The sequence below is a fragment of the Onychomys torridus genome, chromosome X (genome assembly GCF_903995425.1).
Source record: "Onychomys torridus chromosome X, mOncTor1.1, whole genome shotgun sequence".
NCBI lineage: Eukaryota > Metazoa > Chordata > Mammalia > Rodentia > Cricetidae > Onychomys > Onychomys torridus.
In genome coordinates, this window is record NC_050466.1 from 33,630,128 (window position 1) to 33,701,112 (window position 70,985).

Consider the following 70,985-nt stretch of genomic DNA (forward strand, 5'->3'; position numbering starts at 1 on the left):
CAGAGACACAAGGAGGGAGAGACACAAGGAGGGAGAGACACAAGGAGGGAGAGACAAGGAAGCAGAGACACAAGGAGGGAGAGACACAAGGAGGGAGAGACACCAGGAGGGAGAGACACAAGGAGGGAGAGACACAAGGAGGGAGAGACACAAGGAGGGAGAGACACAAGGAGGGAGAGAGAGACAGAGGGAGAGACACAAGGAGAGAGAGACACCAGGAGGGAGAGACACAAGGAGAGAGACACCAGGAGGGAGAGACACAAGGAGAAAGAGACAGAGTGAGAGACACAAGGAGGGAGAGAGAGACTGAGGGAGAGACACCAGGAGGGAGAGACAGAGGGAGAGAGAGACACAAGGAGGGAGAGACACAAGGAGGGAGAGACACAAGGAGGGAGAGACAAGGAAGCAGAGACACAAGGAGGGAGAGACACAAGGAGGGAGAGACACAAGGAGGGAGAGAGAGACAGAGGGAGAGACACAAGGAGAGAGAGACACCAGGAGGGAGAGACACAAGGAGGGAGAGACACAAGGAGGGAGAGACACAAGGAGGGAGAGACACAAGGAGGGAGAGACACAAGGAGGGAGAGACACCAGGAGGGAGAGACACAAGGAGGGAGAGACACCAGGAGGGAGAGACAGAGGAAGAGACACCAGGAGAGAGAGACACCAGGAGGGAGAGACACAAGGAGGGAGAGACACCAGGAGGTAGAGATACAAGGAGGGAGAGACAAGGAAGCAGAGACACAAGGAGGGAGAGACACAAGGAGGGAGAGACACCAGGAGGGAGAGACCAAGGAGGGAGAGAGAGACAGAGAGAGAGACACAAGGAGAGAGAGACACAAGGAGGGAGAGACACAAGGAGGGAGAGACACAAGGAGGGAGAGACACAAGGAGGGAGAGACAGAAGGAGGGAGAGAGAGAGAGTGAGACACCAGGAGAGAGAGACACAAGGAGGGAGAGACACAAGGAGGGAGAGACAGAAGGAGGGAGAGAGAGAGAGTGAGACACCAGGAGAGAGAGACACAAGGAGGGAGAGACACAAGGAGGGAGAGACACAAGGAGGGAGAGACACCAGGAGGGGGAGACACCAGGAGAGAGAGACACAAGGAGAGAGAGACACAAGGAGGGAGAGACACAAGGAGGGAGAGAGAGACTGAGGGAGAGACACCAGGAGGGAGAGACAGAGGGAGAGAGAGATACAAGGAGGGAGAGACACAAGGAGGGAGAGACAAGGAAGCAGAGACACAAGGAGGGAGAGACACAAGGAGGGAGAGACACAAGGAGGGAGAGACACAAGGAGGGAGAGACACAAGGAGGGAGAGACACAAGGAGGGAGAGACACAAGGAGGGAGAGACACAAGGAGGGAGAGAGAGACAGAGGGAGAGACACCAGGAGGGAGAGACACCAGGAGGGAGAGACACCAGGAGGGAGAGACACCAAGAGGGAGAGACACCAGGAGGGAGAGACACAAGGAGAGAGAGACACAAGGAGGGAGAGACACAAGGAGGGAGAGACAGAGGAAGAGACACCAGGAGGGAGAGACACAAGGAGGGAGAGACAAGGAAGCAGAGACACAAGGAGGGAGAGACACAAGGAGGGAGAGACACCAGGAGGGAGAGACCAAGGAGGGAGAGAGAGACAGACGGAGAGACACAAGGAGGGAGAGACAAGGAAGCAGAGACACAAGGAGGGAGAGACACAAGGAGGGAGAGACACAAGGAGGGAGAGACACAAGGAGGGAGAGACACAAGGAGGGAGAGACACAAGGAGGGAGAGACACAAGGAGGGAGAGACAGAGTGAGAGATACAAGAAGGGAGAGACACAAGGAGGGAGAGACAGAGTGAGAGACACATGGAGGGAGAGAGAGACTGAGGGAGAGACACCAGGAGGGAGAGACAGAGGGAGAGACACCAGGAGAGAGAGACACAAGGGGAGAGACACAAGGAGGGAGAGACACAAGGAGGGAGAGACACAAGGAGGGAGAGACACAAGGAGGGAGAGACACCAGGAGGGAGAGACACCAGGAGGGAGAGACACAAGGAGGGAGAGACACCAGGAGGGAGAGACAGAAGGAGGGAGAGACACCAGGAGGGAGAGACACAAGGAGGGAGAGACACAAGGAGGTAGAGACAGAAGGAGAGAGAATCACCAGGAGGGAGAGACACCAGGAGAGAGAGACACCAGGAGGGAGAGACACAAGGAGGGAGAGACACAAGGAGGGAGAGACAGAAGGAGGGAGAGACACCAGGAGGGAGAGACACAAGGAGGGAGAGACACAAGGAGGGAGAGACAGAAGGAGGGAGAGACACCAGGAGGAGAGACACAAGGAGGGAGAGACAGAAGGAGGGAGAGACAGAAGGAGGGAGAGACACCAGGAGGGAGAGACACAAGGAGGGAGAGACAGAAGGAGGGAGAGACACCAGGAGGGAGCGACATAAGGAGGGAGAGACACAAGGAGGTAGAGACACCAGGATGGAGAGATACAAGGAGGGAGAGAGAGACAGAGGGAGAGACACAAGGAGAGAGAGACACCAGGAGGGAGAGACACCAGGAGGGAGAGACACAAGGAGAGAGAGACACAAGGAGGGAGAGACACAAGGAGGGAGAGACACCAGGAGGGAGAGACACAAGGAGGGAGAGACACAAGGAGGGAGAGACACAAGGAGGGAGAGACACAAGGAGGGAGAGACACCAGGAGGGAGAGACACAAGGAGGGAGAGACACAAGGAGGTAGAGACACCAGGATGGAGAGACACAAGGAGGGAGAGAGAGACAGAGGGAGAGATGCAATGTCTAAAATTTACCAATATCTGAACCTAGGGGTGGTTTCAAAGGCCTTTAATCCCAGCAGTCGGGAGGCAGAAGTAAGCATATCTTTGACATTGAGGCTAGCCTGGTCTACAAAAGGAGTTCCAGGACAGCAGAGAAACCCTGTCTCAAAAATTCAACCAAACAAACAAACCCGAAAGAATTATCAATTTACATTCTGGCTGGAAGATTTATAAGCCATCTGCATTTTACACGTAATACTCTCTTTATCATGGTATTACAAGTCAACATAACCAGTGAAATTTTACTTGACAAAGTTAAAATATAATTGCTTTTATCCATAGCCTTCTACAGATGAGACTGGAGCTAGATGGTGGAATTTTCAACTCGATTTTCTCTTAGCTCTCTTAGGTTTCATACCTTATGAAGGGGACTGGTTAGATATTGAATATTCTTTGCAGCGAGGATCATCAAAGATCACAATACACTCATTGAAGGCCACAAAGTGTATGCGCCTGCAAGAGGTAACTGCTTTTCCAAACTCTTGGCTTGTTTCAAAGCCTCCTTTGGTGGTATTTGGGACTAGATGTCTGTCGGGTGTGCTGGGAAATAGGGACATATGGAAGAATTACCTCCTTGGCCCATTTATTAAATTGGTAGGACTTTGTAAAGAAATAACTAAAGGTAACAGAGAACATACATGCACATACTTCAGTTCTGAGTCGCAGGGCTTACCACGAGAACTGTCATGTGGGACATTCTAAATACAACAGGAAGAAACATGAGTAGTCCAGAGGACATTGCTGAGAAAGTGGGAAACAAAGCGGGGCTGGGGCTGGGACTTGGGCTGGGGTTCAGCTAAGCTGAAATGAGTCTCCAACAAGGTACAGGTGAGGTCATGTGCTTGAAGAGTGCCAGAGTATGGGAGTGGTAATAGTCCACTTCCTCCTGTTTTTCCTCTTAGGTCAATCTTTGATCTGTCCACATTAACCACAGGGGCTAATGGCCACTGATGACTAATATTTAGGTCACGGCCTCTCACCAGCAGGACAGAACCACCAGAAGAATCTTCTCTTAACTGGTGTGAGGTTGGATCCGGGGAAGGCAGTGGGTGACACACAGCCCAGTATGTCAGTGTAGCAGGTAGGATAGGACACAGCAACACAGTGGGGTCAACAAGTGTTTAGAGCTAGATTAGAGTGTGGAGAGATACAGGCTGCCCAGGGACTCAGTTTCCCCACACTCACTGCCACACTTTCTCTTGACAGGTCTGCGTGACTAGTATCCACAAACAACAAGGAGTGCTGAATCACACCATCTTTTTCACCTTCCACTCACTGAAGTGCCCCATGGGCTACACCCCTCTTGTAGGCCATGTTGTCAACGTGGTGGTAGTGCAGAGCATCCGGCCCAACTACAACTGGAGAGCAATCTCCATGATGCCAGTGAACAAGCTGTAAAGGCGAGGGCCCTGAGAATCCCTCTTCCAGTTACTCCCACAAGAAGCAGAGGGCCTCAGTTAATACACATGCTTATGTTATGGCCTCTCTACTGCTTAGATCTATCTCCAGGGAGCATGAGCTCACTGTGGGCAGGGCTTTATCCATTGGAACACACGCTCAAGCTGCGTCTTGATGGCAGCAATATCAGCATATGTCCTGAGCTCAAGTCCCTGACTTCTGAGAGCAGCAGTGGACCGTCTGCTGCCCCTGGGGCTGGTTTGTCCAGTAAGGAACGTGTAGGGCAAAGCATTTGACTGCAAGCACCACGGCCAGATGCTGCATGGGTTTAATCTGGAGTCTCCTTGTGGGGTGTGTGTTGTTCATTTGCCCACTGCCTTTTTAATCCGCTACACCTGCTCAGTTGGCTACATTTATTGTTTGTCTGTGGCCAGTCTTCCCACGCTAGACTGTAAGTGTTCTAATCATAGCAAACTCTCCAAGGGCAGTTCAGAAGGACAGACTTTACATTATTAATTTCATTCATTCATTCATTCATTCATTCATTCATTCATTCATTCATTTAATGAATGAATGTTAAGAGCAACAATAGTGTTTGCCAATGGTTAACTGACCATCCAGTCCCCAGGAATAGAATTGTTCAGCATCCCGTTAGTACATAGTGGACTCTTCACACACACACACACACACACACACACACACACACACACACACACAAATACCGGTCTGGCCCCTAGGTTTGTGGGACCCTGTCATCCTGCCGAGTGGGTAGGACATCAGGGACCTGGTGGGATGATTGGGAATGAGGTAGTAGAGCTCAGGGACTGGGGTGTATGCTACTGCTGGCAGATGGCACAGGACCCACCACCAGGGCTGCTGGGACTTCTGTTCTTATCAAGGTGCTCTGACCCCTAGGGAGGTCTTGCTGACAATCAGTGACTGTCACCTGAACCCCTACATCCAGGCTGGACATAACTCTGGGTCCCCCAGGACGCCTCCTATTTGGGAAATGACAGACCCTCTTTCCACATCCATTTCTTCACTGGCTTCCCCAGGGCCTCTGGCCTTTCTCACCCATGACACCCATTCTTCCATCCACCCAGGCTTCAACCTTTGTCCCCAGCCTCAGGGCTTCTTCTGCATCCTCCAGCTGTGTTCCCCAGGAGCCTATCCTCCTCTTGACTCCTTGCCCTCCTATGTGACCTCCTAACCCTATCTACAGCATCATTCCCTGAACTTCCTGCCCTACTTGGTACTCTACTGCCCTGCTGTTCTCCAGCCATTGTCCCCACCCACACACTGCCATTGTCATCCCCTAGGCTCCTCCATGATTCCCCCCACCCCCACATCCTCCTGCCCTGCCATGCCCACACCGCATGCACTCCTGCACTCTGGCCCTCCCTTGACAGCCTAACTTTCTAAGCCTTCTGACAACTTCTCCCAGCTTCCTGCTCTCCCTCAAAACCTTCCCCCTTCCAGCATAGCCCCATCCTATGAGTCTCCTGCCCTCCCCCATGCAAACCCTGCATTCCTCCTAGGCCTACAATCCTCTCCATTCCCCTAGAACATCCTGAAGCGTCCTACACTCACTATGAACCTGCTTCCAAGCCCCTTCCTGTCCCTTTAAATGCTGGCCCCTTTCCCAGTGTCTTGGGCTCCTCCTGAGCCTTAAAGCCTGCCCTATATTCTGCAAACCCCAGTGCCTAGTTTCATGATAAACACCCTGCTAGAGTCTTCCCAGACTGATTCCTAGCTCCCTACTTCCTTACCCTCCCTTGAACAGCATTCATAATCCTCAGACTCCTAACATCTAGCTCCAACAACTCTCCTGAACCCAGCTTCCATCCCTCCCTAGGCCTTCTGCCCTCCTGTAGAAACATGTCCTTCCTCCCCCACCGATCCACATGACCCCCTTTGCCTCTCTCCAACTTTCTTTCCTCCCCCAGGCAGCACCATTTTTTGAGACTCCTGTCCTACTCTGAGATCATCTGTACTCTCATGCTCACATCATACCCCGAGGCTTCTGCTCTCCTTAGTCAACTTCCGGCCTCCTCCACAGGCTCCTGTCCTACCAGAGTCCTCTGCCCTCTGCCAGACACTGGCTTTTTACAGGAAACTTCTGCCTGTCAGTTGCACCCAGGACAAGGCTCCCAACTCCAGTCCTTCCCAGGCTCCTCCACCCAAGCCCTCTGAGACTCATCTGTCTGCTCCCCCCTCACCCCACTGTCCTTTCACTTCCTGTGTGCCTTTGGCTCTCTGGACTCATGCTAATCCTCCTGCCCCCTCCCCAAAGCCCCTCACTTTCGGGAGCCCTCAGTCTTCATCCTCAGCCTTCTAACTTTGTAGTCTAGATCCTGTGGGCCTCTACAGACTTCTGCTGTTCACTAGTCTCCTAACATCCCCTTGAACCTTGTGACTACCACCTCAGAACCCTCTGCCTTTCCCAGAATTCTGTCATTCTCAGCCTCCAGCTGTCCTACCTAGACTTATGTCCTCCCATTCTATCAAGAATGCCCGAACCTCCTGAGGGCCCATCTAGCCAAAAACAGTAGGCTTGCTTGCTCCCACAGCCTCCAGCCCCACACCTAGTCCTCACAAGAGATTTGCCCTCCAACTGAGCCTCTCGCCCAAATCTGCCCTCCCAGACTCCCTGCCTCTTCTCCAGCCTTCTGTGTTCCCTCTCAGCCTCTTGACTTCCACCAGCCTCCTAACCTATCCTACCCACTCTGGCATTTCTCCTTAGGCTTTCCAAAGCTTCCTGAAACTTCCTGCCCTCCACACCACCTCTACCCTTCCCAGTGAGCCTCTTCCCACCCTCCTCCACCCTCTAGTATCCAGTGCTCCAAGTGAGTTTCCTTCAGATTTTATGTTCTAACCATTTTGAGAATAGAGGCTTTGCAAGGTCCCTGCCCAGAGTTCCAGCTTGTCATGGTCCAGGCTCCTACAGCCTCCTGAAACTCCTGTTGTCAGCCCACCCTCTTAACCAGCCCATCCCCCACTCTGGTGATCTTCTGGATTCCTCCCCTCCCCAGCCTGCTGTCTCCTTTGTTTTCATGCTGCCCTGGTCTCCAGGCTTCTGCCCCCACTAGACTCCCAGCATTCCCAAGGCTGTTGCCTCAGTCACCAGTACTCTCCTACACATTGTCCTTTGGCAAGCTCCCCATGAGCAGCAGCCTGTTTCCTCCTCAAGGTACACATCCCTCAAGATCCTCAGGAGGCTTCTTACTCATCCAGCTCATTACCTCATCCACACCTTTGTTCTGTTTGTCACATCCTCTTCTATCTGAACTTTCCACCCGACTACGTGAAAGGCAGTTTGGCCTGTGTGAATGTCCTGACAACAAAGTGAAGGGGCACAGTGGCGCTCCTGGCTGGCCGGGGCGGAAGAGAGTGCTGGATGCCATCACAAAAGAATCAGGAGCCATGGTTGCCTTTTTAGAGCTTTGTTAGGAGGAGGGAGAGGGAGAGGGAGAGGGAGAAGGAGAGGGAGAGGGAGAGGGAGAAGGAGAGGGAGAGGGAGAGGAAGAGGGAGAGGGAGAGGGAGAGGGAGAGGGAGGAGAGGCTGAAGGACCCTGCAGAGGACAGAGAGAATATGGAGAGAGAGTGGGAGGGCATGTCTGCTTTTTAGGGTGGGATGCCATCACAGGCTGATGACATAATAAGGACAGAATCCTTACACAAATGCTTGCCTGGCCCTAGGGGAGACCAGAAGAAGGCAGAAGGGCTGCTCCCCAGGACTTTGAAGAGGGCGTTGAGCTGCACCTGGGTCCTATAGAGCAGACAAGTTTTCCTAAGTGCTGAGGCATTTTTCTGGTCCCAGGTTTCCCCTGACTGTCAGAAGTTTTGACACTACTCTGCAGCCTTCTTTTTTCCCAGGCTCCTACCTTTCCATGGGCCTTTGGCCCTCCCTCCCCGTGGTCTTCATTTCAGCCATGTCTTCACTTCCTCATTTCCTCCCCAGCCTCCCGCAAACATCCTCCACCTCCTCGACTTTCCTTATGCCTCCTGCTGAACTACACATGTTCTTGTCCTCCATTCCAGCCTTCTCTCCTCTCCTACAGTCCTACCATTCATCGAAGCCACTTCCAACTCCCTGGGCCTACCTGGCTGTGCTTAGCTTTCTGGCTCTGAAGCAAAGCATCTGACTCCTCCCACCCCAGCTGGCTATGATGCCCTGTTGACCTAATGCAGCCCTAATCCTGCCTTCTCCTAGACTCTGGCCAAACTTGAGAACTCCCCTGGCCCCCTTCTTTGGGAACCCCTTGATCCTCCTCTCTGCTGCTGCCCTGTACTGGTAAACTGCTAAACATGTGGCCCTTTGTAGTGGGTAGCCATTCCAGCCATGGCCTGGAAGTTCCACCCCCATTGAGGCTTCGGTAATGGTCACGCCTACAAGATGGGGCTGAGGGAGGACGCTGAAGACCCAGGATCGAGAGGAGAGGTTTGTCTTGGTTCCAGGACCCTGGAGGTAGACCCAGCAGAGTTTCCAGAGAAGACTGCCAGACTGCGCCATCCCTTTCCCAGACCCTGCAACCTATCCCTTCATTTGTAAGCTACCCCACAAAATAAACCTCCCTTTTCACTACGTGGAATGGCGGAGTGGCCTTAATAATTTCACCAATATGCCTTCTCTGCAGCCCCCTTCCCTTAGCCTACTCTCCCATGGCCTTCTCTTCTGCATAGCCTCTACCCTCTTCCTGCTCTGCTCCTTCCCATCTATGTCATCCTGAGCCTCATGCCTTACCATTTGCCCCCTGCTGAGTGTCCTGCCCTCAAGGGCAGCACTATGCCCTCTGAACTTGTACCCAGGCTTTGGAGTTCCTGTCAAAGCCTGCTCTTCCACACAGACTCCTAAGCTCTTAAACACTTGTCCTCCACTGCAGGGACCTCTGCTCGTCCAGTCTGCCTTTAGCCTAGTGCTATCTTCCTCAAAAGTCTGCCTTACTCTCTACTCCTGGGCACACCCTGGGTTCCTGTCCTGAGCAGAGCCTTGCCATCCTCCTGAGACTTCTCTCCTCCTTTATGGCCCCCCTAACAATCCTGATACCTAGACTTTGAACTTACAGGAGCCTCTGACCCAAGTCCTTTTTGTTTTCTTGTCTCCTCCTCTCCAGTCATTGTTCTCTTGCCCTGAGCCTCCCACCTTTCAACCCAGAAGTTGGCCTTCACTTAGTCAGCTACATTGTCTCAAGTCAACTGACCTCTTCCCATCTTCCATATGCCTGCGTAGTCTCAACTGGATCCTCCCTGCCTTGTACCCGGATTCCTAAGCCTCTGGGACTGCTTTGAGAACCCAGTGTCCTATTCTCCCCCAGAAACTTCCTTCCCTCCTCCTCATAGGCCCTAAACTAAGTGCCCTATCTTTAGCATCCTGTGCTCACATTCCCAGCCTTTCCAACCTTCCAGCCTCCTGGCATCACTTCCAAACTCCTGGCCCTCCTGAAATCTGTTCCTCCCTCCTGCATTCTGCCTTAGTTTCCTGCAGTCCCACTGTGTCTTCTGCACCTCCCTAACCTGTTCCCCAGGATTCTGTTTTCCCCCATCCTCATTCTCTTCCCTTGTGGAACTCTGTATTTACCATCTTCCTGCCTCCCCAGAGCTGCGTATCCTGCTCAGCAGCACTGGGCCCTCATAACCAGCCTCCAACACTCCTATAGCCTTCCCAGTCTAAGCACCTAATTATCACTCCGGACCTCCTTAGGTCTGTTACCTTCACTCTCAGCCTTCTGACCTCTTGGGAAGACTTTGCACCCCTCCAGATTCTGGACTTAACTACAGGCACCTTACCCTCTTCCACAGCTATCTTTTCCCACTAAGGAGCCTCATATCCATGATCTCAGCCTGAATTCCACCCTCCCAGCCCCGCACCCGAGGCACCTTCCCTCTATCCTAAGCTAGGCTCATTACTCTAGCATTGGCTCCTAAGCTGCCCTTGATTTCTTCCCTTCTCTCCAAGTCTCCTATCTCTGGCAGATCCCCCTCTAAACCCTATTTAGAATCCCACCCTCACCAGAACTTCCCCTAGTACTTGATTCTCCACCTATAGCAGGTGTAGGCTAAACTCTTCCCTAACAGGTAAAAACTGTCCTCTTGACAATCATTACAAATTTTCCATGAATGACTGTTTTGCCTATGTGTATGTTCTAGGCAAGAGCTGCATGCCTGGTCCCAGAATAGGGAAGAAGAGTGCTTGACTTCCCCTGGGAATGAATGGAGGTGCAGACCATTATGGACCCCATGAGCATGTTTAGCATCAAACTGCAGGCATGTGAAGGAAGGAGCTCCAGAGTCTCCTGGTCTAACTGAACTTGTGTGTCTCTGTTCTCCAGCCCACTTTTTTTCTTCGAGCCTTCTGCCCTCACTGACATGTGTCTCATCCTCCACTGTTCACCCTGATCCCCTCAGCCTCCAGTCAAACCCAGGCCTCCCATCACAAACGTCATCGTCCTGCCTAGTTTTCTGCCCCTTCCAGCCACTTTACCACATATATGAGCCACTCCCCTCCCTTGGAGTGGGGGTGGGTGGGGGCGGAGCACACTGGCCCCTTCTCAGGCTTCCTGACCACCCCATGTTTGGACTCTTCCTGCGTGCAGGGGCCCTTATCTCTGTCCCTTATTTTCATCCTTCTTACTCAACCCAATGCCCAGCAGCACTGCTTCACGATCCTCTCCTCTATAGCACGCATTTGGCCTTCCTCTCAGATTCCTAAGCTCTTTGTCCAACACCAGAATTCCCCTGGTATTAGTCACTTTGATCCTCTTGACCTCCTCTGGCCTACAGTCGCAGACTCCTGTTGTCTGTCCTGCCAAGCGTTCTGTCCTGCATTCTGCCCGCCCCCCAGCCTCCTACTGTTCCATAATCTTTTCTTGTCCATAGTCCCTGCCCGTCTGCCCTCCTCGCCTCAGGTCTCTCTGAACTTTCTGCTGTACTTCCCAGTCTTTTGTGTTCCTGGTGAGTGTCCTGGCCTCTGTAGCACCACTGTGCCCTCGGATAGTCACTGCATTTCCTGTCAATAACCTGCTCTTCCACACACAAGTCTAAGACCCCAAACACTTGTCCTCCACTGCAGGGACCTATGCTCAGCCTGGCCATGGCCATCCTCCTAGCCTGTTCTCCTCCTTCTCAATAGCCATCTTCCCCTGGACTCCTAGGCACTCCCTGGGCCTCTGTCCTCTCCAGCAGAGTCTTGCCATTCTCCCTGGACTTCCTCCCCAGCCATGATACCTTACCGCAGCCTCCAACCCAAGTGCTAAGCTTCCTGCCCTTCTCCCCGGGCATCTTCTCTTAACCCTGACACTGACATTTTAACACAAATGCTCGCCTTTACTCAGCCAGATACCCTGCCCTTTGCCAACTGATATCCTCTCCTTTCTGCCCTCCATTCTAATGCCTCCACTGGATTTTCTTGGCCTAGTAGTACAACATTTCTGTTTATCACATATACAGTGTTGTGAATGTATGTATGTTTGGAGGCCAGAAGAGGGCACAAGGTCTCATTATGGATGATTGTGATCCACCATGAGGTTGCTGGGAATTGAACTCAGGACCTCTGGAAGAGCAGCCTGTACTCTTAACCTCTGTGCCATCTCTCCAGCCCTAGTAGTACACATTTCTATACACTTTGAAACTGCTTCTGGAACCCAGTGGCCTTATGTCCAAGAACTTCATCCCAGCCTTCTTCCCTGCCCAAACTCCTTTCCTCTCTAGAGCATCATTCTCCTAGACCCAACATTTCCCATCTCCTGGACTTCTGCCAACCCTTCCAACCTCCTGCCTGCGCCTCCTCATGACATCTCCCAACTCCCTGGCCATCCTGCCCTCCTTCCCATCATCTTCCTGACCTGTTCCCCAGGCCCCTGTATTTCCCTGTCTTCCTCCTCCTCACCATCCTTCTGCTTTCCCAGAGCCTCCTACCCTCCTCAGGAGCACTCATCCCTCATACCCAGTCCGGAACACTCCTGACATCCTCCACATAGTCTAGTCATGTCCCTATGGCTCTTGGGACCTACTGGAGCCCCTTCCCCTCACCCAGAGATTCCTGTCCTCTTGCCAAGACTTGGTGTCCTTCTACCACCTCTGGATCTACCAACGGACACCTTGCCCTCCTCCACAGATGACTATGCCCACCCCAAGCCTCCAATTCATGCTCTGATTTTGAAAGCCTCGGAGTTCTGCTCTGTCCATCTTCTTGGCCAACCCAGTCTAGTTTCCATTCTGATTAATAAACCTCTCTGCAGCGTGTGTCTTACCTTTCTCTCTGACTTCTAATATCCTTCTACAACACTCCAAATCACCTGGTCTTAGTCTCCCCATTCCCTTGGTCCCCCTCTCTGACTCATTACCCTCACATTGCATCTCAAACTGCCCTTGACTTCCTCTGCTCTCTCTCAGAATCCCATCTTCCCCAGATCCTCCTCAAATCCCTGTTTAGGATCCCACCCTCATCAGAGCCTCTGTTCAGTACTCAGTTCTCCAACCATCATATGCACAATCTATACTCTTCTCTATTAGTAAAAAGGATCCACTCTTAACAATCATTACAATTTTCTGTGAGTGGCTGTCTGGCCTTTGGCCTCTGTGTGTGTTCAAAACAGCAAGTGCACTCCTGGTCCTAGATAGGTCAAAGAGCATTGGATCCCCTAGGACTGGAGTTGTAGATTATTGTGAGGTGATGTGGGTACTTCAACTCAAATTTCCAGCCTACAGAGGAGCAGACAGTTGTCCTGAGTGCTGAGACAGATGTCTAGCCTCAGACTCTCCCATTATCTGAATTTGTGGCCCTATACTAAAGCCCATTTTCCTCCAGCGGGCCCCCACTTTTCTCTAAGCCTTTCATCCTCCCTCAAACCTATCTTCTCTTCCACAGTTCATCCTGACCCTCTCAGCCTCCTGCCACACCCTGAATTCTTCTCACCCTCCTTCCCTCCCACAGTGCCTCCTGTTTACCTCCTCCTCCCTAGCCTCCATTCTGTCCCTCCTGCCATCCTACCATCCATCAGAGCCTTCTTCCATCTTGCTAAGAGCCTCTTGGTCTCTGCCCAGGCTCTCTGCCCTCCACTCTCCCCGGGGCTGGTGATGGGACCAACCCTTCTCTTCAGCCCTTATTCCCATTCTTTCCTACATCAGCCCAGTGCCTAACATCCCCGGAGCATCTAATCCCACCTTCCCCTCAAACTCGTTTCCAGGTCAAACACTGTGCCACCCCTAGCCTTCAGCCCTCTCTTCATCTTGATCCTCCTGTTAGCTGCTGCCCAGCATGCCATCTCCTCTCCCAGGCTTGGCCCTCCACTTGCCTCCTACTCATACATTAGCATTTGATTCCCCTGTCTCCTGGTCCTCTCCTGCCCCTTTGTCTTACTCCCCAGTCCTTTGGCCTCTGTGTGACTGCCTTATGCTCCTTAAGAGCACTGTGTCCTAGAACAGTTTCTGAATCATTCCCCTACTTCCTGCCATTCCCCCAGGACCTCTGTCCCCCTTTCCGGTCTCCCTACAGGGCCCTGATACCTAGACTTCTGCCTTATTTCAGACTCCTAGTCACCAGTCCTGGGCCTTCCGCCCTCCTCCCCTGCCATTTGTTCTATTGAACCTCAGCCTGACATTTCACCTCAGATTTTTGCCACTCCCCAGCCGGCTATCCTACCCTTAGCAACTTGACCTCTTTAGCCTTCTGCTCTCCATCTTCTAAGCCTCCACTGGACCATCCTAACCTCACTTCCAGAACCCTACACACCCTGGGAACTCTTCTGGCCCTCGATGTTCTGCTCTTTCAGGGAACTTCTTTCCCTTGTTCCAAGCCTTCTCACGAGGGTCAGACTGTGACCCACTACTGAGCCTCCTGACCCCAGCCCCAAGATTGCCAATCTTCCAGACACATCCTGCCCACACCTCCATCCTCCCCTATACTCTTTCCCACCTTTCTAGACACACGACATCATCGTCCTTCTGTCCTCCCACATCCTCCTGTCCTCTGCCAGATCATTCAGACACATCCCCAAACCCACGGCATCCAATCCTCCTGCTGTCTTAAGTCTTCTCACATCCCCATACACCTCAGGATCTCCTGTAGCCTGCTACACTAACCTGAGTCTCCGCTCTTCCCAGCCAGTCTTTGTAGCCCTCCCTGTAGCAGGAATCTTAGAAGGTCTTATTAATCAAATCAAACTCAAAGCCAGGTATTGGGGTGAACGCTGGAAGACCAGAGGAGCAGAAAAAGCCACAGCTACCTCACCTCGCCAGTTCCTCAGCTGATCCTGTTTCCTCAGACTGGAAGCCTCTGAGTCCTCATCTGAATGAATCTCAGCTGAACTGCTGCTCCAAAGCCTGAATGCTAAACCAGCCAAATGCTGCTTGCTTCTGATCTTCACACCTTGTATACCCTTCTGTTTTTGCCATCACTCCCTGGGATTAAAGGCGTGAGTCATCATGCCTGACTGTTTCCAGTATGGCCTTGAACTCACAGAGATCTAAAGGGATTTCTGCCTCTGGAATGCTAGGATTAAAGGCGTGGGTGCCACCATTTTCTAGCCTCTGTATCTAGTGGCTGTCTGCTCTCTGACCCCAGATAAATTTATTAGCGTACACAATATTTTGGGGAACACAATACCACCATACCTCCCCAGCTCCTGACTATGAAATGAGTCTCTTGAGCTCTTCGTGAGCCTCCAACCCATGCCCTCATACTGACATCCTCCTTCAGAGACAGCGGCCCTCTTCTCTAGCATCGTCTTTTCCTTGCACAGGATCTTAAGCCGCCTTTGATTTCCTGCCCTCCTCAGCCGCTCCCTTCCCATGCCCTCCTCTGTGCCTTGCTTGGTATCGCACCCTACACCAGATCCTCCTTCTGTACTGTGTGTTTCAACCATGGCTGGAGTAAACTAATCTCTTCCCGATTACTAAAAATTCCCCATGCTGAAGCCTTAATAGAAAAGTTTTCTGTGCATGGAGACTTTGCTTGTATGTGTTCTGAACACCAAATGCACGCATGGTCCTAGGAGAGGTGAGAAGACAGCATCGGATCCCTGGAACTGGAGTCAAAGATGATTGTGAGCCTCCTTCGTGTGGGTGCTTTGAATCAAACCTGTGTCCTCTAAAGGAGCACAAAGTTGTCCTGACTGCAGAGCCATGTCTCCAGCCCCAAACTCTCCCAGTTGGTCCAAACTTTTGGCTCTTTCTTGTAGCTAGAGTCCACCTTCCCATGAGCTTTCTGCCCCTGCCCCCCAACCTCTCTTCACTTCCCCTGTATTAGCTGACCTCCTCAGCCTATCCACCAGGGCCTCCTTAAGCCCGCATTCTCCAGCTCACATCCTCACCCTTACTTCCTAGAGTGCCTTGTACTGGCCTCCGCACCCTGCCCTCCTCTCTAGCCTTCTTTCTGTCTCTCCTGCAGGCTGCCATCCATCTGAGCCTCCGCCCACCCTGCAGAGCCTGCTGTCACCTTCCCAGGCTTTCCCTCACAGCTTTAACTTTCCTCCATCCTTTTTCCCCAGTCTTCCTTTCCACTCTAGCCCAGTGGCTAATTTCGCTGCTTCAACATCCTCCCAGGAGAATCTAATCCTGCCTTCTCTTCAGACTGCTGTCCTCCTGGCATAACATTTGACCTTCCCTGCCCTCATGACCTCCGCTCCCTTTGACACTTGTGTCTGTTGCTGCCCTGTCCTCTCGCTATCCTGCCCAAAACGCTGCCCTACTCTCTAGCACTGCCCTCCCTTAGGCTCTCACCCATCAGCCTTCTGTTCTCCCTCCTGGCTCCTGCCATCTTCCCTGTTCTTCTGCCCTCCAACCTTTCAATGTCTCCCAGTCTTCCATCTGCCCAGGCCTCTCCACCCAGGCTTCCACCCTCCTGGGAACTCCCTCCACCTCCCTGCAGCCTCCTCCCCTCCAATGTGGGGGGGGGGCTCCTCTCATGTCCCTCTCTCTCAACATGCTGACTTCCTGGTCTCCTAAGCTCCCCAAGCTTCCTGTTGTCCTAAGCAGAAACGTCCATCCTCCCCAGGCTTCTGCCCTCCTTTCTCCCTACCCAGTCCAGATACCTGGACAGCTGCCTTATTTCAGTCTCCTCCCCAGCAGCCCCAAGCCTCCTGGCTCCTCTGCAGCCATATCCTCACCTGGCCCTCAGCCTGCTAAAAACTCCCTCTGGACTTTGTCCTTTCACTGGCTAGTTACCCTGTGCTGTCACCTGACCTCCAGTCCAGTCTTCTGCCTTCGTCTCCCAGCCCACCGTGGGATTCCTGTGCTCCTGGGGGCTGGCTGCTCCTGCATCCCCAGTCCTTCCTGTTGTCCTTCCTGTCACTCTCCCGTACCCCATCTCCTACCATTCCCTCATCGTCCTGCTCCCGGCACCAGCATTTCCAATCCTCCAGACCTCTGCCATCGCCTGCAGCCTCTTGCCCCTCCTCAGGACACTTGCTCAGCCTCTGGTCCTCCTGCCCCCCCCCCCCCCTCAGCTTCTTGTTCTGCTCCTGTCTCGTGTCCTCCCCACCATCCTCCTTTGACACACCCTCTGCCCCCTGACATCATCATCCTTCGGCCTTCCCACAGCCCTCTACTCTCCTCCAGATCATTTGGCCCCCATCCCCAACCTTGCACACTCCTGCTGTCCTCCCCAGCCTATTTGACCCCCTACTGTTGCACACAGGAATCTGCCACCACCTGGCACCCTCCCCTGAACCTCCTCTCTTCTTGTTCTCCTTCCCAGCGTGTCTAAACACGTTGCACCCCCTGCACATGCTCTGACACTGAAAATCCTCCTCTACAGGCACCTTCCCCTGTCCCTAGTCTGGCCTTATCACCCTCCTATGGCATTCTAAGCTGCAGTTGGCTTCCTAATCTCCTCCCAAGGCTCCTCCCATCCTCAGATCTTCTTCTCGTCCCTATTTCTTTTCCTGCTCTATACCGGAGCATCCAACTCTCACTGCAGTAAAGCAACATCTTCCCTGCTACTAAAAATTGCCTAGTCTTGGGGTTGGAGAGATGGTTCCGAGGTTAAGAGTGTCGACTGCTCTTCCAAACTTTCCGTGAGGCTTCTTCTTCAGCCCCAGCTCTTTTACCCCCCCCCCTCCCCGTGCTCCCTTCCCTCCTCCTCAGCCTCTTGCCAAACCCCAGGCCTTCTACTCCACTGCCCATCTTCCTGTTCACATTGTCGCCTTCCTTTCATCCTACAGTGCTCCATGCTCACCTCCACATACTCCTGTCCTCCTTTCTAGCCATCTTGTCCCTCCTGCCATGCTCCATCCATCCAGGTCATCCCCATCCTTCTGACAACCCCCTGGCCTCTCCTCAGGCTTCCTGCTCATTCTCTCCCAAGGCTGGGACTCTCCCCTGCAGCCCTCATTCCCATCCTTCTTTCCTACTCCAGCCTACTGCAAATCTTCCTGGTTATCCTCAGATACCCTAGGCAATCAATCCCACAGCATCTGATCCTGTGTTCCCCAGACTCCTCAACTCCTTGTGAAACGCCCGAACTCCCTCTGCTCCTTCCACCTCCCTGTGTGCAGCTGCCCTCTTCTCCAGCACTCTGCCCTCCCCTAGCCATCTCCTTTTCTATTAGCCTTCTCTTCTGCTCCCTGGCCTGTGCCTTTCTTCCCTTCAGGCCTTCCAGTGTCTGAATCTCCTGCCTCATTCCCCAATCTTCTGTCCTATGACTGATTGCCTCAGCAGCATTGTCCCTTCAGGCAGTCTCTGAGTTGTCCTCAGGATTCTACGCTCCCATGAGCTCACTGTGCATCCCCCAGCCTCCACAGCCCCTACTCTCTTGCCCTCCATTTTGGTAACCTACACTCACACAGGCCATAGTGTTATCCTTCTAGTCCGCTCTGACCCCTGTCTAAATGCCCCTCTCCTCTGGCCTCCTAGGCATACGCTGGGCCTTCCGTTCTCCTGAGCAGTCTTACCATCCTCACCAGACTTCTGTCCTTCTTTGAGGTTGGCCTACACAGCCCTGACGCCTACACTTCTGCCTTCCCTCAGCCTCTGACCAACGAGTCCCGAAACCATAGCCTCCACAGCAGCCATTTATTCTCATACCGCCGAGCCCCGACATTTCAACCCAGATGTTGGTCTTTACCCAGGAAGCCATAGCCAGCTGACCTACTTTATTCCTTTCTGCCCCCTGGCTCTTAATTCTCACTGGATCTTCCTAGGCTGATACCTAGAATCCCAGACACCTTGGGACTGCTTTTGGAACGGTGTCCCACCTCCTCATGTGTCTTCCCAGCCTTCTCGCTTGCCCTATCAAGCATCCCACCCTGAGACTGAACATTTGCAGCCTTCCAGACTTCTGTCCTCACTTCCAATCTCCCAGTCCTGCCAATGATACCAGCTCATGCCTGCCCCTCCCGCGTTCCTCTTTAGTTTCTTGCGATCCCTGCTTCCCCTGCCTCGTCCCCTACACCAGCTAACATGTTCCAAAGATTCTGCTTTTCCCTACTCTGGTTCGGATTTTTCCATTAGCCTCTCCTCACCATCCCTGTCTTCCCACAGCCTCGTACAATCCCCAGGAACACCTAGTCCTCATGCTCAGCCTACAACGGTCCAGATATCCCCCCACCCCCGCCCAGTCCACTCACCTCCCCTTGACCCTTGGAACCTCCTGGAGTCTACCACCCTCACGCCAATTCCCCTGTCCTCCTGCCCAGACTTTGTGCCCTTTACAGCTTCCAGATTTACCAAGGAACATCTTACCACCCTCGGGGTATTTCTGTGTCCAAACCCAAGCCTCCAAAATTCATGCTCTGTCCCTGGAGTCCTCTCCTCCACAGGCAACTTCTCTTGTCCACACTAGGCTTATTAGGTTCCCATAACATTCTAAACTGTCCAAGACTTCCTCCTCTTGCCCCTTCTCTAGGTCCTCCTCTATCTGCTTTTTAAAATACCACCATACAACAGCTCCTCATTCCAGTACTCAGCGCTCCAACAGGCCTAAACGAGACTCTTCCTTATAAGTAAAATTCCCTCACTCTTTTTTGTTTGTTTTTTGTTTTGTTTTTCGAGACAGGGTTTCTCTGTGTAGCTTTGCGCCTGTCCTGGAACTCACTCTGTAGACCAGGCTGGCCTCAATCTTACAGAGATCCACCTACCTCTGCCTCCTGAGTGCTGGGATTAAAGGCATGCACCACCACCACCCAGCAAATTTCCTCACTCTTAAAAACCATGAATTTTCCTTCAGTGGTCACTTTGCCTATGTGCATGATCTTAGCAGCAGAGTGCACAAATGGTCCCAGGATAGTGTAGAAGAAAGACATCCCTCGTTCCTCTGGGACTGAAGTCGCACATTGTTGGGAGCCCCATGTGGATCCTCTGAATCAAACTTTGGGCCTGTGGAGGAGCAGAGCAAGATGTCAGGCCCCAGAATCTCCTGGTCTATCTGGAATTGTGGTTTGTCCCATGAACCTCTGCCTGCTCTGCTACATGTCTTTCCCGCCACTGTTCACCCTGATTCACTCAGCCTCCAGGCTAAATCCTACTTGTCCTTCCCTCCTTCATTGCTTCCTGCTTACTTTCACATACTGCAATCCTCCTGCCTAGGCCTCTGCTGTTTCCTGCCAGCCTCCTAGTCTCCTGCAGAGAGCTCCCTGGTCTCATGTCAGGCTTCCTGCTCCTCCCTGCTTTCACCGTCCCTGGAAAGCTTCTCGGTACCCTCATCTGCATCCCTCTTAGAAACCCAGCTTAGTGCCGACCCTCTCTGCTTCATGACCCCTTCTGAGACTGCAGCGTGTTTTCCTCCAAGACTTCTATCATCCATGTAGATCATCCAAACTCCCCTGCTCTGATTGCTGCCCATCTCCTAGACTCTCCTCGTGGTTGCAGCCCTGTCCTCTTGGTACTCTGATTCGCCTCTAGTGCTGTGCCTCTTATCTCTAGTCCCCTACTCTCTCTCCTCTCCCCATCCCTGGCCCTTGCATACCACCCTGTCCTGGCCACCTAGGCTTCTTATGTCTCTCTGACCTCCTGTCTCATCCCCCAGGCTGTTGTCTTCCCTATGAGTGTCCTGCCCACTTCAACAGCACTGTGCTCTTGGACAGTCTCTTAATTTCCAAGCAGGCTTCCATGCTTCTGCCAAAGCCTGCTCTTCCTCACAGATGCCTAAAGCCCCAGAAACGTGTTCCCCACTGAGGGACCTATGCTCAGCCTGGCCATTGTCATCCTCCTAGCCCGCTCTCCTCCGGTTCAATAGCCTGTCTTCTCCTGGACTCCTGTCCTCCTGAGCAGTGGTGCCGTAATCCCCAGATGCCTTCCCTCTTCCTGGTCTCCCTATACAGCCTGCGACCTAGAATTCTGCCTTACTTCCTCCTCTGACTCTGGAGGCCTGATCCTCCTCCCCAGCCATTTGCTCTGTGACTCTGAGCCTCCAACATTTCAAACCAAATGTTGGCCATTACCTAGCCAGCTACCATGTCCGTAGGCAAACGACCTCCTCCTGACATTTCTGCCCTCCACTGGCTAAGACTCCACTGGATCTTCATAGCCTGGGACCCAGATTCCTAGACACCCTGGGACTGTTTCTGGAACTCAGTGTGTGTCCTAGTCTCTCTGGGACTGTTTCTGGAACTCAGTGTGTGGCCTAGTCTCTCCAGGAACTCCCTCCCCTTCCATTCTTCTTAATTTCCCAAGCCTCCTACCCATTCTTGAGATTCCTACCCCACAAAACAGCATTTCCAACCTTCCAGACTTCTGCTATCACTTCCAACCTCCTGTCCTCCTCCTGACATCTGCTCACCCAGTTCCTTCCTGAATTCTTCCTTTGTTTCTTACAATCCATCTCCTGCCCTCCTTCCTGTGGTCCAACTAACATAGTCCCCAGGAATCTGCGTATCCCTATCCCCATTCTCCTCTCTTCTAGCAGCATAAACTCAATATCGTTTTGTCTTCCCAACCCTCTTAAGCACCTCAGGAGCATCTGCCCTTCAGTCCCAGCCCACAACTCTCTTGATATCCTTCCTCCACAGGCTACTAACCTGCCCATGTCCCTAGGGACCTCTGGAAACCTGCTACACTCAACCCCAGTTTTCTGCCCTCCTGTCTCTCTGTTGCTGCTGATTACTATGCTTATTTTGTTTGCGTTTTTAGAGATAGGGTTTCTCTGTGTACCCATGGCTGTACTGAAATGCTCTGTAGACCAGGCTAGCCTACAACTCAGAGATCCTTTTGTCTCTGCCTCCCGAGTGCTGACATCAAAGTTGTCCAACACCCACCCCAGCTCCCTCCACTGCTTCTTGACCTACTAATAGACAACTTGACCTCAACACAGGACTTCTTTGCCCAAGACTCTACTTCATGCTCTGATCCTGAAAGCCCGCTCTATGGGCTCCTTCCCTCCTCCCTAGTCTAAGCCTTTTCCCTTACCACAGCACTGTAGCCTGCCCCTTACTCCTTTCCCTCTACTCCAACTCCTGCCTCCCCAGATCCCCCTCTAAACCCTAGTTAGAATCCCACCCTCACCAGAACCTCCCCCAGTACTTGGTTCTCCACCTATCGCAGCTGTAGGCTAAACTCTTCCCTATTAGTAAAGCCCCGCTCTCAAGAATCATTACAAATTTTCTGTGAGTGCCTGTGTGTATGTTGTAAGCAGCAACTGTATCCCTGGTCCCAGGATAGGGAAGAAGAATGTCTCAGATGCCCTTAGAATGGAGTTGCAGACATTGTGCACCCCATGTGGGAGTCTGGCATCAAACCTCTGGCCTATGGAAGAGGAAACCTTTGTCCTGAGTGTGGAGACAGATTGTTCAGCCCTGACTCTCCTGGTCTGTCTGAAATTGAGGGCCTGTTTTCCAGCCCACTCTTGTACAGCTGCCCCCACCGTTCTATGAGCCTTTGGCCCTGACCGATGCGTTTTCTTTTTCACTGTTCACCCTGATCCCCTCAGCCTCCAGTCAAACGCAGGCCTCCCATCATCCCCGTCATCCTCCTGCCTACATCCTCACTCTCCTTCCCTCACACATTGTCTCCTGATCGCCTGCACATCGTACTGTCCTCCTGCCTAGCTTCCTGCCCCTTCCAGCCATCTTGTCATTCATAGGAGCCAATCCCCCTCTGGCAGAGATTAAGCTGGACTCATCCCGTACTTCCTGCTGACCCCAGGTTTGATTGATTCTTGGTGCCCACAGATATCCCTGATTCCACCCTTCTTCTCCACCCTCATCTTCAGCCTTCTTACGTAACGCAGCCTATTGTCCACCCTCTATGCTACATGAGCCTCTCTGCAGCATACAGCTTGCCTTCCTCTTAGACTCCCAACCTCCTTGTACAATACTTGAACTCTCCTGTTGTCATTTGCTCCAATCCTTTTGATGCTCTTCTCTGCTGCATCTCGGTCCAGCTATCCTGCTAAGCATGTGACCTTCCTCTTCCTCACTCTGTTCCTTCCTCAGCCTCCTCCTGTCTCCACAGCTCCTGGTCTCCTCCTGGGTCCTGTCCTCTCGGCCCTTCTAAGCTCTCCTAGCCTTCTTGCGTCTCCATGAACCAACTGCCATACCCCAAAATATTTTCTCTCTTGGTGTGTATCCTGCCCTCCTCAAGAGCACTGTGTCCCAGGGCAGCCTCTGAATTACCCCATGCTTCTATACTCACCTCCAAGTGTCGTGCTTGCACACAGACGATCCCAAAGCTCAGGCACTCTACTCCTGGAGTACAGGCTCGCCCTAGCTATCATGTCATCTTCCTAGCCAACCACTCATCCTCCCAAACTCCTGATTTCCTCTGTCTTCCTCAGCATACCCTGAGCCTCCTGCCCTCCTCCTCAGTCTCACCATCCTCCTCACGTTCCTCCCTCCTTTCTAGTATCCCTACACAGCCCTGATACCTAGATTTCTAATTTACCCCAGTCTCTGATCCAAAATTCCTGAGAATCCTGCCTTCCTCCCCAATAATTTGCCCTCTTTCCACCAAGTTCCTGACATCTCAACCCAGACAGTGGACTTTACCCAGCCGTCTACACGGTCCTTGGCATTCTGACATGCTGCCATTTGTCTGTTTTCCATCTGCTCGGTTTCATTTGGATCCTCCTGGCCTGGTACTTAGATTCCTAGGTGCCCTGGTCTGCTTCTGCTCCCCAGTGTTCTACTCTCCCTAGGAACACACTTCTCTCCCATGAACCTCTTTTTCCCTAGGCTTCTCAATTTCCAGAGCCTCTGGTTCCCACTCACTAGTCACATAGCAAACAGTTCACTTCCTTCCAGGTCTTCTCTATTCTTGTGATACTCTGTCCATTTTCCTCACTATATTAACCTCTTGGTGTGTCTCGTGACATTTCCATTTGTCTCTTCTCCTTAGTCTCCTCTCCCGTCCAACATCTTGTCCTCAGCTCCAACTTTCCTCCCCATCCTTCTAACTCCCTTCTAAGATACCTGCATCCCCACCACCCTCCGGTGCCTGGCCTCCTCCCTTCACCTCTACTGAAGTGAACATCTGAGCTTCCTGCTCTCTTCCTCCACCCTTTGCTGTCCTGCTCACCATTATACCCTTCCTGTGCCTCCTTCCCCAATGAGCTACCAACCATCTCATCATTTCTCCTCCTCTCCACTCTGCTGTACGTATATTCATCCTCCTATAGCCTTCCAAACTCCCCAGGCTCCTCTTGGCGTTCTCCCAGGGTTATGGCCTTCGGCCCAGACTCTTGGACTCTTCCTAGTACTCATGTCCTTTCCATTCCCCGGCCCTCCTCTTCACCCTCCAGTCATTGTCTCAGAATTCTGCCCTGCTCCCTGGCCTTCCTCATCCTACTTCCCAGGCTCTTCCTACTATCCTCTCCAGGCGAGGCCCTCTACTTCCTACCATTTGGCTTTGATGTGACCCTCCCCATTCTTCTAGAACCCTTGAGTCCTCACTTCTCTTCTCCAGCATTCTTTCTCTCGAACCCCCGCTACCCCCAGAGTCCTGTCCCCCACTCTCTACCCTCCACCCAAAACCTCCTGCCTTGCACACCAGCCTCCTGTACACCTTCCTACTAGATCCCCTTGATTCCTCTCCTCCCCTGGTGTCCTTCAGCTCTCCCAGAGAATTCTGCTGCCGTCCCCACCCATCCTCTGCCATCTTCTACCATCTGACTATGCTCACCAGCCTCCTCCCTACTCCCAAGTCTCCTTCTGCCTTCTCATGTCCTTCCATGTTTTGTGGCCTCCCCCATCTGTCCTCCCCATAGACTCCTGTTCTTCCCATCTGTCCTCCTCCCCAGCTGTCCTCCCCACAGCCTTCTATCCTCCTTCCCAACTATCCTCCCCACTATCTTCTGTTGTCCTCCCCAGCTGTCCTCCTCACAGTCTTCTGTCCTCCCCAGTCTTGTTGTCCTCCCCACAGCCTTCTATCCTCCTTCCCAACTATCCTCCCCACAGTCTTCTGTCATCCTCCCCAGCTGTCCTCCCCACAGTCTTCTGTCGTCCTCCCCAGCTGTCTTCCCCATAGCCTATCCTCCTCCCCAGCTGTCCTCCCCACAGTCTTCTGTCGTCCTCCCCAGCTGTCCTCCCCAGAGCCTATCCTCCTCCCCAGCTGTCCTCCCCACAGTCTTCTGTCCTCCTCCCCAGCTGTCCTCCCCACAGTCTTCTGTCGTCCTCCCCAGCTGTCCTCCCCTCAGTCTTCTGTCCTCCTCCCCAGCTGTCCTCCCCACAGTCTTCTGTCCTCCTCCCCAGCTGTCCTCCCCACAGTCTTCTGTTGTCCTCCCCAGCTGTCCTCCTCAGTCTTCTGTCGTCCTCCCCAGCTGTCCTCCTCAGTCTTCTGTTGTCCTCCCCAGCTGTTCTCCTCAGTCTTCTGTCGTCCTCCCCAGCTGTCCTCCTCAGTCTTCTGTCGTCCTCCCCAGCTGTCCTCCTCAGTCTTCTGTCCTCCTCCCCAGCAGTCCTCCTCAGTCTTCTGTCCTCCTCCCCAGCTGTCCTCCCCACAGCCTCCTGTTCACCTCCCCAGAGTCTTCGTCCCTCTCCTCTCATCTCCCCAGTCCCTTCCCAGCCTCCAACTGACTGTCAGCCCGCTCCTCAGTTTCAGCCTTGTTTCCCTCATTCATCTGGCCCTCCTCTTCTTATCTCCCCAGCCTCATAGCCTCCATGTCACCTGGCTTCTGCATTGCCATGCTGTTCTGCGTTTCCTCCTACCACACCCCTTACTCCGCTGTGTTCCTTCTCAGCTTCCTACCACCTTCCCTACCCGTCTGCCCTCTCCCAGCCCCCCACTCTCCCCTTCAGCCTGTCCTGCAGCCCTAAGCCTTCTGCCCTGCCCAGTCCCTTGAGCCTGCCTGCTTCCTCCCCAGCTTATCTTTCTCAGTGTTCCATGTTGCTCTGCAGACACCTTCCCTTCAGAGTATGGCCCTCAGTCCAGGCCTTCTGTCCTCCTAGCATACTATCCCCTAGCTCTGCCCTCTGCTTTCCCTGCAGCTTCCTGCCTGCCTCTCTGGAATTCAGGCCCACTCAATGACCCTCCTCACAACCCAACCTTTCATCAAGCCTCCTGCCCTTTATCTGGTCTTCTGAATCTCTCAGTCCACCTATCATCCTGCATGCTACCATGTCCCCAGCCTGTTGTTACTCATCCCAGAACCGTACATCCCCGAGCTTCCTATCTTCTACTCCACACTTCTGCCCTCCTCCCCAGCCTTCAGTCCTCCCTAGCGTCCTACTGTTCTCAAGAGACTCTTGGGCATCTGTTAAGCTTTCTGTCTTTGTCGAGATTCCTGTACATTCCGCAAGGTCTACAGCACGTCAGATCTCCTGTCCTGCTCTACAGCACCCCTGAGCCCCTGTCCTTCTCCACAGCACTCCAGAGTATTGTGTCCTTCTCTACAGTAGCCAAGAGTCTCCTGTTTGGCTCTACAGAACCCCATATCCCCAGGCCTGCTCTACAGCACCCCAGAGTCTAGTGTCCTGCTCTACAACATCCCAGAGTCTCTTGTCATGCTCTACAACGCCCCAGAGTCTCCTGTCCTGCTCTACAGCACACCAGAGTATCCTGTCCTGCTCTAGCACCACAGAGTCTTCTGTCCTCATCTATAGCAACCCAGAGTCTCCTGTCCATCACTACAGTACCCCAGAGCCCCTATCCTGCTCTACACCACCCCAGAGCCCCCTGTCCTGCTATATAGCACCCCAGAATCTCCTGTCCTGCCCTACAGCACCCCAGAATCTCGTCCTGCTCTACAGCACCCCAGAGCCCCCTGCCCTGCCCTACAGCACCTCAGAATCTCCTATCCTGCTCTAAACCACCCCAGAGCCCCCTGTCCTGCTCTATAGCACTCCAGAATCTCCTGTCCTGCTCTACAGCACGCCAGAGCCCCCTGCCCTGCCCTACAGCACCCCAGAATCTCCTGCCCTGCTCTACAGCACCCCAGAGCCCCCTGTCCTGCTCTACAGCACCCCTAGAATCTGTCCTGCTCTACAGCACCCCATTATCTCCTCTCCTGCTCTACAGTACCCCAGAATCTCCTGTCCTATTCTACAGCACCCAGAGCCCGCTGTCCTACTCTACAGCACCCGAGATCCTGTCCTGCTCTATAGCACCCCAGAATCTCCTGTCCTGCTCTCCAGCACCCCCAGAGTCTCCTGTCCTGCTCTACAGCACCCCAGAGTCTTCTGTCCTTATCTATAGCGCCCCAGACTCTCCTGTCCATCACTACAGCACCCCAGAGCCCCTATCCTGCTCTACACCACCCTGAAGTCTCCTGTCCTACTCTCCAGCGCCCCTGAGCCCCCTGTCCTGCTTTAGTCTTCCATCTTCCCAGAAAAACTTCCTGACTTTCTCTAGTCTCCCACAATACACTTGAGCTTTATGTTCCCTTTCCTGGCCTCCTGACTGTTTCTTTCCCAGCCCTCACAGGGGAGTGAGTCTCTTACAGCCTTGCTATCTGACCTCTCCCAGCCCCTCTCCACTGTCCTCTTGCTAAGGCCCACCTCACCTCAGCCCTAGTGTTTCTGGCTTCTCTGGTGACCCCTCAGAATGGAGCTCTGACAGAACCGAGATAAAGCCATGAGAGAAAAGCAGGCATGCAGCTCCAGCATGTGGTGGGTGCTCTGTCTCCTCAGGAGTCCCTCGCAAGCTGCTGGCCAAAAGACAGTGAGGGCTTTACCGCCTGCTACTGCAGATGGGTCTGTGGGCATCACAGAGTGGCCCGCAGAGCGCTGTTTCATTTCGCCTCACTCTCCAGGTTCAACTTGAATTAAACACATTGAGTCCGGACCCTGGAATGAAAGAGAACCTTTGCTTCATCTTCTTTCTCTGAATACTGAACAGGATAACTGCCACCTTCAGGGCCTGGCTCGACTGTCGCCCACTTGGTGGAGGGGAGCAGAGGGTGGTGGTCCTGTCAAGGACAGTCTAGAAGGAAGCTCTGAAGCTGCACTTTCCCTGCTCAGCTCTGGATGACCCTCTGGGCTTGGAGCTTGCTGTCCCGTACCCCACCCACTTCCCCACCCAGGTACGGTATGGCACCCAAGAAAAACAGGAGGCGTCCAGGCAGTATTTGGTGTACTGAACTCGAGGATTTTCTTTTAACTTTGGGGGACAACAACAAGAGACAACATCAGGGACTGCATCTCTGACCAGACAACACTGGCAGTGCAGAGTTCATGACACATGGAAATGCACGCTCATCCAGGTCAAGTCTCCAAACTGATTGAAGCTCCGCTGCCTGCAATGCAGACTGCAAGGAAATCAAGTGCATCACCACCCCATCACGCAGCAAGGGCACCATGGAGGAACAAAGGTAGCCCAGGGGGCGGGGAACGCAGAAGCTCAGACTACTCAGGGCCAGAATGGGACACCAACACAAAGCTGAGTCCTCCTTCTATCCCCGTGTTCTGACTGACACCACTGGGCCCAGAATCCAGTCCAATGCCAGTGCCTCTGACCTCACACCATAGTCCATGCCTGAGCATGAGCAGGGAGGGGCTTCTCTGGACTGGGAGGTCTAAGAAGGCGGGGCCTCGGACCCATTTCTCCAAGTTAAGTCCAGGTCCTTCTTCTACAGGAAGAACAGGACACCTGTGAAACTCCTCCTCAATCATGCAATCCCCAAACATAAACATGTTAACACACATGTAATTATACATACATAGACCACTCAATGAAATTTGGCAGAAGAAAGGTATCCATCCTGGGCTGTGGGAAACAGCAGGGGGACACGAAGTAGCCACCTTTTCAGTCTGTGCACCTAAAGTGAGAGAACTGGAGATCTTCATCTGGGTCCCTGACTCTTAATGGGCACCCAGGCCACTCCGTCCCTGGGGCTGCCTAGTGTTATTAAGGTTTCCATCCCCAGAATTGGATACATGGGCCTTGAGCTATCCGTGCCAGAAGAGCTGAGGGAAATAGCAGATGGGTGTCCCTTCAGTCATTCCTGGCCATTTCGACACCCCACCCAGAACCCCCTGGACTGTCCTAAAGCCATCTATCTATATGATACTTCTCCATGTGATTCCAGGGCTAGGCCCCTAAGGTTCAGAACACAGAGATGTGGACCAAGGTTCTCAACCTCTTCACTCTCCTGCTTGTACCCTGACCTTACAAACCACAAAGCCATCATCACCACCACTCTATCACCAACCTGAGAGGTCTGCACCACAGACTTGCTCAGGAACTCATGCTCAGACTCTGCTGAGGTGGGATGTTTGGCTCTGTTGAGAGTAGATGGCTTACCAGGGGACTGAAACTCCTTTCTCTGTCCCCCACCACAGCTATTCCCGTCTTCAACATGACTTTCCATATCACTCCAAGGAAAGGCAGATGCCCAGCTTCCCTACCCCATGGTCTCTCTTTCTCCCTAGGTCCCCTGGCAGCTCTCCACTTCCTCCCAACCCCAATGTCCTGCCAGGTCACAAAGACTGCAGAGGGGGTGGGGAAATGCAGGTCCAGGGAAGGCTGAGCTCCCCACTATTCTGTGTGTAACAAGGACAAAACCCACGCCTTTCATTGAGCCCCACTGAGTTCATGAGGTGGGAGAAGACATCTCCCTCACAGTGTTGCTAGGAGGTATCAGTGCCCAAGGTACACTGGCATCTTTTCTATGGAAGGGCCAGAAGACCCGAGCCATGCCACACCTCTAGGCCTCTACCAGAAAGGCCTTTCCTCTTCTAGGTAGGCTCTTCACTCAGCTGCTCCTCGGGCTGCTACAGGAACAGCAGCAGGCATCTCTAGGTAGGGATCCATCTTGAAATGATCTCAGAAGTGGTGAGCCATCACCTAGAAGAGCAAGACCTGAAATAAAGAAGAGGGAGACTTCAGAGTTGGCCTCCTGCGCACTCTCCTTCTCTACCCTATTCTGACAGCAGCTGCCTGCTCCTGGAGTCCTTCTCACTCCCCAGATCCTGTGGTACACAGCTGCCAGGCTGCTCATGGCTGGTAGATGGGCTTCTGGGTCTGGAGAGTGCTGCAGGGAGCCTGGGCAGACAGGGAGGAATAGTTGCTGTTCTTTCCTGTCTGCAGATGCAGAGCCTGAGGAATGCCCCCAGACCGGGTTAGGGGAGAAAGAGGGAGGGCAGGAGGACAGGCAGAGGACAGACCCTGCACAGTCCCCAACAGTACAGGAGCAGTTTGGAGATGGGCTGTGCCGAGCTGCAGAGACTATCCTTGGGTCTCCAGCAAAGAAGGGGACAGACCTGAGGTTTGGTTCGGAAGAGAACTGTCCTTTTTATTATCTTTTATGCTTTTTACCACCCAACAGGTAAGGATCAATGGACAAATCTTTACTCCTCATGGGACCTTCCTGGTGGCTCACTGGCCCAGTCCTCCCCCATCAGGGTTCAGGTTACATCTCAGGAAGACTCTACAAAAAAAGGGATTTGAGGCCTGGAAGGTGGGTGGGAGGGGCTCCCTGTCTGTGTGTTGGTGATGAGCTGGCCCTCCAAGATGCCATGGCCACCCAATACCCTATCATGGAACCACCAGCAGGGAACACGGGAGAGCCTCGCCTACCTTTTCAGTTTCCAAGCTTGGCTAAGTAGCAGGTGGGCCAGGGTGTATTCCTTATTCCCACAAACAAGTCATACCCACCAGCCTCCATCCAACCTGTCTGCACCTACCTTCCTGCACAGGGCCTGGTAAATCCTGCGGTAGCATCCCCTCTTTCGAGTTTTCCCCCTTTCTGGCCAATGGGAGGCAACAGGTTTGCCAGACTCTGGTGATTCTCTGGATGCAGTGGAAAAGGACTGTGAAGGTTTTTCGGTATTGCGGGTATGGTACCTTGGATCCTCCGCGGAGGCCTAAAATGGAGGGGCCCGGCTGGCCGTCCCGCCTGCGCCCCCCGCAGCAGTCTCTGGGCACTGCGCGGCCCCACGGTCCTTCCCGCGGCCGCCTGGCGCGGGTGGCGCGGATGGTGCTCTCCGCCGGAGGGGCCGCCGTGGTGTCGGGCGATGGCTCACTCGATCCTCACCTGCAGGCGGACATTGAGCATCACCGAGGCCGCCATGTAGAAGTAAGGGAAGTTCACGCGCAGCCGCCAGGCCAGGTCGAAGAAGGTGAGCAGCGTGCGTGTGAGCCCTTTGCAGAAGGCGCTGTAGGAGCCGCGTGTCGCCGCCCAACGCGACAGTCGCATTGCCAGGCCTGATAGGGCCGCAGCCGCCGCTGCAGCAGACAGGGCTGTAGTCACCGCCATCGGCCTGGCTCACCTGCAGCAAAGCCAGCCCAACGTGCCTCGTGGTCCCAACCCCCCACCCCCTGCCCCCATGGTCCACAGCCATGCCCTCGGGGTCCCGGGTCACTGAAGCCTCCAATGCTCCACCCACCAGCCCCAGCAGCTTCAGTGGTTTCGCGCCATCCCGCCAGACCTGCAGCTGCTCAGCTCCGCCTACTCGCCGCAGGCTCTGGAATGATGGAGATGGAGACCCCGCAGCATGCTTGCAGACTAGTTTCAGAGATCTAGTAAAGAGCCCGACCCCCTGCACCCTGAGGCCAAGGCCTGGAGCTGTTGGTTTAGGGGCCCCACCCGTGGTTTCTCATGTCAGGTCTCTGTTGAGTGTAGGCCCCTCCTCACTAAACCGATGTGATCCAGCCCCACACAGTTGTGACTTCATGTCCACCTCCTTCCTGGCTGCTCAGTGCCTATGCCCAAGGACCAGGTGGTTTAGTAGGTGCCAGTGCCAGAGTTTGCTCCTGTGAATCTCCTAGGATAAAGGAGGTTTAGCAGGTTTTGACCATTTTGCTGATGTACATAAACCATATCCAGAAGGCCCTGCCTACGCACACGCACACACACTTTCATCCTTCTTCCACAGTCCCCTCAGGATATGTGGCCAGCCAAACACTGCACCTTTCTTGAATTCAAATAGAATTGTACCTGTATCATGGAGTGCTACCAAACCCATATTCAGGTATTTTTTCTATTATATTTATTGGTGCTGTGTATTTCTTTGTTAGCAAATTTCAACATAGTCCCTGGATTTCTAAGAATACCTCTTTTAAACTGTTTATCCTGGTTGCTAAACAAGTTTGTCTTGAATTTACATTTGTTACTTGATTATGAGCCATGAAACACTAGTGTGCTTAAATGCTATGATTTTTTTCACCTAATTTTATGTTATGTAAACTAAACTAAATACCTCGAAAGCCCTACATATTTAATGAAGCAAGAAATCCGCATGCTTCCTTAAGGTTGTAAGTTTAAAACAGTCACCTTACTGTCTTTTAAGGTTTTACAAGGAAGTTATACCTGAGTATTCCTCTCAAAATGACTGTTCACCATCACATTTTAATAGCTCTATGACTTCCTGTACAACTGTTTACAGGACCAGAACATTCACATATACTTGGATCATTGTCCTACTTATGTGGTCGAGATTTTGTTTTGTTTTGCTTTTTAAGGGGAAACCTGAAACATGAAAGAGAGTACAACAGGACTGATCCACGATCCACTTTCCAATCTGTTCCCAAACACAAATTCTCCATTCATTAATAGATCCTTTCAGAACTAAGAGGAAATATAAACAGTGGTGGAAAAAAGGAGATCAGGAGCATTTGTGAACAGCAGAAACACCCTTAAAATGTCAAAAGAATAATGTAATTCTATGAAGAAAAAAAGAAAACATTAAAATGAGTAAAAATAAGGATGAATAGAATGGACTCTCATGTGTTGTAAAGGTTTATTTCTTTTTATATGTGCACACCTGTGTGTGTTTCTAGTGCCAGTGGAGGCATGCTGATGGAGGCCAGATGGTGTCCAAACCCCGGGAACTGGACTTAGAGTTGGTGAGTGAACTGATGTGGGTTCTTGGAATCACACCTGGGTCCTCAAGAAGATTGGTAAGCACTCTTAACTGCTGAGCTATTTCTCCAGCTCCTTTGTGTGTTTTTAAAATTATGTTTGAGAGTGCAAACCTCCAAAAATAAATGCCAACTAGCATAATGCTCTCCTTCTGCAGCTGAACTACTTAAAGATGTATTTTAAAGAGAAGTTAGGCAGACCTAAAGGAGTGAGGTTTCCATAGTGCTGGGAATAATTAAACTGTCAATGTCAGAGTGTGAGAAGTTAATACATATATTGTAATACCTGCCGCAGACACTAAAGTTGACTTTATTAAATGCATTATATAGCAGTACAGCTAAATCACAATGAAATTTTAAAAGTTTACATGTAATCCACAGGAGGGGAAGAAAATAGGAACAGGAGAAAGAAACAGAATTAATCGACATGTCTTATTCAGATCCCACCAACACTCATTTTAATTTTACTTTTGAGACAGTGTCTTACTATGCAGTCCTGGCTGGCCTGTAATTCTCTATGAGGGCCAGGCTGGTCTCAAACTCAGAAAAACCCACCTAACTCCTGAGTGATAGGATACAAGGCATACACCATCATATCAAGCATTTTTTTTTTTAAATTTAAGTGGTCTAAACAGATTGCTTAGAAGACAGAGATTGTCAGAGTGGATTAAAAACTCACTTCAAGCTGGGCAGTGGTGGCGCAGGCATTTAATCCCAGCACTTAGGAGGCAGAGCCAGGCGGATCTGGTCTACAGAGTGAGTTCCAGGAAAGGCACAAAGCTACACAGAGAAACCTTGTCTCAAAAACAAACAAACAAACAAACAAACAAACAAACAAACAAAAAACTCACTTCAAAACTTATTAAGTAACTTAAAATAGTTACTTAGCACAGCATGGTTAACAATTAGTCAAGAAATAGAATAAAAATGAAGTGTTCATCAGCTCATGAACGGATAAACAAAGTGTGGTCCCCACACACCATAGAATACTATTCAGTCATTAAAAACAAACAAGCAAACATGGATATAATGGGTGGTCATTAAATAAGAATAAGTCGAATACAATTTCAATAAATAAATTTTAAAAACCCTCCCAACTAGAATAAAACATCAAATATTTTCAAAAATGTCACGCTTCGAAGAAAACAGACAAAACTCCTCAGTCACATGGTGTTCCCATGAATTTTTAGCCCCAGTGTCCCCAAGCTTCACTGTCCTATCCTGCCCAACAACTTAGGAACTGTGTTGAGTGAAATTCAGTTTGCCCTCTGGCTGCAAGTTCAAAGGAAAGCAAAGCTAACACCTGCAGAATGTCAGCAAAGAACAGTCAGAAAAACATGCAGTAGACAGGGACTTGTCGCTAAATGTGAGAGAACATATTTCACTTCTTAAGGGTGTAATGAAAAGACCAGTAATGATAACCAGTGATAATGCTAAAACAGCTTTGTTCTCTGAAATAATACCTTGTAGCCATCTTCCAAGATTCAACCAAGTCAAGTAAATCAGACGTAGTGACATTTAAAGCAACAGCCCCAACCAGTGTAGGATTCAGTTCCGTTATAGTTCATATTTTATTCTCTTTCAGACCCTACAAATACTAAAGTGTATTTCAAAAGCATTTATTCTTATTATAGACCTTTGATTTATACACTAATAATTAAATCATAGGGGAACATGTGATGAAAACGCTGCTCCATTTGAAAACTTATTACACATCAGGGTATAATGGCACATATTTTTAACCGCAGTACTTGGGAAGCAGAGGCAGGCAGAACTCGGTAAATTCCAGGTTGGTGTATGTGAGGGGGTCTACACGGACTGTCTAAAAATAAAAATAATTATTGAACAGTTTGACTGTCGTGGCCCATCATCACTGATTTCTATCTGTATAACCTCTCTCACCTTCATTTGCAATTTTAAGAAATCAGTTGTGAATGGGAAAGTGTATATTATGTCCTGTTGTTATATATTTTTCTGATCTTAAAGAAGTGGTCAATGATAAAGAACTGCTCTTGGTGCCAGGCACTCAGTGGTGGAGCACTCTTTTAATCCCAGCACTCAGAAGGCAGAGTCAGGTGGATCTCTGTGAGTTCGAGGCCAGCCTGGGCTACAAAGTGAGTTCCAGGACAGGCACTAAAACTACACAGAGAAACCCTGCCTTGAAAACAACAACAAAACAAACAAACAAACAAAGAACTGCTCTTCCTTTTCCTTCGTTTCCTTTCTCAAAGTAAGAGAGTGTTCTTTTGTTTGTAGCCCAAATGCCAAATTTATTGTTTTGACATCCTTACTCCCAAGCCTAATGACCTGAGTTCAATCGCATGGACCCTCATGGTAGAAGGAGAAAATCAATTTCAGCAGGCCAGGTCACCCTCTGACCTCCACAGGCACTCAATGTACACACACATATGTGTATGCACACTAAGCAAACAAATAAATTTAAAAAATGAATAAATAACAGATTGAGAGCTCCTGATGCCTTGCTCACCTTTATTTCCTTTGTGTAAAAAAAAAAAAAAAAAAAAAAAAAAAAAGAACCCTGAGCAGAACCCCTGTAAAACACCCTGTAGCAAGCAGCTACAGGGCCTGTTAGGACACGCGCCAACGTGACCCCCAAGCCCATGACACCAGACTTCTGGATGCAACTGCAAGCTTGAGAACCAAGTTCTCAGGGACAACAGGGTTTTTTTTAATTACTATTTATTCATTTATGTGTGTGTGTGTTTACACGTGCTCACGTGAGAGAGTGTGCAATAGGCAAAGGGCAAGCGAGAGCAGTTAAGAGCACCCATGTGGCAGCTTACAACTAACTCAAGTTCCAGGGAATCCAGTGTCTTCTTCTGGACTCCAAGGGCACCAGGCATGCATGTGGTACACATACATACCTGCAGGCAAATCATCTATAAACATAAAATAAATCAACATAATTTTTTAAAAAGAAGGCATGTGCAAAGTGACATTGTACTACCACATAGGTAGTACATAGGCTGCTGGTTTTATTTTCTTCCATCGAGATGCTTGCTTTTAGGAAAAAAAATCATAATGTTTATGATAAAAATAACAGCTCTTTTTGGTTTTCCAAGAAAGGGTTTCTCTGTGTAACAACCCTAGCTGTCCTGGAACTCGCTTTGTAGACAGCGCTGGCCTCGACCTCACAGAGATCCACCTACCTCTGCTTCCCCAGGGCTGAGATTAAAGCTGCTGCTGTCACCACCACCTGGCAAAATAACAGCTTTAATGACATTTGTGGCAGTTTGATTAAGAATGGCCCCCATATACTCATATATTGACTGCTTAGTCACCAAGGAGTGGCCTTATTTGAGAAGGATTAGCAGGATTAGGAGGTAAGGTCTTGATGTAATAGGTGTGGCCTTATTGGAGAAAATGTGTCACCGGGGGTGGACTTTGAGGTTTCAGAAACCAACACTAGGCCCAGTCCTACCCCACTACGCTTGCAGATCAGGATGTAGCTATCAGCTACTTCTCCAGAACCATGTCTGCCTGCTGCCATGCTCCCTGACATGATGATAATGGACTAAGTCTCTGAAACTATAAGCAAGCCCCCAATTAAATGCTTTCTTTTGAAAGAGTTGTCTTGGTCATGGTGTCTCTTCACAGCAATGGAACAATGTCTAAGACAACATATAATTCACATAGTGTAAAATCCATCTTTGTAAGGCATACAACTCAAACTGGACCTGGTAGCTCAATTCTGTTATCCTAGTACTGGTGATCCAGAAGGATTGCCACAACCAACCTACAGAGTGAGATCCTCTCAAAAAAAAAAAAAAAAAGAAAGGAAGGAAGGAAAAAAGGAAGGAAGGAAGGAAGGAAGACTGTGTCACTCCCTCCCCTTGTTCTCCTAATATAATGCAAGCTGGCCTCAGACTCTCAGCAATCTTTTATCAGCATTCTTCCTGCCTCTACCTCCCAAGTATTGGGATAACAAGAATGTGCAACCATGCCTGATATAATATGCAGTATTTCTGACTGACTTCTTTCACATAGGATAAAATGTTCAAAGTTCAGTCTATCTTCTATGATGTATGTATGAAAATGTATGACTATGTGGGCACACACTGGCATTATCTTGGATATGTATCTAGTCGTGAAATCATCAGAGCATGTGACCACTCTCCACTTAGCTTTCTGAGGAAGGGCCCTTAAACAAGCTCACTCAGAGTGTGTGAGCATTGCAATTGCTTTATAACCTTGACAACACTTGTTACTCCTTTTCTTTTTAAAAATCATAAACAGGGGTTGGGGATTTAGCTCAGTAATAGAGCACTTGCCTAGCAAGAGCAAGGCCCTGGGTTCAATCCTCAGCTCCAGCAAAAAACAAAACAAAAAAAACCAAACAGATATGACATAGCACGTCAGTGTAGGTAAGTTTTTTTGTTTGCTTTGTTTTTTTTGTTTTGGTTTCACTTTTTGGCTTTTCAAAACAGGGTTTCTCTGTGTTGTCCTGGCTATCCTGGAACTCACTCTGTAGACCAGGCTGGCCTACAAACTCACAGAGATCTGCCTGCCTCTGCCTCTTGAGTGTTGGGATTAAAGGCGTGCACTACCACTGCCTGGAGCTTTATTAATTTTATGGCTGACTAATATCCCACTGTTAGGCATACATGACATATTTGGGATGAAAAACTTATATTATATTTATATACAGAAAACTCAGGCCAGGTAGTGGTGGGGCAGGCCTTTAATCGCAGAACTAGGGAAGCAGAGGCAGGAGGATCTCTGAGTTCAAGGCCAGCTTGGTCTACAGAGTGAGTTCCAGGATGCCAGGGCTACACAGAGAAACCCTCTCTCGAAAGACAAAAACAGCAACAACAACAAAATCAAAAGGAGAAGAAAACTCAGCAATGTGCATTTAATTCGGTTTAGTGGCAAGTTCTTTAGCCACAGATTTGGGACGCAGGATGTCAGATGTCACTGCCTCATTTATTGTAATGGTCTTCAGACCTTCTTTCTACCAACTAAACCAGAGCTCCTTTGTCTTTCAAGTTAATCTGTGTTAAGGCAATGGTGGTACATGCCTTCCTGGTCTGTGGACCAGCTGCCCCCACCTGGTCTTCCTCTTGGTGATGCAATAAGGGACCCCCATCGTGAGACATAAGGAGGGCAGGAAGACTACTAGCTCTACGTTGGGTAGGTGTGATCTAACCTGTACTTGTGGGTGAACTGGAGCAGAGGGTAGCTGTTTGATGGTCTGGTTAATGCAAGCAGCACTTTTCGACTGCTCGTAGAAGAGAGTCCTTTGCCAGCGCAGCTGGATGTAGCAGGGCCATCTGAAAACGCATGTAAGGTCTCTTTTGAGAGGCATGTCCTCTGCAAGGCCATAAGTTCTTAGCTGTTGTTTTGTTGTTGTTGTTTTCTCCTCAGATGGAGGATTCTCCATCTTTTTGGTCTCCTGCTGGGCTCACCTTTCCCCTTGGCCTTCTTTCCTTGGCCGGGGGAGAGAGGCACAGGACAAATTCCCAGTGGAATTCTATTTCCTCAATCTTGCTTTTGTTTCCAGTGCTTCTGGAGTTCTTGTCGGGAAATTATTGCTTTTTTAAAAAAAAATATTTTAGAGCAATAATTTGTTGCTGTAAACAAACAGCAATGTTTGTTTCCTGTATTTTCCTCTAGCAGAAATGGTCCAGTAGAATGTGGTAGCTCGTGTTTGTAATCCCAGCATTCAGAAAGCTGAAACATCCTTTATCTTTTTTTAAATACAGACATCTTGACTTATTTATTTATTGTTGTTTTCTTTATTAAGAAATTTTCTATTCATTTTACATACCAACCGCAGGTCCCCCTCTCCTCCCTCCTCTCGTCCCCCAGCCTCCCCTCCCCCAACCCACCCCCCATTCCCACGTCCTCCAAGGCAAAGTCTCCCATGGGGAGTCAGCAGAGCCTGATAACACTCAGTTTAGGTAGGTCCAAGTCCCTCCTCCCTGCACCAAGGCTGTACAAGTCTCCCACCATACGCACGGGGCTCAAAAAAGCCCATCCATGCACCAGGGATGGATCCTGATCCCACTGCCTGAGGACCCCCTAAACAGTTAAAGCTAAACAACTGCTGAGACATCCTTTAATCCCAGCACTCAAGAGGCAGAGGAGGTGGAGCTCTGTGAGATCTAGGCCATCCTGGTCTACAGAGTGAGTTCCAGGACAGCCAGAGCTGTTACACGGAGAAACCCTGTCTTGAAAGAGCAAAAACAAACAAACAAGAAAAATAAAAAAGAATAGAAGCCGGGCGGTGGTGGTGCACGCCTTTAATCCCAGCACTCGGGAGGCAGAAGCAGGCGGATCTCTGTGAGTTCCAGGTCAGCCTGATCTACAGAGTGAGATCCAGAAAAGGCACCAAAGCTACACAGAGAAACCCTGTCTCAAAAAACCAAAAAACAAACAAACAAACAAAACAAAAAAAAAAAAAAAAAAGAAAAAGAAAAGGAAAGGAAAGGAAACTGAGACAAGTAGATTGCCACAAATTTGAGGTAGTCTGGGTTAGAATGAAATCCTATCTCAAAAACAAAACAACAATAACCACCACAACAAACCATATAAAAGTGTCTGGATGGATCCCAGCTCTACGCAACAGGATAAACTGTGAAGTCCGCCCTTCCAACTTCCCACAACTCCTAGCCCTCTCTGAGTAATCTACACTCCTATTGGCTGGTTGAGCAGGTACACTGCTGCTCCACAAGAGGCAGTCTTGCCACACTGAGAGCCTAGACTGGATGTACAAAGAACGGAAGTAGACTAGCCTCGGAGAGAGCGGCTGTGATAAGACTTCTCCTGGGAGACAGAGAACTAGACAGCAGGAAGCCTCACTCCTGGCACCACTTGGTGTTCAAGCTTGCCCAGACAACAAACCATGCACCGGCTAATTTCCAGATTTCGTGCCTTCTTTCAGAGGAAAGCGGACCCAGAGGAAGAGAGAGACCAGAAGCAGAGGCTCTTGCAAGGTACTACACTAATTTTTTCCCCCAAAGAGACCTTCTCTTAGAGGTATGTCCCATCTTGAGCTGGAGTCTGAAGAACTTAGAAAACTTCTCCATGGCTTAGTAGCGTCATTTTTTTTTTTTTTTTTTTCTGAGACAGGGTTTCTCTGTGTAGATTTGGCGTCTTCCTTTATCTTGCTCTGTAGACCAGGCTGGCCTTGAACTCACAGAGATCCACCTGCCTCTGCCTCCCGAGTGCTGGGATTACAGGCGTGCGCCACCGCACCCGGTTTAGTAGCGCCATCTTGTTGCAGTGGGGCATCCCCAGCCTTACTCCGCGCCCTCCTCCGCCATCTGCTGGATAGTCTGGCACAGATTCACTCTAGAACTTTCCTGCCCAAAGGAATGATAAAAGGCAAAGAGAAAATAATGACAAATAAAGGCAAAATAATGGGGACTACAGAGAGTAGTTAAGAGCATTTTTGGTTTTTAGATGACCCGGATTCAGTTCCCAGCACCCACATAGCTGTTCACAACTGTTCTTGGGGATCCAGAGTAGTCTGGCCTCCTAGGGCATGCGGTACACTTACGTACACTCAGGCGCGCGCGCGCGCACACACACACACACACACACACACACACACACACACACACACAATTAAAAAGATTTTAAGATAAGCCGGGCGGTGGTGGCGCACACCTTTAATCCCAGCACTTGGGAGGCAGAGGCAAGCGGATCTCTGTGAGTTCGAGGCCAGCCTGGCCTGGCAGGGCTGTTACACACAGAAACCCTGTCTTGAAAAACTAAAAAACCAACCAAACAAAAATCTTTAAAACAGAAAGGACAAAGTATGGCAAAAGACAAAGAAGGTAGGGGTGGGTGAGAGGTGAGAAGCCATTTCAGTATACCTGAGGAGCTATTGGCAATTGATAGTTGCTGGGAGAGGGAGAGCCAGTTTTCTCTAAGGATGTGACCACTGATAGATAGGTCGACCATACTCCAAGGAAGGCACTAGACCAAAGAGTATTTGGGCAACACAAGTTGGACTTGATGGGCTAAAAAGAAACACAGGGAGAGACCACTATATTGGGTGAATCTGGAAGGAATTGGAGCAAGCATGGTGTGTCAATAGGATCAAAACATGTTGTAGGAAATTATTTTTTTAATTAATTAATTTATTTATTAATTATGTATACAGTGTTCTGCCTACATGACATGCTTGCAGGCAAGAAGAAGGCACCAGATCTCATTACAGATGGTTGTGAGCCATTATGTGGTTGCTGGGAATTGAACTCAGGACCTCTGGAAGAACAGCCAGTGCTCTTAACCTCTGAGCCATCTCTCCAGCCCTATAACGGATGGGGGAGCTGGATAGTGTGGTACACACCTTCTCTTTTCTTTTCTTTCTTTCTTTCTTTTTTTTTTTTTTTTTGAGCTGGGGATCGAACCCAGGGCCATGTGCTTGCAAGAGCTCTACCACTGAGCTAAATCCCCAACCGGGAAATTCTTAAAGAATTAATTAAATAATTTTTTTGAGACAGGGTTTCTCTGTGTAGTTTTGGTGCCTGTCCTGGATATTGACCAGGCTGGCCTTGAACTCACAGAGATCCGCCTGCCTCTGCCTCCCAAGTGCTGGGATTAAAGGCCTAGACCACCACCGCCAGGCTTGGGTTTATTGGGTGTTTGTTTTTTATTTTGTTTTTCAAGACAGGGTTTCTCTGTGTCCTGCTGCCCTGGAACTTACTCTGTAGGCTGACCTTGAACTCAGAGACCCGCCTTCCTCTCTGCCTCCCAAGTGCTGGGATTAAAGGCATGCACCACCACCACCTGGCTAATTAAACACCTTTTAAACAAAGAAGGCAGAGTTAGGAAGTGAGAGAAAGGGTGGAGGTAGGAGAGGGGAGGTGTCTGTGTCTCGTTTTTGTTTTTTTTTTTTTTTGGAACTTTAAAAAAAAATTTAGATTATGTCATCCTACGTAAGTCAGCAACAGTACATGTCAGAAGGTGAGAGGACAACTTGTAGGCATCGGCTCTCTCCTGCCATTTTGAAGGATCAAGGAATCAAATCCACATATCAGGCCTAGGAGCAAGCACCTCTAACCCAATGAGCCATTTTGCCAGCCCGTTGATTTTGTCTCTTAACTGAGCACATGTTTGTATCTATTAACCAACTTTCTGTTACTATGATAAAATGCCCGAGACAAATTAACTTAGAGGAAGAAAACTTCTTGGGGCTCACACTTTCATAGTGTTCTGTCAGTAGTTACTTGACTGTGTTTCTGGAATACTGGCAAGACAGAACATTCTGGTGGGAAGATGTAGTACAACAGAGTTGCTCGACTCAGGAAAGACAGGAAGGAGAGAAAAAGATAAATTTCATAACAAAGCCCTTTATCCCCCCAATTCACCAAGGTATATGAATTCATAAATATAATTACTCAGCAAATGAGGTCATCATGGCTTTCCTAATCCAAAGGCTTCACTTTGAACACTGTTCCCTGGGGACCAAGCCATTTTTATTTTTGTTCCTTGAGACAGTGTTGTTCTGTGTGACCATGGCTGTCCTGCAACTTGCTCTATAGACCAGGCTGGCCTCGAACTCACAGAGATCCACCTGTCTCTGCCTCCCGAGTGGTGGGATTAAAAGCATGCCCCTCCACAACCTGGCAGGGATTAAGTTTTTAATATGTTAGTTTATAGATGACATTTAAAACCAACCTATAATAGGAACCAAGCAAATGAATCATATATCTGTGGCCAATAAGAAGATAGGAATCAAAGTTTACTTGCTCACTTTGTATTCCTAAATACATGCCCTGGATTCTGCCACTGATTACTTGTACAATGGATTATTTTAAGGGTATGTATTTCATTAGTGAGAGTCCAGTAAATAGTTTGAAATGGCTGGGGTGAATGGCATCCCTCCTCTGAATTATATCAATTCTATTTAATTGTATCAATTCTAATTAACTAGAATTTATGTTCAAAGACTCTGGCTTTTTTTTCAAGACAGGGTTTCTCTGTGTAGTTTTAGAGCCTATCCTGGAACTCACTCTGTAGACCAAGCTGGCCTCGAACTCACAGAGATCTGCCTGCCTCTGCCTCCCAAGTGCTGGGATTAAGGCATGTGTGACCACTGCCCGGCCAAAGACTCTGGCTTTAAGGCCTGAAAATATCATTACTATTCACAAGCATCCTCACAAAAGAAGCTCTAGTATTATCATGTCCATGCTACAGACAAGTCAGGTAGGCAAGCAGCAAAGAGTGCCCATCTAGTTGGTGGCCCAGCAGAACTCATACCCAAATTGAACAAAGAAAAGAAAACATACACACACACATACACACACACACACACACACACACACACACACACACACACACACACACCATGCAACCAGGATGTAAACCTAGCTAGCCACTCTCCATCCAGAATCTTGCATATTTAATCATTGCTTACTAACCTAATTCCTATTGTTGTGCCCATGTCTCAAGACCCCCCAAGCTAGATCATCACGGAGCAGATACCCGATGCAAAACACATAGGGGTTTATTGATAACAAGCAAGCCTGGGGTTGATCCATGTTCAACACTCAACATAGCAAGTGGAGGAGGATGGCCCTGAGCTTTCAGGGTGAGGGGTTTTTAAAGGGAAAAACCTGGGGTTAGGGATTTAGCTCAGTGGTAGAGCACTTGCCTAGCAATCACAAGGCCCTGGGTTCGATCCTCAGCTCTGAGGAAAAAAAAATTTAAAGGAAAAAACTGCAAGCAGGGTGGTACAAGTCTTTGCATCATATGATTGGGTGAGGGTGTGTAGCTTTTGAATTTACTGGTTGGGGGTTACAGTTATCATTTTTTGGCATACCTGAACAAGTCCCAGGTTCTGTCCTTGAGCTGCCATGGGAGCTGACTGGCCTCACACATTGATTGACCCATGCACGTAGCTCTAAGTTGGTGAGGGTCCCAGACAGTGAACAACTGACTGAACCTTGAGCGGTCAGAGTACGTGCAGAAAGGGAGCTACTGCAAGGACTGTGTCTTTTGTTCACGGCCCTCCCAGAAACTGCTTGCTCAAGTCTTGGGAAACTGAAATTGAGGCCTGATCTCTGACAGAAGACTGACAGCCTTTTATGGTGTCTGTTTGGTTCTTTCACTATCTCAAATCAAAGTCACTTTACTTCTAGACTTAGATAGTTGTTATCACATCTTTCTTTGGTAGGGCTTATTTGTAATATGTGTTTGCACTTGAGAATAATTTACACATATATATTTTTTTCTTTACTCATCATTTAGATGACACACAAACCATGCAGGGAAATGCGACAGGGTCCTGCAGTGACTATGGTTGCATTAATGAGCGCATTCTCTTCAATGCTGGTGTCGTGCCAGTCAATGAACCTCTGCAAGTTAAACCAAAGGTTCCTGCACTTATGGAAGTAGACCAAATCACTCACGGATCTAATGCAATCACAGTAAGAGTTGTACATTCTGGGTACTTTCTTATTTCTGAGTTCTTTCACTCTGGCTTCTATTTATTCAGCCCCTCTTTAATAGACATGTTGCTGTGGAGGGAAGCTGGTCTAACTTAGACGATTGTATAGGGTATCTGTTATATTTTTGTATTAGTATTTATTTAGAAAAGTATAAATTGCATTATCTATTCCTCAGTATAGAATGTATATTATTCTGTAACTTTTTCCTGTAATGCAAATAATGCATATGTGCTATTTGATAAATAGTAACTATGTGAAAAGACATGTACTTTAATCATTTTTTAAAAAATAGCTTTACTGAAGTATAATTTACTTACCATGGAGTTCTCCAAGTTTCAAACATTTTCAGATTTCCAGACTCTGTATCTAGCTCCCCAGTTCGGATATTTATCACTTAAATTTGTATATTTGAATTAAGCTTATTATTATTAGTGTACTAATTGACACCATCAGCAGCAGGCTGTGAGACTCCCTATTTGTCAGGCTTGGTGAGAGTGGAAGTATTGTCAATCCTTGCCATTTTTAGCCATCTAAGAAGTGAAAAGCCAACCAGGCTTCCACATGTAGTAGGGCTGCCTGTTAGTTGGAGACTGGGCACTGAGAGGTCAGAGGGTGCACTGGATTATCCACATAGTATGTGAGCCTGTTGCTTCATTTATGGTAAAACTGAATAAATAAATAAATAAGCATGAGGAAGTTGGTATTGACAGCTGGAGATGGAACTTACATAGAGGGAGAAACTGGGGTTTTCAAAATTGCAAACATAAAAATGAATTTATATGAATCAAATTTTCATTCATTTATTTCCCCAAGACCAGATTTAATTAATAAGGCCCCATAAATCAAGAACACCACAATTTCAGTTACTCTTTTACAACGTGCTATGCCTGTAGCTACATCTGGAGGATGAAAAAGCCATTCAATCTTTAAACCTCACTAAAGTGCCATCAACTTCCCTGAGAGTAAGAAGCAGGGCCATGGGTCGGTCACTCTGGGAAGTGCTTGCTGCATAACATGAAGACTTGAGCCAGCACCCACATAAAAGCTGGCCACAGCAGCATGACCTTTAGCCCTAGTGCCGAAGAGCAGAGACAGGAGAGTTCCTGGAGCCTGCTGGCCAGCCAGTCTGGCCAGTCACGGCATTCTGGTTTGGTGAGAGAGGCTATCTTGAAAATAAGGTGGAGAACAATTGAAAAAGACCCCAGTGTGGGCCTCTTACTCCCACAAATACAGGCATGAACATCTCCCAGCCACCGCTTCCCTGAACACACACACACACACACACACACACACACACACACACACACACACTTCACAAGGACAGTATAAACCGACAGTTCCTCCTTCTAGACAGTCACATTTGAGCATGTATTCAGTCACTCGTACTTGCCTTTTCCTAGGAACATAGCAACAAAAGTCCACTCACTCCAGGCAGGGCACCAAAACAGACCAGTGTTCCTACCCAAGTCTAACTTGGGTATGTAGTGAACTTACTGGAGTGGTACAGGGGATTGGTTATAGGACAACAGGTGACTCAAAGGCAACTCTGTCACCAAAAAGTGCACCCTAGCATTGGTGATGACTTCTAAAAGCTGCACCCCTGGAACTCTCTGCCGAATTTCAATTCAGAGGGAATAGCTACATAGAAGTCATTTACAATAAGACTAGGCACACGGGGGTGTAGAAAGCTGGGAGGAGTGGAGGGAGGGAAGGCTGTGGTTGGAATGTATTGCGTGAGAGAAGAATAAATAAAAATTAAAACAATTAAAAAGGAAACAATAAATAAGGAGACTGAGGAAAAAGTCATTTGCAAAAAAACAGCATATGGATCTATTAAACAACGCAAACACATTATGTCCCACAGACCAAATCAGTTCAGGTACAAGTTCATGCAAGTAGTCTCCTTAATTTTCCCAGTTCATTCCATGGCCCAGGGAACTCTTCAAGAGGCAGGACAAGTCCAGCTGGGTGCATTCTGGCCATTCTGCAGCATAAAATGTTGCCCCAGGATGGAGAGAGCAGCTTGAGTTCTGGGTGAAGCCCGAGGCTGGGGGGTCAGAGGGCAGGGATGATGAGGAGTAGGGCAGTGCTGGGTCTGTGCAGTGGTGTCCTCTTCCTCATTCAGAGGACCTGATAAAAGAGCAAGGTGCCCATGTTTGCAAGGTGACTACGTCTAGTTTGCTGTCCCAGGTCACAAGGGCGTCCTTGAGACTGTCCTTGGCCCAGCATGACTCACTGTAGCAGCCTCAGCACAGCTTCCTTGGTGGCATTCCAGCAGCATTGCTTGCTTTTCTTCTTCCCTTCAGCAGGGTATCACTCCCTACCAGGGCACTCAGGGGCTCTGCAGGCTTCAGGAGCCACAGCAGATGTGAGAGCAGGAACTGAGCTGAATCAGGAAACAATAAAGCCCAGGGCCGCAGGCGTTGGTGGCGCATGCCCGTAATCCCAGCACTTGGGAGGCAGAGGCAGGTGGATCTCTGTGAGTTCGAGGCCAGCCTGGTCTACAGAGCTAGTCCAGGACAGGTTCCAAAGCTACAGAGAAACCCTGTCTGTGGGGGGAGGGGGGAAGCCCAGGGCCACCAGATGTTCGTAGCGTGGGCCAGCAGCTATGGGAGCTCTCACTGGAAAATTTTGAGCATGAAATTCTGCTCCTGAGTGCTAATCCTACATGTATATATTAGGCAAATAGGTAGTGTATTAGATTATAAGTTGTATGTCCAACTGTGTGGAATGGAGCCACTAAAGTACAGTACTTCCTTTTTGTGGAATGTCATGTTATCTTTTAAAAAGTTAAAGCAAACTGACTTATTTGTGCTCATTTGGTTATATATTTATTACACATATATAATATTACATTTTCCTTTAAAATAGTGTATAGGTAAATAATCTGGAACAATGTAGGTATGAGTGTTATAGTCTAGGGAAGAAAGTTACAAACCACTACATATGTAAAGCCACATGGGAATCCTTTAGTAGCTGACAATGGAGAGCACTCTTGCCATAAAGAACTCTTGGCACTGAAGCTCAGGGGTACAGGGTTTATAAAGGCAAAAAACCAAAGTGATACCATTGTCAGGTATAGGTCAGGGGAACCTTATTATATTAGTTTTGGTTACACATTAAACAGATATTTTGGTTATACATCCAGGCTATGGTGAAGGTCATGGAAAGTCCCTAATGTGTGGCCAAGATTGATGTGACTGTTCAGGTAATTAGGGATTGAAAATGGCCTGAGCAGACACAAAATGGAGTCCGTGCAAGATGTTATCTTGGTCACTTCATGAGAACATGGCCAGTGGTTATTGCATAGGAAACGGATTTGGGAATTATGTATAATTTTCTTCCTTTTCTATTTTTTACATTTTATATACTGAATATATCATATCTTATTTTTATAATGAGAAAAACAAAACGTCAGAAAAGATGATTATAATCCTAACAAATGAGAATTTAGATTACCCCCCCTTTTTTAACTTTAGATACATTCCTAACGTAACTGATTTTTTTAGACCCTCCAGCCTGACCCTGCTTAGCTTCCAAGATCACGAGACTGATAGTATTTAAGGTGGTATATACCTCTAAATTTATTTTCTCAAATTTATCTTGACATTCTTTTGTCTCCCTAGATGCTCTGTTCTGGAATCTTAGTGTTTATTTCCCTCCTTTTTCTGTATTGATGCTGGCTTATCAATTGCAATCAATGTGGCATACCAATGCCAGATGCTAATGATAAGAGAAGCTAAAGATTGACTAGTGGAAATGTGTGGCAGCTCTCTATTTTGTTCTTAGTTTTCCTAATCTGCTCCAAAACTACAGTAAAAATGATATGAAGCTCAAACATTATTCCATCAGCACATGCCAATTTATGCACCAGTTGTCTATGGTCATTATTTGAATTATTGAATAGATTTTTAGGGTAGAATTCAAAATTTTAAACTTCAGTTTGTTTGAAGTAACCATTTTTATTTTATTTATTTGTTTATTTACTATTTTCCAGATGGATGCTTACTGTGATGGCCATGGTGATGACCCATCAGCATCTCACATGACAGTGTCACTTGACTGTATCACCTCTCTACTAGATGATGCTGACCATATTAATCATGAACCATCTTTCTCTCTAGACATTGTCTGTAAAGGTACTCTTCACATTTTTATTTACTTGTTTTCTGGTTCTTTTGAGACAGGATTTCTCTGTGTAGCTTGGCTGTCCTGGAACTTGCTCTGTAGACCAGGCTGGTTTTGAACCCACAGAGATTTGCCTGCCTCTGCCTCCTGAGTGCTGGGATTAAATGCATACACCATCATCCAGCTCATATTTTTAAATTTAAAATTGTCACTCATTTGAAGTATTATGAGTTGGACTAAGGAATATCTTCAAATTTGGAACATGCTAATTTGACAAGAGGTTTTTCGTATTATATCTATGACTGCAGTGTACTTGGATCTTTGGATGTATTAAATAAACTCAGAGCTCCATGCTTGTTAGGTAAGGTCTATACTACTGAGCTACATTCCCAATCCTATAATTGGCTCTTATCAGTGGCACTTCAATATTTGAAGTGGACTGTTGGAGTTTGAAAATAAGGTACAGCAAGGGACATAAAAAAACCTCAAGCTATAATTTGTTACATTTTCATTTATTTGTGTACACTAATATTTGTGCAGCTTTTTAATTTTGTAGGTATTTAATTTCTATTCTAACACTATTACATAAAATAAGGCTAGGAAAAAGCCCTCCTCTCTCTCTCTCTCTCTCTCTCTCTCTCTCTCTCTCTCTCTCTGTCTATTTGTATTTATTGTTTTATATCTAAAGCAATGATGTGTTAATTTAAAGAGATTATTGGACTTTTATTTGGCTCAATTGAGGTTCTAGATATTGAGGGCAGAAGACAAAATATAGAAGGCTTCATTAAATCTTTTTTATAGAGAGCTCATAGTATCATTGGGAGAGACAGACAAGTGACTCCATTAAAATAGTATGGATGAAATGGTGGTGTTGGCAGTGGTGGTGGCCGCTGTGGCACAAGCCTTTAAACCCATCACTCGGGAGGCAGAGGCAGGCAGGTCTCTGTGAGTTCGAGGCCAGCCTGGTCTACAGAGAGAGTTCCAGGACAACCAAGGTTACACAGAGAAACCCTTTGTTTAAAAAAAAAAGAAATGAAAGAAAACAGTAATTGCCTTTGACTGCAGAACCATCTCTTCAACCCTTACCTTTTACAAAAATTGTGTCTATTTTTATTTATTGTGTATGTGTGCATTTGTGTACACCACGTGTATGTATTGTGTGGGGGGGCACCTGCAGAAAGACAAGAGGAGAATACAGATAAGCCACAGGTGGCTGTGGGTACTGGGAGCTGAACCTGAGTCCCTTGCAACAACAATAACATCTCTGGACCATCTGTCCAGCCCTGGGGTTCTAAATGTTAAAAATGTACTTTATACGTAATAGAAACTTTGTCAGGGATAACTTCACAGTAAATGGTGAAATGTCATATTCCCCAAATAAGATGGCCCTCTAACTTGATTTTCTCCCATGACTGTTACAGATTTTGAACCTTATAAGGGTGACCTGGTTGAAATTGAGTTTTCTGAGCAGCAAGACACACAGAGCAGAAAGGCCATCTTGATGAAGCCTCTGAAGCACCATCATGTAAATGAGGTAGTTCATGTGCTATACTTCCTTTGTGTCTGCTTACCTTTCATTTAGTGATCATTTTTGCTGCTCAGGATTATATTACAAGTGTTAGGAAACCTAAAATAATAGCTTTACCAAAATGAGCTTCTTTTCTTAGTAAAAATACTGTAATTCTGAATGGAAATGATGAGAATGTAGTTCATTTGATGACAATTGAAGTTTATACAGTTTATCTGGGAGGCATCAAAATGTGGGAGAGCAACAAAATGAAAGAACAATGATGAGGTTTCTTGGAATTGTTAAGAAAAATGAGTGGAGTGTCACTTAAACCGCTCAGTGGTATGTGGGTATGATATGGGTAGTAAAAACTGAAAACAAGTTGGCTTGCACTCATTTTGCACCATAAGAAAAATGAAGGAATGTGCTTCTAATGCAACCGACAAAGTAGAGGAAAAATGATAGTCGACTTAACAACACATTCCTTTCTCACTCTTTGTTTTTCAAACAGTCGGCCTTAACTAGAAGTGAACAGTCATTGTGGGTAATATTTAAAACAAAATTCTCTCAGCAGAGACCTAGCGCTCAGCCTCAGGGACTGCTTTCATTGGCATGAGGTTGGATCTGGACAGGGGTGTGCTTACACAGCACCTAGATGTTGCTATTATGTAACGTTGGGTGGGAATCTGTAGTGGGGTGAATCTGTAGTGGGGTGAAGGGGTCTGCTGGCTAGAGTCTGTGACCATGATTTCTCCATTCATTGTAGCCATTTCTCATCCCAGGTTTGCGTTACCAGAGTAGATGGAAGAACTGGGGTGCTGGAAGACACCATCTTTTTCACCTTGGATTCTCTTAAACTTCCTTCTGGATATGTGCCTCAACCAGATGATATTGTCAATGTGGTCGCTGTGCAGAGCATTCAGTCTCAGTATTTGTGGAGAGCAGTTGTAATGGCCCCAGTACAAGGAACATAGGAACCAAGCCTTTTGTATTTCTTCTTCAGTGTTATTTCTATGTGTAGTGAAGGGCCTGCTTTAATGCAATAGGTTTGAATTAGTAAGCCAAAATATATGTTAAATATGTTTTACTTGGAAACACCCTGGTAATGTTGTTGGAAGTATCGACTCACTTTAGGGAGGTGCCTGATCTATGCAGAGACATACCTAAACTGGCTTTTGACTATAGCAAGGGAACAACACTTCATATTAGGTTAATTCTGTTTTCCGTGATCAGGAATGTATTATGTACTGCTAGTGGCCTTGTTTGTCCTTTGAGTAACATGCAGAGGGAGGCCAGCAAGTAAATGTGTGTAATTTAAAGACAAAGATGCCTTCAGTTCTGAGTCCCCTTATGCTATGTACAATGTTTACTTTTTCCATAGCATTTTTTAAAAAGATTTATTTATTATGTATACGGAAGAGGGTGCCAGATCTCATTACAGATGGTTGTGAGCCACCATGTGGGTGCTGGAAGAGGACCTCTGGAAGAGCAGTTGGTGCTCTTAACTTCTGAGCCATCTCTCTAGCCCTTCCATAACATTTTTAATTTCCCACTGCCTACTCAGTTTGTTAAATTTAACACCAATGTAATAGAGCCCATCCTTCCATGTTAGAATGATAGATTCATACATACAGGGTTTTTGCTTATCCATTAGCTTCTCAGCCAGTGTCTGATAGTTGGGGCAGACCACATATTATTAACTTTAATAAATGAGTTGTCTGAGCAGCAATACTTTTTACCTGTGGTTAACTTGCCGTTCAGTCTCTAGGAATAAATTGTTATGTATGGTATTACTTGTTTACTTGCTGGTTTTTTTTTTAAACAAAAACATTGCTGTATGGGGTATGAATTAGCTTCCAAGATCCCCTTTGTGGAAGAGGTGCAGCGTATCTACAGACAAGAATTGGAACAAATCCAAAGTACTATGAAGGAAGGGGACATGGCTTACTCAAGCTAGAGGCTGTTTCTAAGATTCCACTGGTCTAACCCCATGAGATGACTCAGTTTTTCCTTAACAGCATGTACCCAGGTGACTGTACTATTGCGAAGCATGTATCAATGTGAGGTATCACTGGAAAGTACTGGTGAGCTCTAACACTGTCCTAAGAGTTCACATTCTACCATATGCCACTGGCCCTGAATAAGTTTGATTATGAATTTGCCTTACATTTCTAGTAGGCACTCTGTTGTGGGATAATCTTTTTGTACACTGTAAAGATGTGTCTCTGCCTAAGGCACCTTCTGATTGGTTCATCTAGGCAGGAGAGGATTCGCAGGACTTCCTGTTCAAGAGAGAAAATCGGAGGAGGAATCTAGGTGCTCAGATATTGCTAGCAGACTGGGAGTAAGTTGGACATGCCAAACTGAGGAAAGGTAAAGAGCCACATGACAGAATGTAGATGAAAAAATAATGGGTTAAATGATAAGAGTTAGGTGGAAACAAACCTAAGCTAAAGGCCAAGTTTTCATAATTAATAAGAAGTCTCTGTATTGTTATTTGTTAGCTGGCAGTCCCAAGGAGAAACTACTACTACTACAGCATTCCCTACAGCCCTGTGGATTTTACTGCACTTTACAATTAAAACCATAGGAGTGAACTGGTTCCATCTAAAGTAAATTCTTAGTAACTATGTGTTATAGATCAGACAGTGACCTAGGCATTGGAATAAAATCAAAAGCACCCATGTCCAAGTGTTAATGGAACTTGACTCATGTCACTTGTCTCTTAAAAGACATAACATAGGAGAGGAAGGCAAGTGGAAGCTCTGAAAACTCCAGGTCCCTGTGATTGCCATTTTAAAGTAACCCTACACCTTGTAGAAATCACAGTGAAGTGATGTGGCCCCTGGTAGGTCAAGCATGTCCCAGTGAATGGCCCTACACCCAGGAGTATATGGGCTGTACAAATTGGGACGAACTGGTTATTTAAAAACGAGAGAGTATGAAGTTGTGGGGAATATGGGCATGGGGATGGATCTGAGAGTGGTGATGATCATAATCAAAATACACTATAGGAAATTCTCAAATAATAAGGAAAAAAATTATTTTGAGCTGAGGATCAAACCCAGGGCCTTGTGCTTGCTAGGCAAGCGCTCTACCTCTGAGCTAAATCCCCAACCCTAGGAAAAATATTTTAAGTGTTATGGTAAAAATAGTCATATTATGCTCCTTTGGTGGAATGAGTTTTGTTCTTCTGTACAGGCTGGAAATTTGTGCACACCCTTAATCCCAGCACTTGGGAGGCAGGGGCAGGTGGATTTCTACGAGTTCAAGGCCAGCCTGGTCTACAGAGCCAAGGCTGTTACACAGAGAAATCCTGTCTTGAAAATCAAAAGCAAAAAACTTTTTAAGAAAAGAAAAGAAAACAGAGGAAAAGAGAAAGGTGGGCTTACTGAAGAAAGAGTGTGTGGGTTCATGTGGATGTGTGGAATGAAGATACAGAGGCAACTTAAGAATCAACTTAGCCTATCATGGCTGCAGGGGGTCCAGCCTCAAAGGACTGAAGCACTAACCCTTCACCCAGGGCAGTTTTATTTACTTTTTTTTTTTAAAACAGTTTAGATAGTTAATTTCCATACCTTCAAAGCAACCCAAAAGGAGCTCCCAGAGACCAAATGCCAGGTACCTCGGTTTTCTGGGTTTCTTGGACCAAGTTTTGCATAGGCCTTTGATCCTTGAGGGACTCTCTGATCCTTGACTCTCAGACAAGATTCACATAGGGTGATAAGAGAAACAAAAGGTAAGACAAAGAAAAGGTGTGGTTAAACAAAGGAAGGATTAGGGCTAGGTACTGCTCTCTGGAGCCAGGCCAGGAGCTCAGCAGGAATGCCACCACAAGAGTATTTTCAAAGACATGGACTACCATATGCCATAGTCGGTTGGTAAATTAGGGAGAGTAACAAGCATGTACTTTATATATGCATAGTGAATATAGATAATATACCTTAAGAAGAAAAACACACTTCCGTGAATTAAGTACACAGAAAACACTCTGAAGTACTTATTTGACTTCTGTAACTATTAGTAAAACTTGAGAAAAAAGACTCTTGAAATTTGTTAAGTATTTAAGATTCCTATTTCATGAGGGAAATACAGCACTGAAAAATAAGGCAGGAAAATAGGGTCAGACACATGTGACTGTGAGTCATGAGAGTACAGTAACTGAAAAAATAACACCCCATTGACTGCCCCAAGGATTGTACAAAACCCTTCCAGCACAGAATGTTAATCACCTAAACAGCCAACAAAGGATCCACCCTCTCAGAGAACCTTTACTTTCCATTTTGTAATAAAGCACCTGGACACATAAAATGGGGCTCTTGAGCCCCACACTTGTTCAGGTCCATTTCTGTTCTGGGCAGCATATTTTATGCCTTAATTGCACTTCTAATAAATCCAGATTTTAATTATTACTGCCATGTGTCTCACTCACATCTTTATTAGAGATGAAAGGAACCTGACCTTTCTGTCATGGGTGATCCAAGAGATTCCCACCAGGAACAAGAGGGAGACAAGACATTGGATGGATCCCAGTACCACAGAACAAAGGATTAAACTGCCCTTTTTTTGGTTTTTTCGAGACAGGGTTTCTCTGTGTAGCTTTGCGCCTTTCCTGGAACTCCCTCTGTAGACCAGGCTGGCCTTGAACTCACAGAGATCCGCCTGCCTCTGCCTCCAGAGTGCTGGGATTACAGGTGTGCACCACTACCGCCCGGCTTAAACTGCCCTCTTAATCTAATTATGCACTAATGGTGAAAGACTAATTTATTCCTATATAAACTATACTAGTTTAGAAAAGGATGGCGTGTGTCTGTGTGTGTGTGTGTCTTTTTTAAATTGGAGAACACTTTAAGATGAGGTTGGGTCTGAGAAGTGGTGGCGCACGCCTTTAATCCCAGCAGAACTCAGGAGGCAGAGCCAGGCGGATCTCTGTGAGTTTGAGGCCAGCCTGGGCTACCAAGTGAGTTCCAGGAAAAAGGCTCACAGAGAAACCCTGTCTCGAAAAACCAAAAAAAAAAAAAAAAAAAAAAAAAAAAAGAAAGAAAAAGATGAGGATGGGTTATATAGGAAAAAACCATGAAAATGAAATAATTGTTGCATGGGTTTTTGTTTAAACGTTAACATGTCTAAAGTTTCACATTTTTAAAAATCACAATTTTTTTAAGTTTCTCTGTAAAAATGCACTTTTTTTCTTTTTTTGGTTTTTCAAGACAGGGTTTCTCTGTGTAGCCCTGGCTGTCCTGGAACTTGTTCTGTAGATCAGGCTGGCCTCAAACTCAAGAGATCTGCCAGGCTCTGCCTCCTGAGAGCTTCGATTAAAGGTGTGTGCCACCACTGCCCAGCTCAAAATGCATTTAAAAAGGCAAGTTATTAAGCTATTTATGTTTGATAATAAATCTAAAAACAAAACTTCCAAACATTTGCTAACATTAATATTTGAGACTTTGAAGTATTATTCTAGGAAATTTATGTTTGAAGATAGGTGTAACATCCTTAAACAATAGAAAGTAGCTATATTCATAATATGGTTTTTTTGTGGTTTTTGTTTTGTCTTTTGAGACCGTTTCACTCTTGTAGTCCTGGCTAGCCTGGAAATTGCTTAGATAGATCAAGCTGGCCTCATAATCAGAGATCTGCATGCCTCTGCCTCCTGAGTGTTGGGTGTAAGGCATGCACCACCCTGCCCTCATGATATACTCTTAATCATTACTAAGGACATGTGCCATTTAACTGCAGACCGATCCCAATGATATTTGATGACCTGTGGAAATGAAATTCTTGAATGTCTTAAAACTAGTAAACAGGTAAGGCATGAGTACATGCCTTTAATCCCAGCACTTGGGAAGCAGAGGCAGGCGGATCTCTGAATTTGAGGCCCACTTGGTCTACATAGCAAGTTGCAGGCCTAGCAAGGCTGCATAGTAAGACCTTGTCTCAACAAACAAAAACAAAACTTAGTATAAATTTTCAGCTTGATTAATGTCTTAACTGTTTAACTCCAAGATATGAACACAAGCTCTTCAACACGTGTTCTTAGAATGGACTATGCAATTCAGTTAAGTATGGAAAATTGATTAGAGGGTTTTCTCCTTAAATAACAATGTAAACTAGGAACAGTTGTACCCACCTGCTGTCTCAGGTACTTTACAGGCTGAGGTGCAAGGATTACCTGAACTTATATTTAAGCTTGTTTTTTAGTTCAGTGTTAGACACCATCATGGCAAAAGTGATAACCCTGTCAGAAAGATGAAATAAAATCAACATAACTTTCTATACCTGACCTTTGTACCTTTGGAACTGATATACTAAATACTAAAGTCAATATCCAAACAAACATTTTTATTGAAAAATTTAATGTCATAAAAATTCACTGTAACAAAAGAATTAAAACTGTGACATACAGGCATAGTTGATACTGACATAACTGGGTTTTATTCAAAATAAAGTAGGACAAGGTGAACAAGCTAATGACTAAAGACCTTGCCATTTAAAGTAGAATTGATCTTAAAGCATGACTCTTAGCTGGTATTGGAACTGTATCATTTAGGTTTAAGTTCCATGGATCGAAGAGCCTGTCGAACATTAACCATCTCTTGCTGCTGCTGTTCAAGGAAAGAGATAGTAAACAGGTTTATTTCTTAGTTCAGTGTCATTCATACATCAGAAAATAACATAGTTCTGTGCTTTCATTAATTCCTCTTTCCAACTTTGCTATTCAACTTAGAGATTCTTTCATAATTTTTCTTCATAGCTTAGTCAGTTCTTCTTTAAGTTCATTTTGGATACCAAGAAGCAGATTGTCATTCTTCTTCTCCAACTCTTCCAAATTCTAAACATAAAAGGCTAGTTTAGTCCTATGACATTATTTTTCATCTCAAGTTCTAAATTTTAAAATAAAATTTCAAGAGAATTTTAAAGATCTAACTAATACACATTATTTCAAGTCAAAAAAATTCTAATACACAAAGACCCAAATTCCAACTGTTAAGATGCAAAATAATTCAGACATCAATCAAATATAATTATAGAAGACACAGTGGCACACTTTGCTCAAGAAATAGTTTTAGTGAATGTTAAGGTCAAGCCAGGACCAGGAGAGGGGAGAGTTGGGCTTACAGTATCAAAAACTTTGCAAGCACCATTGGAAGGACTGAGAGCCTGAAGGCTAGCATGTGCAATATAGACACTTCCTCTTAAAAAAAAAGAAAATGAAAAATATAGAAATAGAAAGACAACAGGGTCTCCTAAGCGAACATTACAACTGTGAACATTTCTAGTAATTTTCTCAAACATAAGGCTGCAATCTACTTAAGACAAAAAGTCAATGTGACAATGCATTAAAAAAGGGAAAAATCTATAGTATGAGGTCATTTTTCAGATCGTTAATAGCAAAATTTATATTTTTGTATTTTTGTTTTGTAAGACAGTATCTCACTTTATTGACCAGGCTACCCTCCAACTGTCCATCGTCTTTAGCACTACTATTGTATGAATGTGCCATCCACTTAAAAATAATAGTTTAAATCTTTCCTAATCATTTTCCAATGAGTTATCCATCACCAACCAAGTGACAAGTACAATGTTAAGTGCTATGGAAAAAACAAAAGAGGATACCACACAATCACTCTTTATTTCCAGAAAAACAAACATTTAAACAAAAGTAACACAACAACTTTATATTGGGAATGAAAATGTAAATTCTGTAAATATAAAGCAGAAAGTGGGAAATGCTTACCGTTTACCTGACAAAGGAACTAGTTTCAATAAATGAAAATGAATTAAAAATATCTTAGGGGAAGAGTATAAGCAGACAGCAGGTTCAGAGAAAACAATTAAATAGAGAGGTGTATGGACAATTAGAATAAAGGTAACTTCGACAGATTCAGGGCATGGTGTTTTTCAGAATACACAACCGGAAAGTTATTAGATCACAGGAAGAAAAACATGTTTTAAAAATACATGGCAAGACCTATGAAGGATGGAAACAGCTTTCATAGTAGAAGCAAAGGATGATGAGAATATCAAATACTATAAGCTAAGATCTCAGCAATAGGAGTTAAAGAAACAACAAAGCATTATGGAAATTAAAATGGTAAAATTCTAGTAATAACTGAATGTGAAAACATAGGCTATGGAGAAATTTAAAATTATACTAAAGTTCCTCACTAATAATATAAAGAAGATACCTTTTTTGGTACCAAATAACAAAACTGTTTTCAGGGAATATTAGAGCAAACAGGCAGGAGTTGTATTTGGAAAACACAAAAAATAACTTTTGTGTAGAAATTATTTAAGGTTCTTTAAAATATTTATTTTTAAACTACTGTTTATATTATCAGCTTACTAGCATATACTTAATTCTCAAGGAAGAAATTTGAATCTTTATTATTCTGGGCTAACATGGCTATAAATTGATAAAGTTATTTTAGCCACTGGAATAATTTTAGAAACTGACATGCTAGAAAATACTTGCCTACTGAATTTCCAAACAAAGTATAATTTAATTTGGGTCCTTCCTGAGGCTGGAGAGGACTCAGTAGGGAACAGTACTGGATGTACTCCCAGAACACCTGGGTTTTATTCTTGGCACCTCCAAGGCAGCACACAACTTTCTATAACTAGTTCCAGGGGATCCCTTGCCCTAAATCTTTAAAAAGTATTTCTTTTGAGCCTTTCATATTTAATATATAGTAGGATTATAAAGATGATAGAAATGATATGTAGACTTTCTCTTTGCAGCTAAATAAAAAGCAATGTGTAAACTTGAAGTATGACTATTAATACATGTGAAGTATGTATCTATGGAAAATTCACAATTTACTGTCTTCTGTCTTGAATAAGCACCATAAAACCATTAGAATTCTACAGCTCTAATGACCACATCAATTAATTCAAAATGGAAATGACCTTATTCTTGGAAGGAAAAATGTGCATTATATATTTAAGACCATATTGATATCTCATATAACATACCTGTAAGAACTGTTCATGTACTTGTTTCATTGTTCTCAGTCTCTGGTTCTGAACATGTCTACATTGTTGAAAAATCTTTACTTCGTGTTGAAAATCATTCTACAAATACAAAAGGAAAAACTACATTAAGAGTTTGGTAAAAGTTGGTTGTTATTGTGGGCCTCATACATGCAAGGCAAACACTGTCCTTAACTACAGCTTAATCTCTACAATTCTAAATTTAGAAAAAAATTATATTTTAAACTCAGAAAAAAACACTTTAAAAGGACTGCCTTTAATATTTTTCTTTAATAACCATTATGCCTAAGTTTAAGTTATGCTTTTACCACCAACATGTTAGGAACCTCCTTCATTAGTTCCTAAAGTTACAGGCCATAAAATAGGCAATTATTTTCAAGACATCATTTACTCTTGGAAATTTCAGTCTCTAAACAAGCCTGGGTTTGTTTTATGCAATTAACACAATAAAGGCTTCTCTATTCTTGAGACTTATTAATAGTAGTATATTAATAGTAATTATAATTGTGATACTAACCATTAATTTTTTCTGTTTTTCTTGCAAGTTCTGAAAATCCAAATTCCATTGCTCAAACAGATTCATAAATGACTGAGCAGAGTCTTCATTAAGCTTTGCCCTGTAAGACAATAATGATGTTACTTCTTATACTAGTATGAAAACAACATTCAAGGCAAAATTGAATTGATACACTATCATAGTATAAAAAGAAAGTAATAGCAGTTTAAATAGTCTGATGGAAAACTCAGAAGTAAAATTAGATTTATACTGATTCCAGAAGTACTTTTTCTTAACATTAAAGTCCCCTCTCATACAGTGGCTTTTGAAAACTATGGAAGTTTTATCATACATATCTATTTTCAAAATAGTATTATCTCCAAATAGTTTTTCATTGTTTTCTACTGAATATAAAATCTTAAAAATATTAAGTGATTTACTGTGGTGATATTGTGTTCCCCAAAATATTGTGCACCCCAATAAACTTATCTGGGGTTAGAGAACAGAACAGCCACTAGATACAGAGGGCAGAAAATGGTAGCTCACACACCTTTAATCCTAGCATTCCTAAGGCAGAGATCCATGTGGATCTCTGTGAGTACAAAGCCACACTGAAAACAGCCAGGCATGGTGACTCATGCCTTTAATCCCAGGAAGTGATGGCAAGAAGCAGAAAGGTATATAAGGCGTGAGGATGATGAACTAGAGGCTGGTTAAACTTTTAGGCATTGAGCAGCACAGTTCAGCTGAGATCCATTTGGATGAGGACTCAGAAAGCTTCCAGTCTGAGGAAACAGGATCAGCTGAGGAATTGGCAAGGTGAGGTGGCTGTGGCTTGTTCTGCTTCTCTGATCTTGCAGCATTCACCCCAATACCTGGCTTCAGGTTTGTTTTTTGTTAATAAGAACTTTTAAGATTCGTGCTACAATTTACAAGCAAAACTATCTCCCTAAGTTCTCCACTTCCCATTTTGGCACAGCCACAATTTAGAACAAAGCAAGAGCTCAAATTGACCTTTTTCTACATCATTAGCCATGGTTAACTATCTAACAGTTATTAGATTCTATTCATCTAAACTTTATTCAACTAATTTCAAGACTGAATATAAAACACCAAAGAAGTAATAAGCCTCCTCAATTGTTACTTAAAGGAGAAAAACATAATCTTCACTGGCTTCTATGATGCAACTGTATAGAGGCAGGAGGTCACAGAAGCACCTGTCTGGAAACTCAAGTCAAATATTTTTACTAGAGACTCAAATAAACAGAAGATTATAGCATTTTTCTTAAGTGATTTAAATCAATATATATTAAGAATAGGTGCAAACATGGTTTTTAAGAAAAAAAAGAAAAAACCTTACAATGCATCTTCATATGAATTCCAAGTTTGTTTCAGTTTCTGATCAATTCCTTCAAAAGACTCTTTGATATCTGTTTCCATTTTCTGTCTCTTAGCATTAAGAGCACGGTTAATGTCAGCTATATTAAAAATTAATGTTCATTAGAATTCAGTGTTGAAGAAAATTACTTTGTTCTCACTTATTCAAGTAATTATAAATTTGAATAATGTTCATTCATCAATAACAGAAACATTTAAAATTAAATTTAAAAATAGCATCAATATGATACAACTTTCATAATTTGAACACCTAGGATTTTGGATTTTCTGATCAGGTCTGTTCAATCAGCAAATTTTATGAAAATATTCCAAATCCAAAACTCTGAAATCTGAAACATTTCTAGTCCCAAACATTTTGAATAACCATATGGCAATCAGGATTTTCCCAACTGAAGATGTTTTTAGAGATGGTACAAATGAACTAATAAACAAAACAAAGGGGAAGTGTAGACTTTATCTATGAGAAAATAATTAAATAAAGGCTAACTATTTCTAAATTTATAAAACACTCTACACTGCAAGGGTACATTTGCCTGAATTCTTGTTAGAAAGCATGAAATAAAATAGCATATTAAAAATATAATCTAAAAGAGTTAATTAAATTATTAAAACTATTTGTGAAAGAGATAGTGAATGAGAAGCTGGGGATGTAATTCAGTTGGTAAGCACTTGCCTAGCATGTCTTCTTTGGTATGCTTTGGTTATTATTTACACTTCGTTGTGTACAGCAAGCAGTTCACACAAAAATTTAAATTTCAAATAGTCTGTAGTAGCAAAAAATGACAGCACACACTACTAATTCCAGCACTAGAGAGGCAAAGGCAGGCAGTTCTCTGTGAATTTGTGGCTAGCCTGGCCTATATACCAATTTCTAGGCCATCTAGGGCTACATAGTCAGACTGTGTCTCAGTAAGAAAAAAGATTCTTTTTATCAGTTACTTTCAATAACCATAACAAATCTCTACTATAGAAATAATTTATAGTTTCTGCAGCTAAATAAAATTGTTTCATATAATAAATAAAAGAGATAAATATATGAAATATATGAGAGACATAATCTCAGCAGCTATAATACAGTGAAAAAAACAGATTATAAAACATGTATCTTGACACCACTAAATAGAGGAAAGATATCTTTCAAAAAAGTTGATTATGTGAGTAATCCTTTAAGAAGCCTAATATTGTTTTCGTACGTGTATGTGTGGGGGACATTATGTTTTCATCTAGATCTGTGCACCACAAGCCTGGTTCCCACTGAGGCCAAAAGGCAGCACTGGATCGCCTTGGGGGTGCTGGGTATCAAACTGGATTCCTTTGGAAGATCAGCCAGTGCTCTTAACTACTGAGCCATTTCTCCATCCTCTATTAACAATTTTAAAAGAGTACTGTCTCCTTGGTTGGATTTGTCTGTCCCTGTAATCCCAGCACCTGTGAGGTGAAGTCAAGTGATCTACAGTGTTAATGCCAGCCTATGTTCCATGTGAGAGTTTCTCAAAACAAACAAGTAAACAAATACAAGTGAATATTCTCCCTAAGAAAGCTCATGTAACTTATCCTTAACATATTTCTTAAAACAAGGTTTTTAGGTTCAGATTTTAAACCTTTATTGGTTATCCAAATTTCACCATAGATTATAATTTATTAGAATGAAAACAATAACAAGGAGTTATATTAGAAGCTTCAATTTTATGCTGCCTAAACTAAAAAAGGGAATACAGTATAAATCCTAGGAAATAAATTGAATAAAAACCCTAATATAAAGAGTAAAAGAAGAAACTGCCATATGGAAATAGTACACCACTTAGTCTGTTCAAAGAAGCATAAAAGCTTTTCCTATTTCTTCTTCTGAAACTCCATTGAAGTCACCTGTCTAAAAGCATCATTTTTACTTCTTTCATCATGAAAAACTATAAGGAGGAATATCTATGATGTTAAATCACTAATATTTATAAAAATCTTATAAATGAGAACAAAGCATTGAAGAGGAGGCATATAGTATACTGGTTAACACATTTTTCATGTAAATTATTATGTGGTTTTAAGCAATTTTATAAAAATATAAATATCTCCAAAAACATACCTCCAATTTTTCCAAGAACAACCTCTACCTTTTCCCTATGAAGAAATCACATTTTAAAAAATATTAAAGCTAGCACTGAAGTTCAGTAATAGAGTATTTCCCAAGCATTCACAAACCCCCATTGGATATCAAACATAGCGACAAACACTATTTAATTAAGGATTCGTAAGATATAATAGTTTGGAAGAGATCACAAATATCAAGTATTTTATATATACTACCTGTTACATAAACAAAGCAAACATTTCTTAAAGTACTTATTCAACAGACAAACATTTTTAATATATTACCCCACATCTTCAAACAGTTCTATAGGACTTTTATTCCCATGTGAATCACTTGCTGAACTCTGTACTGTTGACAAGAAAAAAAAACATTTTTAAATTAAATATGATTATTTTAACAAATTGCAACAAAACAGCATATTTGAAGTTCTTCTGGACATTTTGACAATTTAAGCTTTTGTATTAGATATATAAATACAAAATATTCTTTGAAGGTTAGATTAAGTTAAATCATGATTCATGACCTTTTGTAGGAAAAATTTTGAAGTCTTTCTAGGATAAGATTACATAGCAAGTTATGTACTATTTATTGATCAACATGTTAGGACTTCAAAGGCAAGAGATGTTACATGGATTTCTAGAGCTTAGATATGGGGATATGGAGATCAGATGAGAGTTAAGTACACAGAATAAATTAACAAATTTTAAGTGTATTAGGTTCAAAACAAAAGAACTGGTGGACCTTATCAACACTCAAAATTGAATACCTATAATTTTTATGTTATTATTATTAGTAAACACACATCAGTGTGGAGGTCAGAGGACAGATTTCTGGAGTAGATTTCTTTCCTTCTACTGTGTGAGTTCTGGGGATTAAACTCAGGTCTTCTGGCTTGCATGGCAAATACTTTTACCCCTGAGCCAGCTTGCCATCCCCACCATTCATTTGACATCTTCTACCTTGAGTATCACTCCTCTGTGAAGCACGGAGGTCTTGATCATCATCCTCAAAGTTATAAACTGAGGGCTCTCCCTCCACTGGTGTGCTTTCAGGCTCTTCAGAATCCCTTCTTGGATAGGGAAACATAACTGTATATTTTCTGTTTTAAAGCACAAGAAGAAAAACAAATTTCTCAAACCATCTGAATTCAAAGGCATTTATTAAATAAACTGAGAAAATTATCATATACAATCAAGATGGTCTTATTTGAATAAACTGCTAACAGTTTTCTTGATTTATTGGATCCAAAGCAAAAAGTTCGGCAATTAGCAATATAAAAAAGAAGTTAAAACAAGGGTGGTCTAACCTTTACTACAAATGTTTGCATCTATCCACTTGATGAACTGAATTTTGCTCTCACTTTTGCCAGTTCTTAATGAATTTGAACAAATATATACATTTGTATGTCACTTTCAAAGTAAAATTTATACTGCTGGCAAAATAGATCACAAGCATGCCAAAATCTCCTAGCAAATAAATCTTTTTTTTTTTTGTTTTGTTTTGTTTTTGTTTTTTGAGACAGGGTTTCTCTGTGTAGCTCTGCGCCTTTTCTGGAATGAGCTCTGTAGCCCAGGCTGGCCTTGAACTTACAGAGATCTGCCTGGCTCTGCCTCCAGAGTGCTGGGATTAAAGGCGTGCGCCTCCACCACCTGACACAAATAAATCTTAAAAGCTAAAACTGTACAATGCTGGGGATGTAGCTCACAGGTGCAGTTCATGCCTGGCATTTAAGAAGTCCTAGGTTCCATCCACAGCACAACCCTACCACTTGGGGTTGAGGTGGAGCAGTCTTAGTATTTGAGATACCCAAGATCATAAATTTAAGGCCAAACCAAGCTAAGTTAGCCTGGGCTACAAAGTAAGATCCTTTCTTACAAAAACAGAAAAAACTCAATGTGGTGGTATACATCTGTGATCCCAATATGCAAGAAGTTTAGAACAGAGAATCATCAGTTGTAATCCATCTTGGCTATACAGTAATAGCTTTGCTTCCCTCGCTCTTTCGTGTTCTAGGCCATGCTCTCCCCACTCACTCCCTACTGTCTATCCCCTTCTAGGTACATCTGTCCTTCCCTCCCTCCCTCCCTCATTTTGGCCTCCACCTGCTCTCCTTCCTACCAACATCCATATAGTCCTGAACAAACTTACACAATAGTGGAAGAAAATGAAGAAGGGTCCTCAGGTTGTTTCTAATGGATTTGGGTCTGACCCCAGAAATACAGAGATGGCCCCCAGGCCATTCCTGGCCTTTCAGACCCTACTGAGGACCCCTTCCTCCTCCTCACCATGCCAGCTCCCCAGCTTGACCATGGCCCCCAGAACCTCCACTTCCCCGAGGCCCCTTGCCATTCCTAGCTCCCCATGTCTTAACCACAGTAGCTCTGGGGCCCCACACTCCCTATTTACCCCTAGCTCCTTCCTCACACTGAGTTCATCCTTGTCTCTAGCTCCTGCAAGCCTTTCAGTCCCTCAATTCCTCTTCACTACTTCTAAGGACTCACACTCCATACTCAGTCTAGCCTGTCACTGCCCTCCATGTTCTCCTTGCCCCAGTCCCTCCCCACAGACTCCATCCTGCTAACCTCTTTCCAGCTCTCTTTAACCTACACAAGCTCCCCCTGACTGTCTTCCTTATCCCTCCCCTCCCCCCAGTTCCACCTCACCTCATATTCTCCGCAGTTATTCCTCATCCCATGTCCTCCCAGCTTCCCCTTAACCCTACTTACTACTCCTTACCCTCCCCAAGATCTACTTCCTCCTCAGCCCAGCCTCTCCAAAGCTCATCTTCACCCCTAACTCCAAACTGGCTTCAACTGACAGCCAGCTCCTCCTCACACCTTCCCAGCTTCTCTTCACCTGTAACCTTTGGCCAGCTCTGCCTCGGCCCTGATTGTTTCTTGTTTCTAGCCCCTTCTCCGTTTCAACTGGTCACTCCTTCCTAACTCCTGCCCAAGCCACCATTCTCTCCTTGTCCTGAAACCCTCCCCAGCTCATGCTTACTTCCAACCTCCACCCAGATCCTCCTCACCCATTAGCTCCTCCCTCCTCCTAGACTCTCCCCAGCTTCAGCTCACCCACAGCACCCCCTGAACCCTCCTGTCCAGCTACTCCTCACACTTTCCAGCTCTCCCTCACCCCATTTCCTTCTTGCTCCTCACACCTCTTCTGCAACTCCTCACCTCTACCCCCTCCCAGCTCCTCCTTGCTTCCAGAGGCTCCCCAGTTCCCCCTCATCTCTCATCTCTAGTTCCTCCCCATTTCCTCCTTTCTAGCCTCCCCAACTCCTCATCTCAGCCTGTCCCTAGATCCTCCTCACCTCCAGAACTTCCCCAGCTCCTCTTCTCCTCTAAGTCTTCCCCAGGGCTTGCTAACATCTAGCCACTGCCCACTTCTACACTGCAATCCCTCCCTGGTTCCCAAAGCCTCCTCACTCTCCTGGAATCTTCATTATTCTTCATTCCCCCCCCCCAGCTCACATTCATTACTTCTGGCCCCCCACAGCTCCTGCTCACATCTAGTTCTTTGCAAACCTCAGCTTGTTCTCAGCCTGTCTTCTGCCTTCCCCTGCTCCTCCATGCCCTCCCCAACTCTTCAGCACCTGTTTCCTCCTTACTCCTCACTTCCCCAGGCCATCCTTATCCCTAGCTCCTCATCACCCCTAACCTCTCTCACTTCCCATTTACTCCTTTCTCCTATTGTCTGCCAGGTTCCTCCCTCTTTCCCAACCCCTCCCTAGCTCCTGAACCCTAACCCTTCCCCCCCCCCTCCATACCTCAGTCCCTATTTCCTCCTCCCTGCTCACCCCTTCCCAGATCTTCCTCATCCCCAGCCTCTCCCCAGCTCCCCCTGGCCCATCATTCCCCAGCTTCTCCTCTCTAGTCCCTCCTCAACTCCTCTTTACCCCCCCCTTCCAAGTTTGGACAGTCAGCCTCTCCTCGCCCCCCCCAAATCCTCCTCTATTTCTTCCTAGCTCCTCAAGCCTCCCCAGCTCCTCCTCATCCCCAATTTCCTCCTTGCCCCTAACCACTCTCCTGGCTCCTTCTCACCCTTTGCCCCAAGGGAGTGCCAACTGGCTTCCAGCCCCCCTCCCTCTTCATCCTCAATCTAACCGCTCTTTGCTCCTAGACCCCCTGACCCTCCCCCCCCCCCCCCCCCGCTTCGAGTTGGCATTGGCGGGGACCTCCCGATCCTCTAAGCTTTCCTTCCTTCCATCTAGTCCTCAGCCTGTGCAAGGCCCATTACTTAGCAAGGTCACCATCTCCATTTTACTGTCAGAGGCCGCGACGGGGTTCGCTGCTTCCTCCATTTTACTGTCAGAGGCCCTGGGAATGCCAACGGGCCATTTGGCTCACGGGTAAAATGGACCCCGGCCTCCCTTGAAGGGCGCAGTCCTCCCCTCCTACATTCTTTCCCCCTCACACTCATCCCCTCCTCCCGCCTGAACTAAACCCCCTGGCTAAACCAGGTTTACCGTTGCAACAAGTGACCACACTCACAACTCCAGTCTGCTTCAGCCAACAGCTCTGCTTCGCTACCACTAGGAGCTTCTGAGGTAACGGAATTTAAACAGGAGCCAGTTCAACCGGAAGCTTCGTTGATTGGCTAAATGCTGTGAGCATGCGTGTATGGTGGGGGCGGGGCATCCTGTGGTGGGGAGGCTCCTTGATGGGTGGGGCTTGGGTATGGGTGGTGGCCGCTAGTGTGAAAGGCTGGGCTTTGTGTACAAGAGGCAGGGGTGGGATTGTGGGTGGGGACAAGATAAGACAAGCACACAAGGGGAGGAGCTTGGGTCATGTGGGACAAGTTGGGGTGCACCAATGTGGGCAGTTAACCAGCCCATTAGAATCTTTTCAAAATTTTACATTTATTTGTGGGTGGGGCATATAACAGCATTTATGTGAAGGTTAGAGGACAACTCGGTGGAGTTACTCCTTTCTGTCCGTCATTTGGGTCTCTGGGATCGAACTCAGGTACTCAGGCCTGGCAGTAGAAACTTTTACCTTAAAACAATTTCTAACAGGCCTGCGGCTTCTCTGAAAATGGATAGGTTTTGGGTCTTCCAATTGTACAAGTCACTGGTAGAGAAGACGACATAAACTATGAATAGAGAAAGAACTGAACTTCATGCTTTTCTTTTCCCCTTGGCACTACTGGAAGAACTACATCCCCATTCCCTGGGCTCGACTTGCAGCTTAGGGCAGCTCGGGGAACTATTTCCTCCTCCCTGTATGTACTCTGCTTCGATGGCAGGAGGCCCCTCGGATGAGAAGCCGGACCCCTCACCACTTCCACACAGAGAACAGGACCACGACATTGGGACCACAAGTAGTAGTCAAGCCACCAAAGAAGCAGAAGTGAGCACTCTGGAGCAGGAGGGGCAAGGAAGGTCAATTTCCTCAACAGGGATAAGAGAACAGGTGCAGGTTTGGAGTTTCTCTGGGAAACCTGCCTGGGTCAAAATAATTTGGGTACCTCCTACAGACTAAACTTACCTCTAGACATGTTCAGACCAAGCAATATCCTTTTCCTTTTGGGTAGTGGTGTTGGTGTGCCTTCAGAGCACTCAGTCAGAAGGATTTCCCTGAGGCCCTGAACTATCTCAGATTGTGCACCCCTAGAAGTCCTCTCCAGCTGGGACACTCTTCCCTGCTCCTGAGAGTTCCCTAAGTGTTAGGATCCAGTCCCTGTGGATTTTGCTGGGGCCTCCAGCATACTACATAAAGCCCACGGAGAGATGACCAGACTTTGATCTCTTTGATGGTGATCCAGCTCTGTTCTAGGAACCTGAGGTCAAGATGTCCCAGCTATCTTAGCTTCTGTTAAACTGCTGCTTGCAGCAACCCCCACCTTGACTCCCACTCTTCAGCTGCTGAGTAAGACACCAGGATGTGTTTTTTGTTTTTAAAAAATAACCGCCAGGCAGTGGTGGTGCAGGCCTTTAATCCCTCCACTTGGGAGGCAGAGGCAGGTGGATCTCTGTGAGTTCGAGGCCAGCCTGGTCTACAGAGTGAGATCCAGGACAGGCACCAAAACTACACAGAGAAACCCTGTCTCGAAAAACAAACAAACAAACAAACAAACAAACAAGCAAACAAAAAACCCTTATCCTAAACACTTGGTGCTACACTCGGTCCGAATACCCGAGTGTAGTTCCAGCCAGCTGAAACAAAGACTTTCAGTTGGCTAAAACTGTCTGAGTGGTCATTTCTGATGGGCTCCCTGTGACAGAGTGTGAGTGTGTGTGTGTGTGTGTGTGTGTGTGTGTGTGTGTGTGTGTGTTTTGACATAAGGATAAATGAAGAATGAACATAACTTAAAAAATCAGAACACTTCCATTATGTGTAACTCATGCTCACTTGGTATTGTCAGATTTCTTAATTTTGCTATTTAAATGTATGGGGAAATGATATTTTTTGGAGTCTTTTATATTTCTCTAACCATGCACACTTTTGGTTCTAAAAACTTGTAGTGGCCATATGCTTACCCATTTCCTCAAAATACCTGTTTTTTTTATTTAAAAATTGGTTGCTATTATACTTCTTACTCATGAATAGTTTTTATTTCTGTTTTCTTGCAGTGCTTGTGAGCAAATCCATTTTTGGGGCACGCTAGGTAAGCACTTGCATCACTGAGCACAAGTTAATTTGGAGGCCATTATACTTTCCTTAGGTGATTGTCTATTCTTTCCCATTGGTGTTTGTGATTTTCTTTAAAAATTTGTACTAGATTTATTTTTCTATTTTATATGTATATGTATTTTGCTTACATGTGTGTGTGTGCACCACATAAGGGCCTGATGTTCAAATCCATAGAGAGTGAAATTACAAACAATTGTGAGTCACCACATGGGTGCTGAGAATCAAACCCCTGTGCTCTGCAAAAGCATAAGTGCTGTTAGCCACTCAGCCATCTCTCTAACTCTGGTGTTCGTGATTCTTTATGTTATCAATTGCCATCTTGTTTACTGTCTCTTTAGTATGCTTTGAAAATTTTCTTTGGCAGTTCTTACATATCTTGTTTGAGAGGCTGTTTAGGGCAATTTTGTTTGTTTGTTTGTTTTGTCTGAGACAGGATTTCTCTGTGCAGTTTTGGTGCCTGTCCTGGAACTCACTCTGTAGACCAGGCTGGCCGCGAACTCAAAGAGATCCTCCTGCCTCTGCCTCCCGAGTGCTGGGATTAAAGGTGTGTGTCACTGCCGCCCAGCTAGGGAAATGTTTTTCTAGTTTTCTGTAGAGTGTCATGTTATTAAGATGAGGATTTTCTTTAATATTTTCCTAGGGTTAAAGCAAACTGACTGCATATTACTAGATTTGTTCATCATTTTGTGCCCATATGTGTGACAGAAACCAGATGGATATTTTCTCTTATTTTGCTTTGTTTAGTTTGGAATTAAGGTTCTGAACATTGCTTGTTCCTTTTTCTTTCCTCAAGGTTTTTTTTTTTTTGTTTGTTTGTTTGTTTGTTTTTGTTTTGTTTTGCTTTTTTTTTTTTTTTTTGAGACAGAGTTTCTCTGTTTAATAGCCTTGACTATCCTGGAACTCGCTCTATAGACCACTCTGGCCTCATACTCAGAGATCCACCTGCCTCTGCCTCCCGAGTGCTGGGATTAAAGGTGTGTGCCACCAATGCCTGGTTCCTTGAGGTTTTCTATATTGAGGCTTATTATATTCAAATTGTGAATCTTGCCCCTTATTTTTCTCTTTATTTACGGTCCTTATATACCTTTTGGATGTTTAATTTTATTTTAGAAATGGAGGTCTTTATTTTATTTCACTTAATTTTATTATACTGGATTACACAAAGCCATTTTCAGATGTATGTAACACTTTGAACAAATTCCCCCTTCACACCCAACTAGTCCCCTTCTGAGCCTCGTTCCCCCACTAGATCCCCTGATAGCCTCCAGTCTCCCTCCTACTTTCTTGTTGTGTGTGCATACATGATTTTATGGATTCATGATGTCTAAGACCAACAGATACTGGGAAACATGCAATATTTCTTCTCTTGAGGCTGACTTCATATACTTATCTCTTACCACAATGGAATTTTTCCAGCCACAAAGAGTTGCAGTTTTTGTGTTTGAATACCTATCTTCTTTTCTTGCTTCCTTGTCTCATTTACTCCTGACGTAGGAATGCAAACACTGAAAGGCAGACAACATTTTCCTATAGTAGGAAGATCTCATTTAATAATCACAACATGCCTTACTACCAAGTCTATCTTTACTCTATTGATTTAACTTAGCTCTTTACAGGGTGGAGCAGATGGCCCAGTCAGTAAAGTCCTTACCATATGAGCACGAAGTCCTGAATTCTAGCCTGAGAAGCCAAGTAAATATGTCAGACAATGCCTGTGCTTGTAATCACAGCACAGAGAAGGTGGGGATGGGCAGATTCCTTGGGTCTCTAGGCAACCAGCTGACCTTGTTTTGGTAACCAAAGGCCTGTGGGAAGTCCTTTCTCAAAAAAATGTAGACAGTGTTCCTGGTAAACAACACTTGACTTCTGGACTCCACATATACACATAATACACACTTAATACACAATTTTGTACATACTTAATAC

The 70,985-nt window shown here is 46.2% G+C and overlaps 3 protein-coding genes across 9 annotated transcripts in view; 2 read left to right on the forward strand and 1 right to left on the reverse strand.

The window, feature by feature from the left end:
* LOC118574598 (cancer/testis antigen 55-like) overlaps positions 1–4,634 on the forward strand; it is a 27,216-nt gene extending 22,582 nt beyond the window's left edge. Inside the window, exons 3-4 of the mRNA XM_036175552.1 lie at positions 3,174–3,295; positions 4,040–4,634. Coding sequence (XP_036031445.1) covers positions 3,174–3,295; positions 4,040–4,231 — 314 coding nt within the window. The 3' untranslated portion in view covers positions 4,232–4,634. The remainder of the gene's footprint in view (positions 1–3,173; positions 3,296–4,039) is intronic.
* A 3,266-nt stretch (positions 4,635–7,900) lies between these two features.
* On the reverse strand, positions 7,901–31,016 carry LOC118574316 (small integral membrane protein 10-like protein 2A). Of its 6 annotated transcripts, XM_036175159.1 has the most exons (4): positions 30,377–30,824; positions 29,236–29,392; positions 27,096–27,378; positions 7,901–8,000 (listed from the first exon to the last, which is right to left on the reverse strand). In XM_036175159.1, the coding sequence occupies exon 1, from the start codon at positions 30,786–30,788 to the stop codon at positions 30,552–30,554; it is 237 nt and encodes a 78-aa protein (XP_036031052.1). In that variant the 5' UTR covers positions 30,789–30,824; the 3' UTR covers positions 7,901–8,000; positions 27,096–27,378; positions 29,236–29,392; positions 30,377–30,551. The 6 variants fall into 6 exon arrangements, 2 of the variants coding, with proteins under 2 accessions (XP_036031052.1, XP_036031051.1); XR_004943718.1 differs by lacking the exons at positions 7,901–8,000; positions 27,096–27,378 and adding an exon at positions 30,961–31,016 and having other exon boundaries at positions 27,617–29,392; positions 30,377–30,566; XR_004943717.1 differs by lacking the exons at positions 7,901–8,000; positions 27,096–27,378 and adding an exon at positions 30,919–30,984 and having other exon boundaries at positions 27,617–29,392; positions 30,377–30,566.
* On the forward strand, positions 29,836–50,867 carry Ct55 (cancer/testis antigen 55). Of its 2 annotated transcripts, none has more exons than XM_036175156.1 (7): positions 29,836–29,858; positions 32,312–32,377; positions 39,297–39,348; positions 43,616–43,794; positions 47,813–47,954; positions 49,365–49,477; positions 50,233–50,867. In XM_036175156.1, the coding sequence occupies exons 1-7, from the start codon at positions 29,838–29,840 to the stop codon at positions 50,422–50,424; spliced, it is 765 nt and encodes a 254-aa protein (XP_036031049.1). In that variant the 5' UTR covers positions 29,836–29,837; the 3' UTR covers positions 50,425–50,867. The 2 variants fall into 2 exon arrangements, with proteins under 2 accessions (XP_036031049.1, XP_036031050.1); XM_036175157.1 differs by lacking the exon at positions 29,836–29,858 and adding an exon at positions 30,225–30,651.
* The last annotated feature ends 20,118 nt before the right edge of the window (positions 50,868–70,985 follow it).

Coding starts and splice junctions, on each gene's coding strand:
- Ct55 (XM_036175156.1), top strand. CDS start 29,838: ATGCTTTTTACCACCCAACAG. Junction 43,795..47,812: donor ACGGATCTAATGCAATCACA/GTAAGAGTTGTA, acceptor ACTATTTTCCAG/ATGGATGCTTACTGTGATGG. Junction 47,955..49,364: donor TCTAGACATTGTCTGTAAAG/GTACTCTTCACA, acceptor TGACTGTTACAG/ATTTTGAACCTTATAAGGGT.
- LOC118574316 (XM_036175159.1), bottom strand. CDS start 30,788: ATGGCGGTGACTACAGCCCTGTCTGCTGCAGCGGCGGCTGCGGCCCTA.